Here is a 72,089-nt window from a genome sequence, read left to right as displayed (position 1 = left end):
CAGGACTTTGCTTGATATTCTGAACGCTTGGGTTGATTTTTCGCATGCATGTTTGTGAAAAGCGACATACAATGATCGTGACAAAGCTTCTATATCCTGGAGCATCGCATCTGATATTGAAGAATAGCAGTATATACTGGCAGTGACAGTAAAATACAGCTGAACCCAGCTCACCGAGCACTCCGATCAGCAGGCAGCTTGCTCAACAAACTTTCGTGACGATTTCAGGATGGGTGTTACGTCATCAATCCTTGTGGTGATGTTTGAAAACTTTGCGGAGAAAGCTGTCACATTTTTGCAAAACTGTTCCTCAGTTTTCATGGATAGTGTTCTTAACCGTTTCTCATTTTCATCCGGATCTTGAGTTGTTGATGTTCCAACCAATGGTTGAGACTCAGCTGTGAGCTCTTTGTCAGTAGGACTCCCAGAGTCCTGTCCTTCTCCCATGATCAGTGGTAATCAACTGTCTTTCACTGTACTGACATTGACAAGCCTGGCTTGAAGGTTACTCAGATTTATTGGTGAAATATAGTGAAAGCTGAAATTAAAACAAAGGTCACATAAGTACATGTTTGTTTGTTAATGTTTTTACCATATTTAAACTTCATAACAAGACATCTACACTACCAAAAACATGACTAGAATCGTTAATTGACTCATTTGGATACAGCATTAGACTTGTCTATACATTTGAAAACAAAAATATATTTTCTATAAAATTACGGTGTAAGCATCCTTAAAAAACCTAGTTTTTTATGTGTTACAATGTTGACAGAATTACAACCATTATAATTCAACTGTATGAGTAGAACAGGATAGATATCAACCCTACAATAATATATAGGTACTGACTAGATGTATTATACTGTATATGACATGACAACATGTTTATAAAACACAGTAATAGAAATATAAGGCATCATAACACGAGGCGAGAGCCCTCGCTACAGCTACATAGCATAATATTACAAAAATTCGTGTTAATTACACTTAATTTGAATTGAACATTGAAACATGGCTATACTAATACAAACATATCAATAAATTGTTCATATGCACTTACACAGTATGGGCCACAATAACGGGAAAAGGTTGACAACATTTTGTCGAACATGTGCTTGTTTTTTCTTGGGCGGAAACATGAGTTTTGCCAAGGGCGATAACTCTAACTGCAATTTGACCACCAAGAACGATAACTCGAACTGCCTATAGTTAACATGATATATATATAGGCCAGAACAACATGTGATCGTCTGTTATATATAGCAAAATACCCCTGTCGAGTGGAAAATACTGCGAAGGTCGAACAAATAGGCCATTTCAAATCAATCTTGTGACCGTTCTGTTGATGATATCGAAAAACTAAACAGACAGTTTTCTTCAGGAAACATTTATCTATATACATGTGCATTGCATTTGTTTCTGGATTTTTTTTTTCGAATTTTGAGGCCGTTTTAAACAGAACCTCTTAGTCAAAATGACGATTTTGGCAATGTTTGACCCAAAATATCTCATCAATACGAATTTCCACTTTACAATGGTTCAAAACCCCATCACAATTGTATGTGCCATTTTTTCCACCCTCAAATCGCTACATTAGCCGGCAAAAAACGCGAATTAGCTCATACTATCATTACGTTCCGTAACTTTTTCTAACCCTAGACTTTTTTGGGCCCGGAACATGGCACTAGGCGGACTTTTCTAAAGCCAGATTATTTTTTCCCTGCAACTGGCGTCAAACGGACATTCCCTTTAAAGGCCGTTTAAAAAATTCATTATTTATCTCTAATTTGATATGATGACCTTCATGTGTTACGTGCACTGAACCTCTGGCTATACTTTCCAATATTGCAGTTATCTGATTGTGCAAAATATTCATCATTTGATGAGAAAATAACAATATTTTTTTAATAGTATTTGTGATATTGTCCTTTGACCTCATGACCTTGCAGTTATATTCGTAAAGATCCTTGCTTTATTGTCTAAATATTCTATTATATATATTTTTAGTAAATATTGATATTTTTCTATTTATTTAGAGTGACAAAACTGGTATTGACAATAGAATGATCTCCCTTGATTACATCCTCTTTCCTTGTGACAGCCATAGGAAAAAGTGTAAGTGCGGTAACATACAAACTCCATTATGTTGAAATATGTGGGTATCGGACTTACTTAATATTCTAGTCATCTTAGGTTGACATTATCAGCACACGAGGCGTGAGAATAAGTCAACAAGCCAAGAGCAAGAGCAAATGTCATTTGATAACCTTGAAATGTTAATACCGCTTGGTACCAGGTGTATTAACGGTAACCATGCAATATCTCAAAAGGCATGAATATTTTGATATATATGTATACTGACAAAAAGGAAGGGGATACAAGCAGGGACATAATGAATAGCATTTAAAGATATTAAACATCAAGGTCACACACAAGATAAAAGACAACAATTTGAATTTATTTGAAAACTATGAATATGAGATTCGATTTTGGGCTTTTTGGCTATGGCAAGCCGTTTGGGTTTTTACCTATTGAAATGAAGATATCTCTATTTAATTAAAGATATCTCTATTTAAAATGAAGATATCTCTATTTTATTAGAGATATCTGTAATTTAAATAAATATATCTCTATTTAAATAAAGATATGTCTAATTTAGATACAGATATCTCTATTTCTACTGAAAATATCTCTATTTCAAATTCAGATATCTCTATTTGAATTACAGATATCTTTAATTGTAATTGAGATATCTTTATTTTAAATAGAGATATCTTTAATTTTTTGTCCAATTAAAGATATCTTTATTTAAAATAGAGATATCTCTATTTGAATTAAAGATATCCCTATTTTAAATAGAGATATCTTTAATTTTGTTGAAATAGAGATGTCTTCATTTTAAATACAGATATCTCTAATTCAAATACAGATATCTCTAATTCAATTAAAGATATCTCTATTTTAAATAGAGATATCTTTAATTGAATTAGAGATATCTGCAATTACTTTGCAATACAGATATCTCTATTTCAAATACAGATATCTCTATTTGAATTAAAGATATCTGTATTTACACGTGTTTGCTCAGTGCGAAGATTAATATTGAAACACAAAGAAAATATGATTACTCCCTAATCCTGATCAGTGTTAACGAAACGCTTGTAATTAAATTGGACTATCCGGATCCCATATGCATGCATGAGAGATGTAGGTCTAAACCGATAAACTTGCTACTATTTGATGGTTAAATACAGATATCTCTATTTCATATCAAATAAAGATATCTTTAATTCAAATAGAGATATCTGTATTTAAAATAAAGATATCTGTATTTCTACAACATTTAATTAGAGATATCTGTATTTGAAATAGAGATATCTTTAATTGAATTAGAGGATATATATTTGAATTAGAGATATCTGTATTTGAATTAAAGATATCTCTATTTTAAATACAGATATCTTTATTTACAATGAAATGCAGATATCTCTAATTGAAATAAAGATATCTTTAATTGAATTAGAGATATCTGTATTTGAATTAGAGATATCTCTATTTCGTGTTTAATTAGAGATATCTGTATTTTAAATAGAGATATCTCTAATTCAAATACAGATATCTCTAATTCAATTAAAGACATCTCTATTTAAATTAAAGATATCTATATTTGAATTAAAGATATCTTTATTTTTTATATTAATAATGATATCTTTATTTTGAATACAGATATCTGTATTTAATAGGTAAAAACCCAAACGGCTTGCCATATTTGGCTGACAAAACTTGATGCCGATTTGTATAATAGAGAAAACAAGGCATGTTGGGGGCTTATTGCTGATTATCTAACATTTTATAGCATTTCAGGCAATGGGAGATTTTCTTCTTAACATGAAAAAAAATCCACACAGGTGTAGGCCTATTTTTTCTAGTACCTCATCTTAGCCAGGAAATCAATGCCTATTCATGTTCAGCAGCTAGTACCAAAGAAAATAAGCTACAGTAAAACTCACTTGTGTCGAACACGGTTGAATCGAATACATCGGATGAGTCGAACGTTTCGTTCAGTCCCGATTTTTTCCCTTCTTGATCCTAGTAAATTAAGCACGGATGATTCGAACACTGTTGAATCGAATACTGCGGTTGTGTCGGATATATTGTGTGGCCCCTCCCTTCTAAACTATACCAAAATTTCCATTTTTGTGTCGAACATCGAGGCGTCATGCTGTCTCAGGTAAAATTTGCTGGCTTACTGATCAGCCGTAACGGTGTTACCAGAGCCTATTGTTAGGTTTCGGCTGTCGGTCGCACATCATCCCATTGTTTATACAGGTGCACAGGTGAAGTAAAACGTTCAGGTATACATAACAAAGAATAAAATGTGCACGTTTTAATGTTTTATGTACAAACCAATAGGCCTACAGTGGACCCGCGATAATCCGGACGCCGATAGTCTGGAAAACTCACAGTCCGGACGGAAAAGCAGGGGAACGGATTTCCGTAACGTTATTTGTACTCACCAGTCCGGAAATTCGGATCCCGATTCCGGAAGCCCATTTTGGGAACGGAACGTACTTTTTAATAGTAATTTTCCCTGCAATAATCCGGACGATTTTTTCACCACGAGGAGAGAAAAATGTCGGGGCAAGTCACCCGTGTCGACATCTGTACAGACTATCGCTTGACACGGTGCGTAGTCATAGCGACTGCTGCCAGGTCATAGCCCCGGGTGTTTACTTGTGTTACAATGTAGCTCTGTTTTTCATGCACTAACATACAGTACGTATCAATACGATAATTAATCAATCTCAAATTTATGATCGGTAATTAACATCATTAACACTTGTATTGGGTAAACACGGATATCGGCTTGTAGGCCTAACACCGTTACGGGAAACTGTACACATTTATGTATTAAGCAGTGATCACAAGAACTGGGTTGATTACACACAAATTAGTTAATAGTCTGATACCTCTGATCTACTTAATTAAGCGTCACATTGTTAAGTGAATACGGGTTTAATAATTATCGGACACCTTGGGTAGTTCTCGCTGGTGTCGGGTACTTTTAAATAGGTGTAAAAGATTTGGGTTTTGAACACTTACTTGTTGTATATAGTACCATATTTACATCCTGTAAATCAGAGTGCGTGTTGTTGTGATCATCGGTCCATATTGTTTATACGGGGTATTCCCGTTGGGGAATCCCTTCCGGTTGTATTGTCGACGTTTCTGATTGGCTAATGTTCAGGGTATGTGTTTATTTATAATCGCCTTACCTGTACATTACTCTACGCTCAGGTATCGGTCTATCTATAGTCTTGGGACAAACTGCACGTGTATTTCGAGGCATACAATTAAATTTAGCTATATAGCTGGGAATTTTAGTATTATACGACAGTCTGGCAGAGGCTTACATGTAGCTGGCCGGCTCGTCTTTCTCCTTCACAGAGTCAGGTATGCAGTAGATTTCGGACTTAAACCTCTAAATTATCCCGGGTTGGGTGGTATTTTTCTCTCAATAATAGGCATGATATAGTCAGTAATTCCGTTGTTATTTCGGGTGGTCTTTTCCCGTTGTAGGCATGTTATAGTCGTTGTATTTTTGGGTACGTTTATCCCCAGGGAGGGACAGGGGTGGATATTTTTCATACGAGATATGGACCGGACGCACAGTTAGGTTACGTGAGCATTGTGTATATATTCAGTTATCATGTTTCATCACTTCTAAACTTCATATAATAAAATGTTGAACGTTATAAACTGTGTTGTCATTCCATTGATCTGTAGCCAGCTGTAAATTTCGAGACAGAACCACAGAGTTGACGAGCTTGAAAATCACTATACGAGGATACACTGGTCTCAGGAGTCGGAACTAATACAGTAGTGCCGTAACTCCTCAGAACTTTTACATAGGTAACTAGGTGTTTCTGGTACAGCAAAGTGAGTTACAATTCACGACATTAATTAATTATTTACGATTTTAAACTTACGTAAAAATCATAAAAAACATGGACTGATGGTAACTTGTACTGACCGCGGGTCTTTCATTTCAGGTTTCTAATTTACGTAAAAAACGTACATTGTACATAGCGGGTCTTTCATTTTAGGGTTTTAACTTACGGTAAAAACAAAAAACAAAAAACAAAAAAACGCAAAAACATGGACTGTTGGTAAGTTTTAAAATCCGGGTCTTTTATTTAAGGTATTTAACGTTTGTAATTTCTACTTGTTTGTGAACATCCGGGACGTGACACATTTGTGTTGTTTGTAGGTCACATATGCACGCTATAAATAAGACAACTTTCACTTTACATGTTCTTTTAAAAACATAGTTTATTTTCTAGTTCTACAAAATAAAACAAAACAAGAATCATGTCAGAAACATAAGTATATTTAATGTTAAAAAGACTGACAATTAGACGTGTTTATGAAACGTCCCGGATTGTGTATCATCAAGGGAGATAACTCTTACACGACAATTTTTTTGACCTGGTAGACGAAATTCGGCAGTCCGGAAAACTCGTAATCCGGACGGTTTGGGCTGGGAACGAAGGTGTTCGGATTATCGAGGGTCCACTTTATATGTTTTGTTTACTGTTTTCATACACATGGCGGCCGAAAAAATAAGGAAAAAGAAAACGATAAATTACATATCTTCCGTCGAAAATTGCACAGAAAAAAAAACTTGTATGTCATTGATTCATTTATATATGCATAAATTCTGCATGCGACGATGCAATAGTAACAATGATATGCGGGATGTTTTTACTCTATTCGAAAGATCGTGGCAATGCATGATCATGCAGCCGATAAACACTGACCGCGGCCTTCACCTTTGATACATGCGTATGGTCGATCAAATTTTCCTGAACTGTTTATTGTTTAAATTCATATTGTTAAATTGTAGAACAATATAAATGGATTTTAAGATAAATAATATGTGTACACTGTATACATTTATATTCTTATAATGTATTATCGTTTTCGTAAAATATTATGCTGTCATTGTACGTCTCCCGTGTGTAAATCGCGTATCTATGCCAAAGATGATTTTAGGCATGAACTTTGTTTTGATCCGTAACTTTGCACAATATTGTTTATTAGATAAAGGAATAAGTGTTATCATGTACAATTAATTAATTTCTTTTTTATTATATATTGCTAATTTTCGACTATTTCATCAAGCACCAGTTCTGCATGCATACAAACGATTATAGTCGGGTGTTTTGTCTCCGTATACAGGACACGGATAAGTCGAACCATCGGATAATTCGAATATTTTGCTCGGTACCGTCGACTTCGACTTATCCGAGTTTTACTGTACATTATTCTGTATAAACAAACCTTGTTTCTATACCGGCCTCTACAACAAACCTTATCTCTATACCGACCTCTACAACAAACCGTATCTCTATACTGACCTCTACAACAAACCTTATCTCTATACAGGCCTCTACAACAAACCTTATCTCTATATCGGCCTCTAAAACAAGCCTTATCTCTATACCGGCCTCTACAACAAACCTTATATCTATATCGGCCTCTACAACAAACCTTATCTCTATACCGGCCTCTACAACAAACCTTGTCTCTATACCGGGCTCTACAACTAACCTTGTCTCTATACCGGCCTCTACAACAAACCTTATCTCTATACCGGCCTCTACAACAAACCTTGTCTCTATACTGGCCTCTACAACTAACCTTGTCTCTATACCGACCTCTACAACAAATCGTATCTCTATACCGGCCTCTACAACAAACCTTGTCTCTATGCCGGTCTCTACAACTAACCTTGTCTCTATACCGACCTCTACAACAAATCGTATCTCTATACCGGCCTCTACAACAAACCTTGTCTCTATACCGGCCTCTACAACAAACCTTATCTCTATACCGGCCTCTACAACAAACCTTATCTCTATACCGGCCTCTACAACAAACCTTATCTCTATACCGGCCTCTACAACAAACCTTATCTCTATACCGGTCTCTACAACAAACCTTATCTCTATACCGGCCTCTACAACAAACCGTATCTCTATAGTGACCTCTACAACAAACCTTATCTCTATACCGGCCTCTACAACAAACCTTATCTCTATACCGGTCTCTACAACAAATCTTATCTCTTTACCGGCCTCTTCAGCAAACCCCATCTCTATACCGGCCTCTAAAACAAGCCTTATCTCTATTCCGGCCTCTACAACAAACCGTATCTCTATACCGACATCTACAACAAACCGTATATCTATAGCGACCTCTACAGCAAACCGTATTTCTATACCGGCCTCTACAACAAACCTTATCTCTATACCGGCCTCGACATCAAACCGTATCTCTATACCGGCCTCTAAAACAAACCTTATCTCAAAACCGGCCTCGATATCAAACCGTATCTCTATATCGGCCTCTACAACAAACGTTGTCTCTATGCCGGTCTCTACAACTAACCTTGTCTCTATACCGACCTCTACAACAAATCGTATCTCTATAACGGCCTCTACAAAAAACCTTATCTCTATACCGGCCTCTACAACAAACCTTATCTCTATAGTGACCTCTACAACAAACCTTATCTCTATACCGGCCTCTACAGCAAACCCCATCTCTATACCGACCTATAAAACTAACCTTGTCTCTATACCGGCCTCTACAACAAACCTTATCTCTATACCGGTCTCTACAACAAACCTTATCTGTATACCGGCCTCTACAACAAACCTTATATCTATATCGGCCTCTACAACAAACCTTATCTCTAAACCGGCCTCTACAACAAACAGTATCTCTATACCGGCGTCTACAACAAACCGTGTCTCTATAGCGACACATACAACAAACCTTATCTCTATACCGGCCTCGACATCAAACCGTATCTCTATACCGGCCCCTAAAACAAACCTTATCTCTATACCGGCCTCGACATCAAACCGTATCTCTATAATGGCCTCTACAACAAACCTTATCTCTATATCGGCCTCTATAACAAACCTTATCACTAAACCGGCCTCTACAACAAACCGTATCTCTCTACCGGCGTCTACAACAAACCGTATCTCTATATCGGATTCTACAACAAACAGTATCGTTATAGCGACCTCTACAACAAACCGTGTCTCTATAGCGACCTCTACAACAAACCTTATCTCAATACCGGCCTCTACAACAAATCTGATCTCAATACCGGCCTCTGAAACAAACCTTATATCTATATCGGCCTCTACAACTAACCTTATCTCTATTCCGGCCTCTACAACAAACCTTATTTCTATACCGGCCTCTACAACAAACCGTATCTCTAAACCGGCCTCTACAACAAACCCTATCTCTATAACGGCCTTTACAACAAACGTTATTTCTATACCGGCCTCTACAACAAACCGTATCTTTATTCCGACCTCTACAACAAACCTTGTCTCTATACCGGTCTCTACAACAAACAACATCTCTACACCGGCCTCTACAACAAGCCTTATTTATATACCGACCTCTATAACAAACCTTATCTATATACCGGCCTCTACAACAAACCATATCTCTATACCGGCCTCTACAACAAACCTTATCTCTATTCCGGCCTCTACAACAAACCTTATCTCTATTCCGGCCTCTACAACAAACCGTATCTCTATACCGACATCTACAACAAACCGTATATCTATAGCGACCTCTACAGCAAACCGTATTTCTATACCGGTCTCTACAACAAACCTTATTTCTATACCGGCCTCTACAACAAACCTTATCTCTATTCCGGCCTCTACAACAAATCGTATATCTATACCGGCCCCTACAACAAACCGTATCTTTATACCGACCTCTACAACAAACCGTGTCTCTATACCGGTCTCTACAACAAACCCCATCTCTACACCGGCCTCTACAACAAGCCTTATTTCTATACCGACCTCTATAACAAACCTTATCTATAAACCGGCCTCTACAACAAACCATATCTCTATACCGGCCTCTAAAACAAGCCTTATCTCTATACCGACCTCTATAACAAACCTTATCTATAAACCGGCCTCTACAACAAACCATATCTCTATAATGGCCTCTAAAACAAGCCTTATCTCTATACCGACCTCTATAACAAACCTTATCTATAAACCGGCCTCTACAACAAATCGTATATCTATAGCGACCTCTACAACAAACCGTATCTCTATACCGACATCTACAACAAATCGTATATCTATAGCGACCTCTACAACAAACCGTATCTCTATACCGGCCTTTACAACAAAACCTACCCTATACCGGCCTCTACAACAAACCTTATCTCTATTCCGGCCTCTACAACAAACCTTATCTCTCAACCGGCCTCTACAACAAACCGTATCATTATACCGGCCTCTACAACAAACGTTATTTCTATACCGGCCTCTACAACAAACCGTATCTTTATACCGGTCTCTACAACAAACCTTATCTCTATAACGGCCTCTACACCAAACCTTATATCTATACCGGCCTCTAGAACAAACCTTGTCTCTATACGGGGCTCTACAACTAACCTTGTCTCTATACCGGCCTCTACAACAAACCTTATCTCTATACCGGCCTCGACATCAAACCGTATCTCTATATCGGCCTCTACAGCAAACCTTGTCTCTATGCCGGTCTCTACAACTAACCTTGTCTCTATACCGACCTCTACAACAAATCTTATCTCTATACCGGCCTCTACAACAAACCTTATCTCTCTACCGGCCTCGACATCAAACCGTATCTCTATACCGGCCTCTAAAACAAACATTATCTCAAAACCGGCCTCGATATCAAACCGTATCTCTATATCGGCCTATACAACAACCCTTGTCTCTATACCGGCCTCTACAACTAACCTTGTCTCTATACCGGCCTCTACAACAAACCTTATCTTCTTTATATCGGCCTCTACAACAAACCTTGTCTCTATATCGGATTCTACAACAAACAGTATCTTTATAGCGACCTCTACAACAAACCGTGTCTCTATAGCGACCTCTACAACAAACCTTATCTTCTTTATATCGGCCTCTACAACTAACCTTGTCTCTATATCGGCCTCTACAACTAACCTTGTCTCTATATCGGATTCTACAACAAACAGTATCTTTATAGCGACCTCTACAACAAACCGTGTCTCTATAGCGACCTCTACAACAAACCTTATCTCAATACCGGCCTCTACAACAAACCTTATCTCAATACCGGTCTCTACAACAAACCTTATCTGTATACCGGCCTCTACAACAAACCTTATATCTATATCAGCCTCTACAACAAACCTTATCTCTAAACCGGCCTCTACAACAAACCTTGTCTCTATACCGGCCTCTACAACAAACCTTATCTTCTTTATATCGGCCTCTACAACAAACCGTATCTCTATACCGGTCTCTACAACAAACCTTATCTCTATTACGGCTTCTACAACAAACCTTATCTCTAAACCGGCCTCTACAACAAACAGTATCTCTATACCGGCGTCTACAACAAAAAGTGTCTCTATAGCGACACCTACAACTAACCGTGTCTCTATACCGGCCTCGACATCAAACCGTATCTCTATACCGGCCCCTAAAACAAACCTTATCTCTATACCGGCCTCGACATCAAACCGTATCTCTATAATGGCCTCTACAACAAACCTTATCTCTATATCGGCCTCTACAACAAACCTTATCTCTATATCGGATTCTACAACAAACAGTATCTTTATAGCGACCTCTACAACAAACCGTGTCTCTATAGCGACCTCTACAACAAACCTTATCTCAATACCGGCCTCTACAACAAACCTTATCTCAATACCGGTCTCTACAACAAACCTTATCTGTATACCGGCCTCTACAACAAACCTTATATCTATATCAGCCTCTACAACAAACCTTATCTCTAAACCGGCCTCTACAACAAACCTTGTCTCTATACCGGCCTCTACAACAAACCTTATCTCTATAGTGACCTCTAAAACAAACCTTATCTCTATACCGGCCTCGACATCAAACCGTATCTCTATTCCGGCCACTACAGCAAACCTTATCTCTAAACCGGCGTCTACAACAAACCCCATCTCTATAACGGCCTATACAACAAACCTTGTCTCTATACCGGCCGCTACAACTAACCTTATCTGTATACCGGCCTCTACAACAAACCTTATCTTCTTTATATCGGCCTCTACAACAAACCGTATCTCTATACCGGTCTCTACAACAAACCTTATCTCTATACCGGCCTCTACAACAAACCTTATATCTATATCGACCTCTACAACAAACCTTATCTCTAATACGGCCTCTACAACAAACAGTATCTCTATACCGGCGTCTACAACAAACCGTGTCTCTATAGCGACACATACAACAAACCTTATCTCTATACCGGCCTCGACATCAAACCGTATCTCTATACCGGCCCCTAAAACAAACCTTATCTCTATACCGGCCTCGACATCAAACCGTATCTCTATAATGGCCTCTACAACAAACCTTATCTCTATATCGGCCTCTATAACAAACCTTATCACTAAACCGGCCTCTACAACAAACCGTATCTCTCTACCGGCGTCTACAACAAACCGTATCTCTATATCGGATTCTACAACAAACAGTATCGTTATAGCGACCTCTACAACAAACCGTGTCTCTATAGCGACCTCTACAACAAATCTGATCTCAATACCGGCCTCTGAAACAAACCTTATCTCTATATCGGCCTCTACAACAAACCTTATCTCTATTCCGGCCTCTACAACAAACCTTATTTCTATACCGGCCTCTACAACAAACCGTATCTCTAAACCGGCCTCTACAACAAACCCTATCTCTATAACGGCCTTTACAACAAACGTTATTTCTATACCGGCCTCTACAACAAACCGTATCTTTATTCCGACCTCTACAACAAACCTTGTCTCTATACCGGTCTCTACAACAAACAACATCTCTACACCGGCCTCTACAACAAGCCTTATTTATATACCGACCTCTATAACAAACCTTATCTATATACCGGCCTCTACAACAAACCATATCTCTATACCGGCCTCTAAAACAAGCCTTATCTCTATATCGGCCTCTACAACAAACCTTATCTCTATTCCGGCCTCTACAACAAACCGTATATCTATAGCGACCTCTACAGCAAACCGTATTTCTATACCGGTCTCTACAACAAACCTTATTTCTATACCGGCCTCTACAACAAACCTTATCTCTATTCCGGCCTCTACAACAAATCGTATATCTATACCGGCCCCTACAACAAACCGTATCTTTATACCGACCTCTACAACAAACCGTGTCTCTATACCGGTCTCTACAACAAACCCCATCTCTACACCGGCCTCTACAACAAGCCTTATTTCTATACCGACCTCTATAACAAACCTTATCTATAAACCGGCCTCTACAACAAACCATATCTCTATAATGGCCTCTACAACAAATCGTATCTCTATAGCGACCTCTACAACAAACCGTATCTCTATACCGGCCACTACAGCAAACCTTATCTCTATACCGGCCTCGACATCAAACCGTATCTCTATACCGGCCCCTAAAACAAACCTTATCTCTATACCGGCCTCGACATCAAACCGTATCTCTATAATGGCCTCTACAACAAACCTTATCTCTATATCGGCCTCTACAACAAACCTTATCACTATACCGGCCTCTACAAACCTTCTTTCTATATCGGCCTCTACAACAAACGTTATTTCTATACCGGCCTCTACAACAAACCGTATCTTTATACCAGTCTCTACAACAAACCTTATATCTATATCGGCCTCTACAACAAACCTTATCTCTATACCGGCCTCTACAACAAACCTTATCTCTATACCGGCCTCTACAACAAACCTTATCTCTATACCGGCCTCTACAACAAACCTTATCTCTATACCGGCCTCGACATCAAACCGTATCTCTATACCGGCCTCTAAAACAAACCTTATCTCTATACCGGCCTCGACATCAAACCGTATCTCTATACCGGCCTCTACAACAAACCTTATCTCTATACCGGCCTCTACAACAAACCTTGTCTCTATATCGGATTCTACAACAAACAGTATCTTTATAGCGACCTCTACAACAAACCGTGTCTCTATAGCGACCTCTACAACAAACCTTATCTCAATACCGGCCTCGACATCAAACCGTATCTCTATACCGGCCACTACAGCAAACCTTATCTCTATACCGGCCTCGACATCAAACCGTATCTCTATACCGGCCCCTAAAACAAACCTTATCTCTATACCGGCCTCGACATCAAACCGTATCTCTATAATGGCCTCTACAACAAACCTTATCTCTATATCGGATTCTACAACAAACAGTATCGTTATAGCGACCTCTACAACAAACCGTGTCTCTATAGCGACCTCTACAACAAACCTTATCTCAATACCGGCCTCTGAAACAAGCCTTATCTCTATACCGGCCTCTACAACAAACCTTATCTCTATTCCGGCCTCTACAACAAACCTTATTTCTATACCGGCCTCTACAACAAACCGTATCTCTAAACCGGCCTCTACAACAAACCCTATCTCTATAACGGCCTTTACAACAAACGTTATCTCTATACCGGCCTCTACAACAAACCGTATCTTTATTCCGACCTCTACAACAAACCTTGTCTCTATACCGGTCTCTACAACAAACACCATCTCTACACCGGCCTCTACAACAAGCCTTATTTCTATACCGACCTCTATAACAAACCTTATCTTTCTACCGGCCTCTACAACAAACCTTATCTCTATACCGGCCTCTACAACAAACCTTATCTCTATTCCAGCCTCTACAACAAACCGTATCTCTATACCGACATCTACAACAAACCGTATATCTATAGCGACCTCTACAGCAAACCGTATTTCTATACCGGTCTCTACAACAAACCTTATTTCTATACCGGCCTCTACAACAAACCTTGTCTCTATACCGACCTCTACAACAAATCGTATCTCTATACCGGCCTCTACAACAAACCTTGTCTCTATACCGGCCTCTACAACTAACCTTGTCTCTATACCGACCTCTACAACAAATCGTATCTCTATACCGGCCTCTACAACAAACCTTGTCTCTATACCGGCCTCTACAACAAACCTTATCTCTATACCGGCCTCTACAACAAACCGTATCTCTATAGTGACCTCTACAACAAACCTTATCTCTATACCGGCCTCTACAGCAAACCCCATCTCTATACCGGCCTATACAACAAACCTGGTCTCTATATCGGCCTCTACAACAAACCGTATCTCTATACCGGTCTCTACAACAAACCTTATCTCTATACCGGCCTCTACAACAAACCTTATATCTATATCGGCCTCTACAGCAAACCTTATCTCTAAACCGGCCTCTACAACAAACAGTATCTCTATACCGGCGTCTACAACAAACCTTATCTCTATAGCGACACCTACAACAAACCTTATCTCTATACCGGCCTCTAAAACAAGCCTTATCTCTATACCGGCCTCTACAACAAACCGTATCTCTATTCCGCCTCTACAACAAACCTTATCTCTATATCGGCCTCTACAACTAACCTTATCTCTAAACCGGCCTCTACAACAAACCCTATCTCTATAACGGCCTTTACAACAAACGTTATTTCTATACCGGCCTCTACAACAAACCGTATCTTTATACCGACCTCTTCAACAAACCTTATCGCTATACCAACCTCTACAACAAACCCTGTCTCTATACCGGCCTCTACAACAAGCCTTGTCTCTATACGGACCTCTACAATAAACCCCATCTCTATACCGGCCTTTACAACAAACCTTATCTATATACTGGCCTCTACAACAAACCTTATTTCTATACCGGCCTCTACAACAAACCCCATCTTTATGCCGGCCTCTACAACAAACCTTATCTCTATACCGACCACTACAGCAAACCTTATCTCTATACCGGCGTCTACAACAAACCCCATCTCTATAACGGCCTATACAACAAACCTTGTCTCTATACCGGCCGCTACAACTAACCTTATCTGTATACCGGCCTCTACAACAAACCTTATCTTCTTTATATCGGCCTCTACAACAAACCGTATCTCTATACCGGTCTCTACAACAAACCTTATCTCTATACCGGCCTCTACAACAAACCTTATATCTATATCGACCTCTACAACAAACCTTATCTCTAATACGGCCTCTACAACAAACAGTATCTCTATACCGGCGTCTACAACAAACCGTGTCTCTATAGCGACACATACAACAAACCTTATCTCTATACCGGCCTCGACATCAAACCGTATCTCTATACCGGCCCCTAAAACAAACCTTATCTCTATACCGGCCTCGACATCAAACCGTATCTCTATAATGGCCTCTACAACAAACCTTATCTCTATATCGGCCTCTATAACAAACCTTATCACTAAACCGGCCTCTACAACAAACCGTATCTCTCTACCGGCGTCTACAACAAACCGTATCTCTATATCGGATTCTACAACAAACAGTATCGTTATAGCGACCTCTACAACAAACCGTGTCTCTATAGCGACCTCTACAACAAATCTGATCTCAATACCGGCCTCTGAAACAAACCTTATCTCTATATCGGCCTCTACAACAAACCTTATCTCTATACCGGCCTCTACAACAAACCTTATTTCTATACCGGCCTCTACAACAAATCTTATCTCTAAACCGGCCTCTACAACAAACCCTATCTCTATAACGGCCTTTACAACAAACGTTATTTCTATACCGGCCTCTACAACAAACCGTATCTTTATACCGGCCTCTACAACAAACCTTGTCTCTATACCGGTCTCTACAACAAACAACATCTCTACACCGGCCTCTACAACAAGCCTTATTTATATACCGACCTCTATAACAAACCTTATCTATATACCGGCCTCTACAACAAACCATATCTCTATACCGGCCTCTAAAACAAGCCTTATCTCTATACCGGCCTCTACAACAAACCTTATCTCTATTCCGGCCTCTACAACAAACCGTATCTCTATACCGACTTCTACAACAAACCGTATATCTATAGCGACCTCTACAGCAAACCGTATTTCTATACCGGTCTCTACAACAAACCTTATTTCTATACCGGCCTCTACAACAAACCCCATCTCTATTCCGGCCTCTACAACAAATCGTATATCTATACCGGCCCCTACAACAAACCGTATCTTTATACCGACCTCTACAACAAACCGTGTCTCTATACCGGTCTCTACAACAAACCCCATCTCTACACCGGCCTCTACAACAAGCCTTATTTCTATACCGACCTCTATAACAAACCTTATCTATAAACCGGCCTCTACAACAAACCATATCTCTATACCGGCCTCTACAACAAATCGTATATCTATAGCGACCTCTACAACAAACCGTATCTCTATACCGGCCTTTACAACAAAACCTACCCTATACCGGCCTCTACAACAAACCTTATCTCTATTCCGGCCTCTACAACAAACCTTATCTCTCAACCGGCCTCTACAACAAACCGTATCATTATACCGGCCTCTACAACAAACGTTATTTCTATACCGGCCTCTACAACAAACCGTATCTTTATACCGGTCTCTACAACAAACCTTATCTCTATAACGGCCTCTACACCAAACCTTATATCTATACCGGCCTCTAGAACAAACCTTGTCTCTATACGGGGCTCTACAACTAACCTTGTCTCTATACCGGCCTCTACAACAAACCTTATCTCTATACCGGCCTCGACATCAAACCGTATCTCTATAATGGCCTCTACAACAAACCTTATCTCTATATCGGCCTCTACAACAAACCTTATCACTATATCGGCCTCTACAACAAATCGTATCTCTATATCGGCCTCTACAACAAATCGTATCTCTATACCGGCCTCTACAACAAACCGTATCTCTATACCGGCCACTACAGCAAACCTTATCTCTATACCGGCCTCGACATCAAACCGTATCTCTATACCGGCCCCTAAAACAAACCTTATCTCTATACCGGCCTCGACATCAAACCGTATCTCTATAATGGCCTCTACAACAAACCTTATCTCTATATCGGCCTCTACAACAAACCTTATCACTATACCGGCCTCTACAAACCTTCTTTCTATATCGGCCTCTACAACAAACGTTATTTCTATACCGGCCTCTACAACAAACCGTATCTTTATACCAGTCTCTACAACAAACCTTATATCTATATCGGCCTCTACAACAAACCTTATCTCTATACCGGCCTCTACAACAAACCTTATCTCTATACCGGCCTCTACAACAAACCTTATCTCTATACCGGCCTCTACAACAAACCTTATCTCTATACCGGCCTCGACATCAAACCGTATCTCTATACCGGCCTCTAAAACAAACCTTATCTCTATACCGGCCTCTACAACAAACCGTATCTCTATACCGGCCTCTACAACAAACCTTATCTCTATACCGGCCTCTACAACAAACCTTGTCTCTATATCGGATTCTACAACAAACAGTATCTTTATAGCGACCTCTACAACAAACCGTGTCTCTATAGCGACCTCTACAACAAACCTTATCTCAATACCGGCCTCGACATCAAACCGTATCTCTATACCGGCCACTACAGCAAACCTTATCTCTATACCGGCCTCGACATCAAACCGTATCTCTATACCGGCCCCTAAAACAAACCTTATCTCTATACCGGCCTCGACATCAAACCGTATCTCTATAATGGCCTCTACAACAAACCTTATCTCTATATCGGCCTCTATAACAAACCTTATCTCTAAACCGGCCTCTACAACAAACCGTATCTCTCTACCGGCGTCTACAACAAACCGTATCTCTATATCGGATTCTACAACAAACAGTATCGTTATAGCGACCTCTACAACAAACCGTGTCTCTATAGCGACCTCTACAACAAACCTTATCTCAATACCGGCCTCTGAAACAAGCCTTATCTCTATACCGACCTCTACAACAAACCTTATCTCTATTCCGGCCTCTACAACAAACCTTATTTCTATACCGGCCTCTACAACAAACCGTATCTCTAAACCGGCCTCTACAACAAACCCTATCTCTATAACGGCCTTTACAACAAACGTTATCTCTATACCGGCCTCTACAACAAACCGTATCTTTATTCCGACCTCTACAACAAACCTTGTCTCTATACCGGTCTCTACAACAAACACCATCTCTACACCGGCCTCTACAACAAGCCTTATTTCTATACCGACCTCTATAACAAACCTTATCTTTCTACCGGCCTCTACAACAAACCTTATCTCTATACCGGCCTCTACAACAAACCGTATATCTATAGCGACCTCTACAGCAAACCGTATTTCTATACCGGTCTCTACAACAAACCTTATTTCTATACCGGCCTCTACAACAAACCTTGTCTCTATACCGACCTCTACAACAAATCGTATCTCTATACCGGCCTCTACAACAAACCTTGTCTCTATACCGGCCTCTACAACTAACCTTGTCTCTATACCGACCTCTACAACAAATCGTATCTCTATACCGGCCTCTACAACAAACCTTGTCTCTATACCGGCCTCTACAACAAACCTTATCTCTATACCGGCCTCTACAACAAACCGTATCTCTATAGTGACCTCTACAACAAACCTTATCTCTATACCGGCCTCTACAGCAAACCCCATCTCTATACCGGCCTATACAACAAACCTTGTCTCTATATCGGCCTCTACAACAAACCGTATCTCTATACCGGTCTCTACAACAAACCTTATCTCTATACCGGCCTCTACAACAAACCTTATATCTATATCGGCCTCTACAGCAAACCTTATCTCTAAACCGGCCTCTACAACAAACAGTATCTCTATACCGGCGTCTACAACAAACCTTATCTCTATAGCGACACCTACAACAAACCTTATCTCTATACCGGCCTCTAAAACAAGCCTTATCTCTATACCGGCCTCTACAACAAACCGTATCTCTATACCGCCTCTACAACAAACCTTATCTCTATACCGGCCTCTTAAACAAATCTTATCTCTAAACCGGCCTCTACAACAAACCCTATCTCTATAACGGCCTTTACAACAAACGTTATTTCTATACCGGCCTCTACAACAAACCGTATCTTTATACCGACCTCTACAACAAACCTTATCTCTATACCGACCTCTACAACAAACCTTATCTCTATACCGGCCTCTACAACAAGCCTTGTCTCTATACGGACCTCTACAATAAACCCCATCTCTATACCGGCCTTTACAACAAACCTTATCTATATACTGGCCTCTACAACAAACCTTATTTCTATACCGGCCTCTACAACAAACCCCATCTCTATACCGGCCTCTACAACAAACCTTATCTCTATACCGGCCTCTACAGCAAACCTTATCTCTATACCGGCGTCTACAACAAACCCCATCTCTATAACGGCCTATACAACAAACCTTGTCTCTATACCGGCCGCTACAACTAACCTTATCTGTATACCGGCCTCTACAACAAACCTTATCTTCTTTATATCGGCCTCTACAACAAACCGTATCTCTATACCGGTCTCTACAACAAACCTTATCTCTATACCGGCCTCTACAACAAACCTTATATCTATATCGACCTCTACAACAAACCTTATCTCTAATACGGCCTCTACAACAAACAGTATCTCTATACCGGCGTCTACAACAAACCGTGTCTCTATAGCGACACATACAACAAACCTTATCTCTATACCGGCCTCGACATCAAACCGTATCTCTATACCGGCCCCTAAAACAAACCTTATCTCTATACCGGCCTCGACATCAAACCGTATCTCTATAATGGCCTCTACAACAAACCTTATCTCTATATCGGCCTCTATAACAAACCTTATCACTAAACCGGCCTCTACAACAAACCGTATCTCTCTACCGGCGTCTACAACAAACCGTATCTCTATATCGGATTCTACAACAAACAGTATCGTTATAGCGACCTCTACAACAAACCGTGACTCTATAGCGACCTCTACAACAAATCTGATCTCAATACCGGCCTCTGAAACAAACCTTATCTCTATATCGGCCTCTACAACAAACCTTATCTCTATTCCGGCCTCTACAACAAACCTTATTTCTATACCGGCCTCTACAACAAACCGTATCTCTAAACCGGCCTCTACAACAAACCCTATCTCTATAACGGCCTTTACAACAAACGTTATTTCTATACCGGCCTCTACAACAAACCGTATCTTTATTCCGACCTCTACAACAAACCTTGTCTCTATACCGGTCTCTACAACAAACAACATCTCTACACCGGCCTCTACAACAAGCCTTATTTATATACCGACCTCTATAACAAACCTTATCTATATACCGGCCTCTACAACAAACCATATCTCTATACCGGCCTCTAAAACAAGCCTTATCTCTATACCGGCCTCTACAACAAACCTTATCTCTATTCCGGCCTCTACAACAAACCGTATCTCTATACCGACATCTACAACAAACCGTATATCTATAGCGACCTCTACAGCAAACCGTATTTCTATACCGGTCTCTACAACAAACCTTATTTCTATACCGGCCTCTACAACAAACCTTATCTCTATTCCGGCCTCTACAACAAATCGTATATCTATACCGGCCCCTACAACAAACCGTATCTTTAAACCGACCTCTACAACAAACCGTGTCTCTATACCGGTCTCTACAACAAACCCCATCTCTACACCGGCCTCTACAACAAGCCTTATTTCTATACCGACCTCTATAACAAACCTTATCTATAATGGCCTCTACAACAAATCGTATATCTATAGCGACCTCTACAACAAACCGTATCTCTATACCGGCCTTTACAACAAAACCTACCCTATACCGGCCTCTACAACAAACCTTATCTCTATTCCGGCCTCTACAACAAACCTTATCTCTCAACCGGCCTCTACAACAAACCGTATCATTATACCGGCCTCTACAACAAACGTTATTTCTATACCGGCCTCTACAACAAACCGTATCTTTATACCGGTCTCTACAACAAACCTTATCTCTATAACGGCCTCTACACCAAACCTTATATCTATACCGGCCTCTAGAACAAACCTTGTCTCTATACGGGGCTCTACAACTAACCTTGTCTCTATACCGGCCTCTACAACAAACCTTATCTCTATACCGGCCTCGACATCAAACCGTATCTCTATACCGGCCTCTAAAACAAACATTATCTCAAAACCGGCCTCGATATCAAACCGTATCTCTATATCGGCCTATACAACAACCCTTGTCTCTATACCGGCCTCTACAACTAACCTTGTCTCTATACCGGCCTCTACAACAAACCTTATCTTCTTTATATCGGCCTCTACAACAAACCTTGTCTCTATATCGGATTCTACAACAAACAGTATCTTTATAGCGACCTCTACAACAAACCGTGTCTCTATAGCGACCTCTACAACAAACCTTATCTTCTTTATATCGGCCTCTACAACTAACCTTGTCTCTATATCGGATTCTACAACAAACAGTATCTTTATAGCGACCTCTACAACAAACCGTGTCTCTATAGCGACCTCTACAACAAACCTTATCTCAATACCGGCCTCTACAACAAACCTTATCTCAATACCGGTCTCTACAACAAACCTTATCTGTATACCGGCCTCTACAACAAACCTTATATCTATATCAGCCTCTACAACAAACCTTATCTCTAAACCGGCCTCTACAACAAACCTTGTCTCTATACCGGCCTCTACAACAAACCTTATCTTCTTTATATCGGCCTCTACAACAAACCGTATCTCTATACCGGTCTCTACAACAAACCTTATCTCTATTACGGCTTCTACAACAAACCTTATCTCTAAACCGGCCTCTACAACAAACAGTATCTCTATACCGGCGTCTACAACAAAAAGTGTCTCTATAGCGACACCTACAACTAACCGTGTCTCTATACCGGCCTCGACATCAAACCGTATCTCTATACCGGCCCCTAAAACAAACCTTATCTCTATACCGGCCTCGACATCAAACCGTATCTCTATAATGGCCTCTACAACAAACCTTATCTCTATATCGGCCTCTACAACAAACCTTATCTCTATATCGGATTCTACAACAAACAGTATCTTTATAGCGACCTCTACAACAAACCGTGTCTCTATAGCGACCTCTACAACAAACCTTATCTCAATACCGGCCTCTACAACAAACCTTATCTCAATACCGGTCTCTACAACAAACCTTATCTGTATACCGGCCTCTACAACAAACCTTATATCTATATCAGCCTCTACAACAAACCTTATCTCTAAACCGGCCTCTACAACAAACCTTGTCTCTATACCGGCCTCTACAACAAACCTTATCTCTATAGTGACCTCTAAAACAAACCTTATCTCTATACCGGCCTCTACAACAAACCTTGTCTCTAAACCGGCCTCGACATCAAACCGTATCTCTATTCCGGCCACTACAGCAAACCTTGTCTCTATACCGGCGTCTACAACAAACCCCATCTCTATAACGGCCTATACAACAAACCTTGTCTCTATACCGGCCGCTACAACTAACCTTATCTGTATACCGGCCTCTACAACAAACCTTATCTTCTTTATATCGGCCTCTACAACAAACCCCATCTCTACACCGGCCTCTACAACAAACCTTATTTCTATACCGACCTCTATAACAAACCTTATCTATAAACCGGCCTCTACAACAAACCATATCTCTATAGCGACCTCTACAACAAATCGTATATCTATAGCGACCTCTACAACAAACCGTATCTCTATACCGGCCTTTACAACAAAACCTACCCTATACCGGCCTCTACAACAAACCTTATCTCTATTCCGGCCTCTACAACAAACCTTATCTCTCAACCGGCCTCTACAACAAACCGTATCATTATACCGGCCTCTACAACAAACGTTATTTCTATACCGGCCTCTACAACAAACCGTATCTTTATACCGGTCTCTACAACAAACCTTATCTCTATAACGGCCTCTACACCAAACCTTATATCTATACCGGCCTCTAGAACAAACCTTGTCTCTATACGGGGCTCTACAACTAACCTTGTCTCTATACCGGCCTCTACAACAAACCTTATCTCTATACCGGCCTCGACATCAAACCGTATCTCTATATCGGCCTCTACAGCAAACCTTGTCTCTATGCCGGTCTCTACAACAAATCTTATCTCTATACCGGCCTCTACAACAAACCTTATCTCTCTACCGGCCTCGACATCAAACCGTATCTCTATACCGGCCTCTAAAACAAACATTATCTCAAAACCGGCCTCGATATCAAACCGTATCTCTATATCGGCCTATACAACAACCCTTGTCTCTATACCGGCCTCTACAACTAACCTTGTCTCTATACCGGCCTCTACAACAAACCTTATCTTCTTTATATCGGCCTCTACAACAAACCTTGTCTCTATATCGGATTCTACAACAAACAGTATCTTTATAGCGACCTCTACAACAAACCGTGTCTCTATAGCGACCTCTACAACAAACCTTATCTCAATACCGGCCTCTACAACAAACCTTATCTCAATACCGGTCTCTACAACAAACCTTATCTGTATACCGGCCTCTACAACAAACCTTATATCTATATCAGCCTCTACAACAAACCTTATCTCTAAACCGGCCTCTACAACAAACCTTGTCTCTATACCGGCCTCTACAACAAACCTTATCTTCTTTATATCGGCCTCTACAACAAACCGTATCTCTATACCGGTCTCTACAACAAACCTTATCTCTATTACGGCTTCTACAACAAACCTTATCTCTAAACCGGCCTCTACAACAAACAGTATCTCTATACCGGCGTCTACAACAAAAAGTGTCTCTATAGCGACACCTACAACTAACCGTGTCTCTATACCGGCCTCGACATCAAACCGTATCTCTATACCGGCCCCTAAAACAAACCTTATCTCTATACCGGCCTCGACATCAAACCGTATCTCTATAATGGCCTCTACAACAAACCTTATCTCTATATCGGCCTCTACAACAAACCTTATCTCTATATCGGATTCTACAACAAACAGTATCTTTATAGCGACCTCTACAACAAACCGTGTCTCTATAGCGACCTCTACAACAAACCTTATCTCAATACCGGCCTCTACAACAAACCTTATCTCAATACCGGTCTCTACAACAAACCTTATCTGTATACCGGCCTCTACAACAAACCTTATATCTATATCAGCCTCTACAACAAACCTTATCTCTAAACCGGCCTCTACAACAAACCTTGTCTCTATACCGGCCTCTACAACAAACCTTATCTCTATAGTGACCTCTAAAACAAACCTTATCTCTATACCGGCCTCTACAACAAACCTTGTCTCTAAACCGGCCTCGACATCAAACCGTATCTCTATTCCGGCCACTACAGCAAACCTTGTCTCTATACCGGCGTCTACAACAAACCCCATCTCTATAACGGCCTATACAACAAACCTTGTCTCTATACCGGCCGCTACAACTAACCTTATCTGTATACCGGCCTCTACAACAAACCTTATCTTCTTTATATCGGCCTCTACAACAAACCGTATCTCTATACCGGTCTCTACAACAAACCTTATCTCTATACCGGCCTCTACAACAAACCTTATATCTATATCGACCTCTACAACAAACCTTATCTCTAATACGGCCTCTACAACAAACAGTATCTCTATACCGGCGTCTACAACAAACAGTGTCTCTATAGCGACACCTACAACAAACCTTATCTCTATACCGGCCTCGACATCAAACCGTATCTCTATACCGGCCCCTAAAACAAACCTTATCTCTATACCGGCCTCGACATCAAACCGTATCTCTATAATGGCCTCTACAACAAACCTTATCTCTATATCGGCCTCTACAACAAACCTTATCACTATACCGGCCTCTACAACAAACCGTATCTCTATACCGGCCACTACAGCAAATCGTATCTCTATACCGGCCTCTACAACAAACCTTATCTCTATATCGGCCTCTACAACAAACCGTATCTCTATACCGGCCTCTACAACAAACCTTATCTCTATACCGGCCTCTACAACAAACCCCATCTCTATACCGGCCTCTACAGCAAACCTTATCTCTATACCGGCCTCTACAACAAACCTTATCTCTATATCGGCCTCTACAACAAATCGTATCTCTATACCGGCCTCTACAACAAACCCTATCTCTATACCGGCCTCGACATCAAACCGTATCTCTATACCGGCCCCTAAAACAAACCTTATCTCTATACCGGCCTCGACATCAAACCGTATCTCTATAATGGCCTCTACAACAAACCTTATCTCTATATCGGCCTCTACAACAAACCTTATCACTATACCGGCCTCTACAAACCTTCTTTCTATATCGGCCTCTACAACAAACGTTATTTCTATACCGGCCTCTACAACAAACCGTATCTTTATACCAGTCTCTACAACAAACCTTATATCTATATCGGCCTCTACAACAAACCTTATCTCTATACCGGCCTCTACAACAAACCTTGTCTCTATACCGGCCTCTACAACTAACCTTGTCTCTATACCGGCCTCTACAACAAACCTTATCTCTATACCGGCCTCGACATCAAACCGTATCTCTATACCGGCCTCTAAAACAAACCTTATCTCTATACCGGCCTCGACATCAAACCGTATCTCTATACCGGCCTCTACAACAAACCTTGTCTCTATACCGGCCTCTACAACAAACCTTGTCTCTATATCGGATTCTACAACAAACAGTATCTTTATAGCGACCTCTACAACAAACCGTGTCTCTATAGCGACCTCTACAACAAACCTTATCTCAATACCGGCCTCTACAACAAACCGTATCTCTATACCGGCCACTACAGCAAACCTTATCTCTATACCGGCCTCGACATCAAACCGTATCTCTATACCGGCCCCTAAAACAAACCTTATCTCTATACCGGCCTCGACATCAAACCGTATCTCTATAATGGCCTCTACAACAAACCTTATCTCTATATCGGCCTCTATAACAAACCTTATCTCTAAACCGGCCTCTACAACAAACCGTATCTCTCTACCGGCGTCTACAACAAACCGTATCTCTATATCGGATTCTACAACAAACAGTATCGTTATAGCGACCTCTACAACAAACCGTGTCTCTATAGCGACCTCTACAACAAACCTTATCTCAATACCGGCCTCTGAAACAAGCCTTATCTCTATACCGACCTCTACAACAAACCTTATCTCTATTCCGGCCTCTACAACAAACCTTATCTCTATTCCGGCCTCTACAACAAACCTTATCTCTATTCCGGCCTCTACAACAAACCTTGTCTCTATACCGGCCTCTACAACAAACCGTATCTCTAAACCGGCCTCTACAACAAACCCTATCTCTATAACGGCCTTTACAACAAACGTTATCTCTATACCGGCCTCTACAACAAACCGTATCTTTATTCCGACCTCTACAACAAACCTTGTCTCTATACCGGTCTCTACAACAAACACCATCTCTACACCGGCCTCTACAACAAGCCTTATTTCTATACCGACCTCTATAACAAACCTTATCTTTCTACCGGCCTCTACAACAAACCTTATCTCTATACCGGCCTCTACAACAAACCTTATCTCTATTCCAGCCTCTACAACAAACCGTATCTCTATACCGACATCTACAACAAACCGTATATCTATAGCGACCTCTACAGCAAACCGTATTTCTATACCGGTCTCTACAACAAACCTGATTTCTATACCGGCCTCTACAACAAACCTTGTCTCTATACCGACCTCTACAACAAATCGTATCTCTATACCGGCCTCTACAACAAACCTTGTCTCTATACCGGCCTCTACAACTAACCTTGTCTCTATACCGACCTCTACAACAAATCGTATCTCTATACCGGCCTCTACAACAAACCTTGTCTCTATACCGGCCTCTACAACAAACCTTATCTCTATAGTGACCTCTACAACAAACCGTATCTCTATAGTGACCTCTACAACAAACCTTATCTCTATACCGGCCTCTACAGCAAACCCCATCTCTATACCGGCCTATACAACAAACCTTGTCTCTATATCGGCCTCTACAACAAACCGTATCTCTATACCGGTCTCTACAACAAACCTTATCTCTATACCGGCCTCTACAACAAACCTTATCTCTATACCGGCCTCTACAGCAAACCCCATCTCTATATCGGCCTCTACAGCAAACCTTATCTCTAAACCGGCCTCTACAACAAACAGTATCTCTATACCGGCGTCTACAACAAACCTTATCTCTATAGCGACACCTACAACAAACCTTATCTCTATACCGGCCTCTAAAACAAGCCTTATCTCTATACCGGCCTCTACAACAAACCGTATCTCTATTCCGCCTCTACAACAAACCTTATCTCTATATCGGCCTCTACAACTAACCTTATCTCTAAACCGGCCTCTACAACAAACCCTATCTCTATAACGGCCTTTACAACAAATGTTATTTCTATACCGGCCCCTACAACAAACCGTATCTTTATACCGACCTCTTCAACAAACCTTATCGCTATACCAACCTCTACAACAAACCCTGTCTCTATACCGGCCTCTACAACAAGCCTTGTCTCTATACGGACCTCTACAATAAACCCCATCTCTATACCGGCCTTTACAACAAACCTTATCTATATACTGGCCTCTACAACAAACCTTATTTCTATACCGGCCTCTACAACAAACCCCATCTTTAAACCGGCCTCTACAACAAACCTTATCTCTATACCGACCTCTTCAAACAACCTTATCTCTATACCGGCCTCTACAAGAAACTCTGTCTCTATACCGACCTCTACAACAAACCCCATCTTTATGCCGGCCTCTACAACAAACCTTATCTCTATACCGACCTCTTCAAACAACCTTATCTCTATACCGGCCTCTACAAGAAACTCTGTCTCTATATCGACCTCTACAACAAACCCCATCTTTATGCCGGCCTCTACATCAAACCTTATCTCTATACCGGCCTCTACAACAAACCCCATCTCTATACCGGCCTCTACATAAAACATTATCTCTATACCGGCCTCTACAACAAACCTTATCTCTATACCGGACTTTACAACAAACCTTATCTCTATAACGACCTCTACAGGAAACCGTATCTCTATACCGGACTCTACAACTAACCTTGTCTCTATACCGGCCTCTACAACAAACCCAATCTCTATACCGGCCTATACAACAAACCTTATCTATATACCGGCCTCTACAACAAACCTTATTTCTATACCGGCCTCTAAAACAAACCTTATTTCTATACTGGTCTTTATAACAAACCCCATCTCTATACCGGCCCCTACAGCAAACCTTATCTCTATATCGGCCTCGACAACAAACCTTATCTCTATACCGGGCCTCTACAACAAACCTTATCTCAATACTGTTCACTACAACAAACCTTGTCTCTATACCGGCCTCTACAACAACCCTATTCTCTATACCGGTCTCTGCAACAAACCTTATCTCTATACCGGCCTCTGCAACAAACGTATCTCTATACCGGCCTTACAACAAGCCTTATCTCTATACCGGGCCTCTACTACAAACCTTATCTCTATACTGGTCTCTACAACAAACCTTTTCTCTATACCGGCCTCTACAACAAACCTTATCTCAATACCGGCCTCTACAACAAACCTTATCTCTATACCAGTCTCTACGACAAACCTTATATCTATACTGGCCTCTACAACAAACCTTATATCTATACCGGACTTTACAACAAACCTTATCTCTATAAAGACCTCTACAAGAAACCGTATCTCTATACCGGACTCTACAACAAACCCCATCTCTAAACCGGTCTATACAACAAACGGACCTCTACAACAAACCCAATCTCTATAACGGCCTTTACAAGAAACCTTATCTATATACCGGCCTCTACAACAAACCTATTTCTATACCGGCCTCTAAAACAAACCTTATTTCTATACTGGTCTTTACAACAAACCCCATCTCTATACCGGTCCCTACAGCAAACCTTATCTCTATATCGGCCTCGACAACAAACCTTATCTCTATACCGGCCTCTACAACAAACCTTATCTCAATACTGTTCACTACAACAAACCTTGTCTCTATACCGGCCTCTACAACAACCCTATTCTCTATACCGGTCTCTACAACAAACCTTATCTATGTACCGGCCTCTGCAACAAACGTATCTCTATACCGGCCTCTACAACAAACCTTATCTCAATACCGGCCTCTACAACAAACCTTATCTCTATACCGGTCTCTACAACAAACCTTATATCTATACCGGCCTCTACAACAAACTTGTCTCTATACCGGCCTCTACAACAAACCTTATCTCTATACTGGTCTCTACAACAAACCTAAATAATGATGGTTATTTGTTTTATAACTTCTAGCATAATATTACTTTTCGTGTTTTCTTCCTTTACAGATGGATAAAGTCATTCATATGAGACGGCCAAATCCTGACCAACTGTCGAAGTACTGGGCCTGCATAAAAAGAGACCCCGCAGGATACCGCATTCAATACATAAATGACCTGAAAGGTATAATTCATTTCAAATGCTTTTTCAAGTCATATTTTTTTTCAAAATAATTATAATTTAAATTCTAGCGCATTGTATTCGTAGACAAAAGAGATATGCTTCAAATGTAACGCGATTGATACGCAAAATATACTGGCCTATTTTATCGCAGTTTATACTATTGAAATACACGAATTAGACCGCCATAGTATTGGTAACATGTACAATAAATAAACCGCCAGTGATATTCTTCCAATTGATTGTGTTGCGTAATTGTAGGAAAAGGAGTAATAACCGAGAGGAGCCGGGGACGGGGAGATTTCTTGTTTGTTTACAAGGGCAAAAAGACATATGTAGACCCGGGATACGGGGCATACGTTATGGAGGTAACGTCCAAGGAGAAGACATTTTGGTAAGTCTTTTTACACATTACAACACGTACAAATCAGTATCGTTAGCTGACTCTTACATTCAAAGTTGTTAGACCTTTGAGCATGCTACGTAATCAAGTCTCTGAGCCTCAGAAAGAAAAAAAAGTTCATTCAAGATTTTAGCCTATTTGACCCTTGTGACCCTGAATGCAGGTCAAGATCATTCATCTTTACATACGTGGTACCCCTCCACACCAGCATGTCATAGGCCCAATATGAAGTTCCAGAGCCTCTTGGGTATTAAGAAGATGTAGTTTAAATGGTTTAGCCTATTGAATCGTGTGACCTTGAATGTAGATCAAGGTCATTCATTTTTGCAAACCTGATAGCCCTTCTCAGCATGCTACATACCAAATATTAAGTCCCTTTGCCTCTAGGCTATTGAGAAAGCGTTTGCTTTCTTGCCTATTTGACCCATGTGAACTTGAATATAGGTCCATGTCGTTCATTTGAACAAGCTTGGTAGCTACTTATCCAAACATGATACAGGCTCAATATCAAGTCCGTGGGCCTCTTGGTTACTTAGAAGTTGCCGTTTAAAGTTTTAGGAATGATTGCATAATCATGGAAATATTTAGAAAAGCTTACTACCTGAACCGAAAGTACTATCGCAAAACCGAAGGCATCAAAATCATCGGAATGACATACTACATCGATCTACAAGGAAAATATTTCAAAAATAGAAAGTTGACAATTTGGTGACTTTTGACCCCAAAGCGATCATTTTTTTATTTGACAACTGACCTTTAAACTTTTCAAGAGAAAAGAAGTTAGTCCCAGACAGTTAACAGCGAATGTTATCGAAAAGCGTAAGACATCAAAATCACCGGAATGACATACTTCATCAATCTATGATTTTTTATGCTTGGTAGTCAAGCATGTCTATTTGAACTCTGACCTGGAAACTGTTTTAGGGAAAAGTTAGGTGAGAACCAACGAAAACAATAAGTATTTTTCACCAGTTGGAGAAAAGCCCTAATAATGATTAGATGAATAAACATAGCAAAAACAATAGGTCTTTTTGGTGAAAAGCCTTAACTACGGACGACATGTCATAATAAAGGATAAAGTCCACTAACTGGTGATTTTGGCCCAGAATAAGAGGAAAATAAAAATGTTAAATTGTGGTTTTTTTTTCTTTATTATTGAGCTAAAAACGATGTTATTAAAAAAAAAAGAAAATCTGAAAAGACTCTATTTCCCCGTCGATCATTGCCAGATTCTTCAAATGAGCTGAATCCGGCAAAAATGATGAATACTTTGCAGAAATAAAGTATGAGCCTAATCGTGTAACAATAAGAAATTTCAATATGTTAATAATTGTAATTTATACTTGCTGACAAAATTTGGTATTGTTACTCGATTAGGCTGCCCTTCAAATCTGAAATAATAAAATAATCGTCTTGGGGTATGCATCGCCATGATTTTCTAACAACCGGGTCAAGTCCTATTCCGAAAAATATATATAACCGCGAAATACCCACATATAGTACGCATTAGAAAAAGATGGGATATAAGGCCCCGATTTCAACATAAACATTTATTTTCTGATACTGTATTCAATAAATATTTCTTCTTGATTTAAAAAAAATTAAATTGTCGACATTTCTTTTCCCATTTATTATCCGGATTTTTGTCGTGTCGGCGTTTACTCTGCGGCTGACAAATTGGCAGACGACTGACATCTGTTTGTTTACAACAGGGATTTCTGCAATTTAGAACTTGCATCTGGATTTTATTGGATACATAAGCAAAACAATGTATCTGTAGCGTATTCCAGGCAAGTATTTTGGTTTAATAATCTTAAGATATGCCACATGAGCAAGTGCTATTCTTGACACGGCATGACCAGCGAGTCGGCTGTTATGATGCTATTTTTAGATATCAGTCGCACGGTCAAACTCCAAAGTTTAGAACATATTAGTCTATATACATTTCAAGACAACCCATTATTTACTTATGTAGCTTAATATCCATAGAATATCAATAAAGTCTTCGATTAATAACTTTATATCCAGTCTAGTAGAAGCGAGCTGAACTTTGACCCGCCTGCATCCATCATGACTTGTTTACGTTTTTTTTCACTGCATTTTGTTTTCGGTGATATTTTTTGTTTTGCTTAACACACGTATACCAAACTCCATATCAGCATTATATAGCTAATAATCGATGATACTGTACCAATAATTCGAAGTAGTTCATTCTGCATCGATCACAGTGTATTCTGTTTGGAAAGTGCGGCACTCGGGAATGGATACAGAATTTTTTTTCGCTAATGGCATTGAAGGGGGCCTTGAAAGTTAGACTATAATTATAATCAACGAAGTCGGGTGTTGTGTAGGCTAGTCGGAGGACAATGATTCATTAAGGCTGACCTTACACTGGTTAGAACATTAGATTACCCCCCCCCCCCCCTTGGAGGTCTTAATTGGCTTGGGTTTAGTAGGGTTAATGGGCATACAGGTGAGCTGATAATTGTTGATTATATAGTCATAGCAGTGAAATCAAATGTACCAAGGTAAAGAGTTTTATTTAATCTTCATTTTCATTGGTATTTAAAAAAATGTGGTTAAAGTGACAAAGTTTTATCACTTATCACTGTATGAATGGGCTTATTGATACATACACATATATATGTACACATACAATATATATAAATCAATAGCCACTTTGCAAGGATAGTTTCATTATCTACAAGAAAGAGAGATGTCCTCAAATCAAGGATTTATTAATGTCTGTTTTACTGAAATGTCCCAAAAGCTCTGAAAGTTCTGTAAACTATAATGCTAATAGTTTTGTATACAATGCGGTACAAAATGTATCTTCCTTCAATTTCATACACATATATATTACAAAATTAAACACTTTGAAACCTGTTCTCTCCCGAGTCTACCTTCCCCCTAGATCTACTCGCATTCATCTTTTTTATATCACCATGAAAGAAATGATGTTTTAATGCAACATATCTCAATAATTACTTGATCAATGTTTTATAGACATATTATTCATATGATAAATAATCTTGAATGTCAAGTCATAACTATCACAAAAAAAACCCCTGACATAATACATATCTATTATGAAGCAGAGAACATTGTCACCTTGGCTTTTACATTTATATGTTTGCTTGCTAATCAGTTTGTTTTAATTGATTTTAATATTTTTTTCAGTATGCCAGGACAAAAGAATTACAGATGTGCATGCTGCAACAAGCAGACAAAACCAGAGGGAAGGCGTTACATTAATGGGGAGACCTACAAATCGTACAGAAAGTACTTGAATATCACCAACAATGATGAAACTCTAACAACATGTGGGAAATGCTACATAAAATTCCGTAGAACATCAGATGAGCATTTAGCAGTAGTTGGGGAGCCTGTTCAAATGCCAAGCAACATATGTGATGATGACTATATTCCAAAAACTAAAAGACAAAAAACAGAAGGTAAAACATTTTGTTTTCTGCAATTACAACTGATAGCGAATCTTCCTCTAGCTGTGGCCTCTGGCCATTGCTGTGATACACTTTTTATGCATTATTTGTATTGATAATTTGATACACATTTTAGTGATATTTACTTTTCCATTTAGTTAGGTTAATATATACAATAAGGGGCATTTAATTTTTCATCTGAAAATATAACCATGACTATAATATTATCATATATAGCACAGGTCATTTTCCATGTAATAAAGGAGTGTGATAAAACTGATAAAGCACACCTACATTATACACTTGCAAATGGGTCGTAATACTGATGTGCCAACATTATACCACTAGCCCTCCACCTCTGGGTTGCGAGTTTGAAACCCACTTGGGGCAGTTACCAGGTACTGACCACACATCCTTAATTGACACTGGCTGTTCATAGGTCGTTAAGCAAAATAAACCAAAACAAAATTTAACCAAAGTTACTGAGGGTAGATAAATGACGTCATGTTATTTTACATTATGTCACTATTGTCTAGTGAACAAATAGCCTTTTATAGAGAAATATTGAAATAGCTTATGTTTCTCGAGTGGTATAATACCCTGGTAAATAGAATTTTACACACAGTTCATAAACTCATTCAATATTATAAGACACTTATGCTATATTGTCTATCTTATATTTTTACATGGATCTCACAAAAGGCTTGTTTCATAAAATAATAAATAAACTTGTTTTACATATCTCTTGTGTTAGATTTTTGCAGTATCGTTAATAAATATTTATGTCTGTTTTTGTTTTAGGTATTGTGAGTCCTAAAAACATTGCATTGCCAATAGGAAGTACTGGTAAGAGCCACTCAACATGCTGTGTATGCAAGCGCCGGGGACATAAACTTATTGTGGTACCATCTGATTGCCGCTACAGGTTGTTTGTAGAGAATGGAAAATTACTATTGGCGGGTGCAAGATGCTGTATAGGTCACCTTGATGATGGGTTCTTTACTGATCATGCATTAACAAACTACCTTGGAGATTGTTTCAAAGGACAGGACCACTCAAACCTTAACAGGAGTGACATTATGGAACTGATTAATAATGTAAGGTCAATTGCCATAAATAATCAAAAGTACAGAAAAGATTTCAATCAAGGTAGTTCATTACAAGATTCGGATTACCTAAGCCTGACAGGAATCACAAAAGAGAACTTTGATGATGTTTGCTCACATATTAAAGACAGTAATATCAGATCAACAAAGAACAGAACAATGCGGACATGTGTTGCCCTACTGTTAGTTAAACTACGTGCAGGTATTTCAAACAAACTGCTGTCAACACTCTTTAACATTGGGAAATCTAGTGTACGACGAGCCATTGTTTCGGCTAGGAAAGCATTGTCTGAGCATTTTACTAGGAACTATGTAGGATTCCAACATATTACTAGAAATGAAGTGATTAAGGAGCATACCAGACCCTTGGCTCAGGAGCTTTTTGGCAGTATTATTAACAAGCCTTCAATTCTTGTCTTGGATGGAACATGCATCTATATCCAAAAGTCTCACAACTTCAAATTCCAGAGACGATCATACAGCATGCATAAGACTAGACCCCTGGTGAAGCCCATGATGTATGTAACTACCACTGGATATATTGTTTCTGTTCTTGGACCCTACCTAGCAGATTACAAGAACAACGATGCCAATATCCTGAAACACAATGTCAAAGGAAACATGGAGAATTTGACGGAGTGGATAAAGGAAGAGGATGTCATGGTTGTTGACAGAGAAATGGGTATCCACACCGAAATGCCACGTTTCCTTTCAAGAGGTCAGAAACAGTTCACCACAGAGGAGGCTAATTCATCCCGTTTAGTCACTAAGATTCGATGGATTGTGGAATCTGTGAATGGACGCATCAAGCAGTGGAAATTTCTCCAAAACATTGTTCCCAACAATCAGATACCATACATTGGAGACTATGTGCAGTTGATTTGTGCATTATGCAACAGGTACCTTACACCACTAAATAGAGGAGACTCGGAGGAGGATCAACTGCTTGGTGCAAAGATGAAGGTATGCATTATATGTATATACTTTTGTATCAAGTAATACATTTTTATACACCTGTGAAAATAATGTTGCACATTATGCTAAGTGAAGTGTCCATACACACTTTGGTTTTTGCAACATAACTAAATAACATATTTCAAAGACAGTTTTTAGTCTGAAGTTGGGCAAAATTTTTACATAATTTATTAGCTTACGTCTTTGTGATTTGTTTCCACACAATCATTTGATAAAATATGACATGAAAGATTATATAGAGATAGACAAGACTGAAATTAAACTAAGATCTAAGTTTTGATTATGATTGCCACATATAATTTAATACTTCACATACTTTTACACGTAATACATCAAATGATTTTATAATTTCAGGTGCTGGTCATCAAGCAGAACGGTTTACAAGAGCGTGTCATCCGTGAAAGGCTGGACAGACGAACAGGTGTGTGGGTCAAGCTTGATGCCTCTGACGTGGTACCACAGTTCCCGAAGTTGTCTGAGGAAGATGTGCGAAACATAACATTTGGTGTGTACCAACTGAAACTGACTCAAAGTTACACCCAGGAGCATTTGACTGATGATGGAGATTACATCATCATGGCCAATGGTGATATATCCAACATTGTTCGAGTGCAGATTCAGAGTAGACATATCTCCTCGGAGAAGTACATGCTCTGGATCCAGTATGATGAGGCCTTTGTTACCAGCTGGTATTGTCAGTGTCGGGCTGGAGCCAGAGTCCTTGGTACATGTGCGCACGTCTCTTCTGTTACCTGGTACTTGGGTTTTGCCAGACACCAACCTTCAATAAGCGGAGTCAGGAATTGGGCAGATGCATTGGAAGATGCTGCACACATGCCAGTAGTAATGGAGGAGTCTGATGGCGTTGATGAAAGCAGTGATTCGAGTGAGACAATAGAAGAATTATTACAGGATCTCACAGTATAAAACAGACAACATTATTCTAAAATTGTCACTACAGAGACAATCGGTTGATGTGATTATTTATGACATACCTGTGTTGTATGATATTTATGGCATTGCTAATATGTCAGTTATGTGTTATGTGTGTGTTTAACTTTTTTTTCAAAAAGTAAGTTACTGGTTCATAATTCTAACTTACTTCAACCAATCAATAAAAATATATATATAAAAAAAAAAAAACATAAGCCAACCAGACTATGTTGATGAAGGTATAAATGTTTTAATAACATGTTCCCCAGTAAAAAATTTAATCATTTGCTTAAATATTTTCATTTTGCCGGTCCACAGTCCGGGAATTCAGCCTGTGACATTGTCAAGATGAAAAAAGGAGATAAAGAGTACCGTGAAAAATCTCAAGTCACAGGCTGATAATGGTGATGGTGTTTTTTTTTTATTTTGTGTTTTATATTTTGAAGATGATATTGTTATTCTGCAGTGACAGGGAAAAGAAACCACCACCACACAAATGTAGATTAATGACCCTGTTACCGAATTCAAATTATTTGTTAAAGAAAGCGATAATACTGGTATTCTAATGCTATTTGTTGTTTGAATGAACATGCGTCTTAGACATTACATTGTAAAACATCCATTCTGTTGAGAAATGAAATAGAACATACATTATACATAAATTAAATGATTATCAAAATGTTATTGATGGCTTATTATTGATGATTCAAATCATATCCTATTAAAGAGACAATTTAATCAGAAGTGTTTGTTTTGTTGTTGGTTAAAAGATAACGAAGACAGATTGATGAACTTTGATCAACAAATAAAGCATACAAGAAGGCAAAGCTCATTGAAATAAGGGCAGCAGTGGTCGATCATGAATGGTTAAGGTGTTCCAACATCCTACCACTAGCCCGTCACTTCTGAGTCGCAAGTTTGTTAACAAGATGTAAAACGTTGTTACAATATTTAGACCAATACATGAAACCGATACTTGCTGAAACACCACATCGAGGCTGAAGTGATATTCATGATTTCCAAATGAAGCAAAAAATAATGAATGATAATTATACTAAAATGAAGTTAGAGTTGCAGAACTCGACTTTGCTTTGACAAGGCATATTGTATCAGCTGCTATAGAAAAGTTATAATAAATGGAGTTCCTGTTATCTCTTTATTTAGAAATTCGGCAAGTTTTTATTGAAAATGTGCCAATTTCGATACACAAATAAGTTTTCCTTTGTCTGTGACCTGATTTAATAGCGGTTGCTAAGGGAACTATAAATGGTTAATTGGTTGCTATGGAAGCACGCTAACCATGGATAAAGTGTATACTATATGTGACATAATTATAAAAAGTCACCAAGGTACTTATAAATTTAAGAAAATACAACGTAAACATATGCATATTTTATGCATAAAAATGATGTTAAGCTGATTCACCTAGGGTTGTTAAGGGGAAAACATTGTTGCTAATGACACATAAGTGCATTGTTCTATGGTACTATTTAAACTGGTATGAGAAATTAGTTGTGGTTTATTTAATTCTAAGCTGGACTGATTTGTTATCCTGATACATGATGCACAGAGCAGGTATTAATTTGATGTATATTACATAACCTTGTATTTGTGGTTGCTAAGGAGTACAATTTCAACGAGCTGTAACTATGGCAATTGGCGACACATTGTAAAAATTAAACCAATTTATGAATTTACATCAACTTGTTAATAATTGGTGTAAAAATGAAGTAAATCGGAGATGGGGCCAAAAATGGTCCTTATTGCACCTTCTACTTTCATTTAATCTGTTAATGCAACTCTGCAAATATCCTGGCATTGTTTGAAGTAAGTCAATAGTAAAGCCAATGTAGTTTTTTATTTAAAGCGATTGTTTAATTCTGAAAGGAAAGGCTATTTTAGAAAATTGTCATTCCACAGGATCGACGCCAGTTTCGACGACGGCAGCTTGGGGCGTATGGCTAATGATGGCCATAGATATTCCAACGCGGTAATGAGAGTCGTCGACGGAAACGTTGGCTTTTTTGCAATAAGAGATATAGAGGAGGAGGAAGAAATCACTTATTCTTATAACAAGGGAGCTAAACAATGCTACCCTTGGAGGGTGAAGTAAGTGTGACGTGGTGTGATTTTTAAATTATTGTTCAAAATTTATATTTCTCTAAATTGATTAAATATGAAGATTTGCAACTGGATATGTAATTATGATTAATTATAAAGTTAATGAGACAATGTTTAGTAGACATGCGTGGTTCAAAACTGAGATATCATATTATCATATGATTTGTTGTAGAAAAAACAACTACAGCACTGCAAACTAAGAGTGACAGAACGAAATATTACATTTACATGCATTGACCAGTCTTTACACTGAACTGATGAGCGACAGAGCGGGGTTATATAATGTTGACAAATATTGACCAAACTTTGAACAAAAAATGACAGCTCGCTTAATTCGAACACTCGGAAAACTCGAAGTTTTCCCGTAGTTCGTCGAGTTCGAGTTAACGAAGCTCCACTGTATTGTCCTTAAATAATTATTCGCAATGCTTTTCACTTGAAACTATCCAATAGCATTACAATTAAAATGAATCCAAACTTCATTAGCGAAAATATATATATATATGATTTCAGGGATAAAAAAACCACCACGAAGAATAGTTGTGACGATGATGTCGTTGATGCTGCTGATGATGGGAATAAACTGAAAAATGGTAAAATTCGTTTGCAAAGTTCTTTTTAATACATAACATACAAGTAACAAAGAAATTAAGCTATTGTACTTAGTTTTTATATGTACATGTTCTCAGCCTATATTAGTCCTTTCCTATAAACGTTTATGAAATGCAATAAAAAGAAAATTGAATGATTTCCCGTTAAATATAACACATATTTCACTCGTATGACAGAATATTTCGATATTTTTCACTCGTGCTTCGCACTCGTGAAAATATCGATATTATGTCATACTCGTGAAATATCCTCTATATATTGATACTAGTTTGTTATATTTTGGAGCGTGGCCCACAGTTTGTGCAATTTAGAAATTGATCGCCACGTCATAATATGGACGATGACGTTACGTCATGGATTAAAAAAAAATGGCGGAACAAATGACTGTTAATTATGTGTATATGTTGATTATTAAGCATTTTATGGAGACAAATTTTGCTAAGAATATGAAAAATAATCAAAAATATCGAAACCTCTTTTTTTCAATCCCTCTTATAGCTGAAAGATCGAATAAACAGAACGATCCTTATGTAAGTATGTGTTTTTCATTAAAAACGAAGCATGATTGACTGCTTGATAAAGCATATTGAATTCTCCTTTACAACAATTTTGTGATAGAGATCCGGACACATATTATTATTGGAAAAAATATGAAGATGTTATAATCTGATTATAACAAATCCCTACACAATTTACAGACTTTTGAGGGATCATCTGAAGACGAGGACACCCACAAAGACCAATCTTCAGAGGAGGATGTCTTTTCATGTAAGTTGACAACAATATCATAAGTGAATACATGTTTAATATCAAAAATGTCAAGCAAATATTTCTCTCGTTTTTGGAGTATTGTTCTAAATGTTTGAAGATCTGACTGAAACAGTAATTGCCTACCGAATAAATCTTGCCATCTTGCAATACAACAAAAACAATTTTCAGCTAGAGAAAGCAAACGCATGGAAGTTTGCAGCTGAGTAAACCTGTTTAAACAGGAAGATATATGTAATATATAGGAACATGTTTGTTACAGAACATTAGGAAACTGTGCTGGGCTAATGAGTAATTCATTTACATTTCTTTCATCAGGCCAGCATCCAGACGAAGATTCAGATACGACTCCTATAGGGAAAAGCCAAAAAAAACGTAAGTTGTTCCAAACATAGACCTCGTAAACGACTTTGCGGTACCTTTCTGTATTCAAGTTATTCAGCTCTCCCCACCTATATATGAATTAGCCAATTGAGACACTAGCTCACTGACAACATAGAAAATATTATATGTTATATGTTTTGAACCTTTGTCTATAGTCTACGATCATTTTATGGTGACAAATTTTGCTATGAATATGAAAAATAATCAAAAATATCGAAACCTCTTTTTTTCAATCCCTCTTATAGCTGAAAGATCGAATAAACAGAATGCTCCTTATGTAAGTATGTGTTTTTCATTAAAAACGAAGCATGATTGACTGCTTGATATAGCATATTGAATTCTCCTTTACAACACTTTTGTGATAGAGATCCGGACACATATTATTATTGGAAAAAATATGAAGATGTTATAATCTGATTATAACAAATCCCTACACAATTTACAGACTTTTGAGGAATCATCTGAAGACGAGGACACCCACAAAGACCAATCTTCAGAGGAGGATGTCTCTTCATGTAAGTTGACAACAATATCATAAGTGAATACATGTTTAATATCAAAAATGTCAAGCAAATATTTCTCTCGTTTTTGGAGTATTGTTCTAAATGTTTGAAGATCTGACTGAAACAGTAATTGCCTACCGAATAAATCTTGCCATCTTGCAATACAACAAAAACAATTTTCAGCTAGAGAAAGCAAACGCATGGAAGTTTGCAGCTGAGTAAACCTGTTTAAACAGGAAGATATATGTAATATATAGGAACATGTTTGTTACAAAACATTAGGAAACTGTGCTGGGCTAATGAGTAATTCATTTACATTTCTTTCATCAGGCCAGCAGCCAGATAATGAGTGTGATGAAAGTCCTGTGTTGAAAGGCAAAAAGAAACGTAAGTTGTTCCAAAACATAGACCTCGTAAACGACTTTGCGGTACCTTTCTTTATTCAAGTTATTCAGATCTCCCCACCTATATATGAGTTAGGCAATTAAGACACTAGCTCTCTGACAACATAGAAAATATTATGTGTTATATGTTTTGAACCATTGTCTATAGTCTACGATCAAGCAGTCATTAGAAAAATTAATAGAAAATTCATATAATATACATATATAAGGATTTTCAGTTATTTATACTCGATATCTTTATGAGTTAATGTTCAATGGCTAATAACCAAGCAAGCAATACATAATGCAGATGAATGTGTTGATTTATGTCAAAACCTATTTCGTCGAGACTTTTATGTTTAACAGCAATATGCCCAGAATGCCTTTTGCCAAAGGCAAAGGTGGCCAGGCATTTACGCCTGGTCCACAGATGGGACCATACAAAGGCAAAAACGTGGTACCTGTAAGTATTAATAGAACATATGATTGAAACAATAAGTTCGTAGTGGAACTTTACTTTAAATACAATGTTTCCATCTGGTAATAACAAGAGACATGACTCGAATGTATATCCTGGATTGCAAATTTTATATCTCATAACACTGTAGCTGTAACGTTTTCCACATACAGTTGAATAGTCTGCTAGATATACTGAGTAGTTAAGGGAAAAATATATAAAGAGGGATATTGATCTGTTCAATGTCTAAAGATGTATGATAGGTAAACTAGGCAAAGAAGTCATTGCAGTTGCAATGGAAACGCAATGCTAGCGCCATCATTTCGTCAGAATTCATAACATCCGACGAACAACTTAATAAAAGTTGTCTGTTATTGTTTGTACTACTTTTTAGACACGTCAAGTCAGCCAGACGAACGTCAGATGGCAAAAGTATGAGACGTAGACAAATCTGCGGCATTTGCGGTATCCCAGTAACGCGATTGACGCAGCATAAGCGCATCAAACATGGGGTAACGACTGCATGTAAGTAATTGGAATAGTGATTGTTACACATTTTTACAGAGGAAATCCGGTTGTATTCGCAGTTGTCATCGAGAGTATCACACCAATTAAGGACTAATTGTCAATTTTGTTGCTTGCATGGACTGATGAAGGGAAGTGAACCTCGTGCAAATGAAGTGAACTGCGAACCAAATTTAAAACTTCGCCACCAGATTTCAAAATTCGGTCGCAACAGTGTGACGTAAGTGCGTCACTTTGTAACATTGTTATACTTATCGTACAATTTGGTCACTCGTGACACAGGGACTCGGTTAAAAAAAATGATGTGATGCAGTCTAATAGCCGGGATATTCAGAGCTCGAGAAAAAAGTGTAAAATATGGATTTTAGTCGCAGGTTAGCTGGTGATTTACATAGTGTTCTTGGCATATTGGATTTCATTGTCGCACTGGCGTTTTGGGATGTAAATTCTGATAATAGTAAGTAAAGAAACATTGATTTGAAAATTGGTGGTATTCGACGGCCGGAAACGTGTCCTCCATATGTTTAGATTGAATCAAATTACGACAATAATGTGTCCCTGTTCTCGATATAGCATACTTCTGCTACCAGTCTGTTTTGTGTTGTTAAATAGTGTTTAAATTGAGGTTTATTTTCTGTGACCACTGAAATGGTATTAAGCATGGCATTCGAGATACAGCTAAAGTTAGACTTACTGCGCTACGTATGTCATGAGCTCGGTGCTATCGAGAATGCCAGTGTTCTGTCAGATCCTGTTTTCTAAACTGTCTGCATTATACTGGCATTTTTATTAGCACATAAAGTGGCTATTCCACTTGTGTTCATATACGTTTATAACAATGTTACGCAATTCACAAAGTGAAAGTGCATTCAAGTCTAAGGCGGTACAGAACTCGATCGCCATTGTAAACTCAGTGAATGTATTCACACGCCGGCAAGAAAGTGATTCGTCTCTCAAAACAGAAGCACGCGACCCAAAATGTTGAAAGTTTTTGGTAGATAAGTTATCAAATAAAATTAAAAAAAAATGTCGTCGGATGTTATTTTATATCTACCTGCTCTGGCACTGGCTCTACATTAACTTACTAAACAAAACAAAGATAACCATGTCATAACTGTGACATAATTTGCATTGGTGTAGTGATATGATTCTTATACTACATACGGGTTCTCGTGTGACGTAACGGTCGGCAAAGTATGGTGACCAGTTTGTTGAGGCTAGGGGACAAACGGCCAAGTCCTTTATGCAGAAACACACTGGGGCAGGGAAGCAGGGACAACCCACCAGCAACAGAACGGAATTGGCAGTCTGAATCTCGGAAATGTTTTAACTGCAATGAGAGGGGACACCTAGCAGCTAAATGTTCAAAACCTAAGAAACAACCAAAGGTTGCCAGTGTGGATCACAGGAACTCGACGGATGTGACGGAAGTTGCAGTTACCATGCAGACCATTAAGGGCCACATAGGCGGTCAGGTGGTCACTATACTCAGGGACACTGGGTGCAGTGGAGTAGTGGTACGACAAAGTTTGTTAGATAAGGAAAAGCCATTGGAAAGCAAGCAGTGCTGTAGATTGGCAGATGGATCCCAGATCACAGTACCTCAGGCAGAGGTGTATATAGAATCGCCGTATTTCACGGGAATTTGTATAGCATGGCTAATGGAGACTCCTATTTATGACATTATCACAGGCAACATACAGGGGGCCAGAGAACCTGGAAATCCATTGGTATCAGAGGGATAGAGAGGGATGTTGTAATAACATCAGTACAGACGCGAGCTCAGACGTTACGAGAGAAGGAGCACACAAAGTCATTGAAGGTACCTACACCCCTTAAGGATCTCGTGGAGAAAACTAAGATGATAGAGGAGCAAAAACAGGATGAAACACTTAAGGCATTGTGGGACATGGTGAAGGAAGTAACCACTAAAGTGTATAGAAATGGAGAGAAAGCAAGTTTCCTAGTACGGAATGGAATGTTGTATCGGAAGTGTGTGGATTAGGAAATATACGTCATCAATTTGTTGTACCCAGAGCATATAGGGAGACAGTACTACGGATAGTGCATGAATCTATCATGGCTGGACACATGGGGATTACGCGGACTAAAGAGAGAGTGTGGAGAGAATTCTTCTGGCCTGGAGGAAAAGCAAACATAGCCAGATACTGCAAATCCTGTGACATTTATCAGCGGACAGTGCACAAAGGCAGAATGGTCAAGGCGCCATCGGGGAACATGCCAATCACCAGACAACCATTTGAAAGAGTCGCTGTTGACCTGTTGGGACCTTTAATCCCAGAATCAGAGAGAGGTCACCGTTTCATTCTAACACTGGTTGATTTCTCTACCAGGTATCCTGAAGCAGTTGCATGGAAGAAAATTGACACACCGACAGTGGCAGATGCACTGGTGGATATCTTCTGTCGTGTGGGGGTGCCCAAAAAATATTGAGTGACCGAGGCTTGCAATTTACATCCGAGATGATGGCCGAAGTCAGTACACTGTTGTCGCTCAAACAGCTGGTGAATACACATTATCACTCTGCATGTAATGGTCTTGTAGAGCGTTATAATGGAACATAAAAGACTATGTTGAGAATGATGTGTACTGAAGTACCCAAGGATTGGGATCGCTACATTAGCCCATTACTTTTTGCTTACCGGGAAACACCACAAGAGAGTTTGGGCTTCGCTCCTTTTGAACTGTTGTTTGGACGCACTAACCGGGGACCTACAAAAATTTTGAGGGAACTGTGGACCAAGAAGATTGAGGATGTGGACACCAAAACCACCTATCAGTATGTATTAGATCTTCGCGAACGGTTGAAGGACACGTGCAAACTAGCAAAGGAGAATCTTCGAAAAGCTAAAATAGCTCAGAAGGGTTATTATGATAAGAAGGCTAAGACAAAGGACTTGCAGGAATGAGATCAAGTGCTTGTTCTGTTGCCCACAAAACACAACAAGTTGGAGCTACAGTGGAAAGGACCATATCCAGTTCTTAAGGCTATGGAATTGGATTACCAGATCGAAATGGCAGGGAAAGTAAAGACATTTCACGCGAACATGGTGAGGAAATACATGGAACGAGAAAAAAAGATGGAAGCTCAGAGTGTCGAGGAGAGTCAAAACCCACAAGGGGTGTTGTCATGTGTGTCAATGTCCGTGATCGAGGAAACATATGAGGACAGTCAGGACGGTCTCATGGACATCGCTGACTCTAGCCCATTGGTATTACCACACTTGGAGGCGACTGAGACTATCCGAGATTGTCAAGTGTCGGAAACACTAGAACTAGGGTAAGGAGCCGATGTGAGACAATTACTTAATGATTTTCAGAACGCAATGACAGACTTGCCTGGATGCACACCGTTGATAGAACACGACATTAAAACTACTACAGAACAACCCATCAGTGTCAAACCATACCCTATTCCATATCATGTAGCAGAGAAGGTCAAAACGGAAGTCAAGAAAATGATTGACATGGACGTCATTGAGAAGTCTGACTCTGATTATAGCTCCCCAGTAGTACTCGTAAGAAAGAAGACGGTACTTGCAGATTCTGTATCGACTACCGTCACTTGAACAAAGTGACAGTATTTAATGCCGAGCCTATGCCGACAGTAGAAGATCTTTTTTGTGAAGTTGGCAGGCTGTAAATTTTTCACCAAACTTGACTTAAGTAAGGGGTACTGGCAGGTACCAATGACCGAGGAGGCAAAACGTAAAAGCGCATTCTCAACACCGATGGGACTATACCAGTTCAAGGTTATGAGTTTTGGCCTTGTGAATGCACCTATGACCTTCAGTCGTCTCATGCGCAGAGCTGAAAAATCTGGACAATTTATTGGACGACATCCTGGTGTTCAACGTCACCTGGGAAGAACATTTGAACACACTTAGGAGTCTACTTCAACGGCTGCGAGACAGCAAACTTACCTCAAGACCATCCAAATGTTATTTTGGATTTGAGAAACTAGAATGTCTGGGACATATGGTGGGGCATGGAACACTGGAGCCAGTATCTGACAAATTAGAGGCAATCCAGAATGCAGTAACGCCAGTCACCAAATGCCAAGTTAGATCTTTTATGGGTTTGGCGGGGTATTACCGCAAATTTATACCAGATTTCGCAACAATAGCAGTACCCCTCACAGATCTGACCAAAAAAGGAATGTTTGGAAGCAGCACCAGATAGACTTGGCATCAGGAGAAAGCACTTACCCAAGGGAGACAAAGATAGAAGTTACTGACCCAAGGGAGGCAAGAATAGGAGAAATTACTGACCCAAGGGAGGCAAGCATAGGAGAAATTACTGACCAAAGGGAGACAAGAATAGGAGAAGTTACTGACCCAAGGGAGGCAAGCATAGGAGAAGTTACTGACCACAGGGAGACAAGAATAGGAGAAATTACTGACCCAAGGGAGGCAAGCATAGGAGAAATTACTGACCAAAGGGAGACAAGAATAGGAGAAATTACTGACCCAAGGGAGGCAAGCATAGGAGAAATTACTGACCCAAGGGAGGCAAGCATAGAAGTTACTGACCAAAGAGAGACAAGCATAGGAGAAGTTACTCACCCAAGGGAGCAAAGCATAGGAGAAGCTACTGACCAAAGGGAGACAAGAATAGGAGAAGTTACTGACCCAAGGGAGGCAAGCATAGGAGAAATTACTGACCAAAGGGAGACAAGAATAGGAGAAATTACTGACCCAAGGGAGGCAAGCATAGGAGAAATTACTGACCCAAGGGAGGCAAGCATAGAAGTTACTGACCAAAGAGAGACAAGCATAGGAGAAGTTACTCACCCAAGGGAGCCAAGCATAGGAGAAGCTACTGACCAAAGGGAGACAAGAATAGGAGAAGTTACTGACCCAAGGGAGGCAAGCATAGGAGAAGTTACTGACCCAAGGGAGGCAAGCATAGGAGAAGTTACTGACCAAAGGGAGACAAGAATAGGAGAAATTACTGACCCAAGGGAGGCAAGCATAGGAGAAATTACTGACCCAAGGGAGGCAAGCATAGAAGTTACTGACCAAAGAGAGACAAGCATAGGAGAAGTTACTCACCCAAGGGAGCCAAGCATAGGAGAAGCTACTGACCAAAGGGAGACAAGAATAGGAGAAGTTACTGACCCAAGGGAGGCAAGCATAGGAGAAGTTACTGACCCAAGGGAGGCAAGCATAGGAGAAGTTACTGACCAAAGGGAGACAAGAATAGGAGAAATTACTGACCCAAGGGAGACAAGAATAGGAGAAGTTACTGACCCAAGGGAGGCAAGCATAGGAGAAGTTACTGACCCAAGGGAGGCAAGCATAGGAGAAGTTACTGACCAAAGGGAGACAAAAATAGGAGAAATTACTGACCCAAGGGAGGCAAGCATAGGAGAAATTACTGACCCAAGGGAGGCAAGCATAGAAGTTACTGACCAAAGAGAGACAAGCATAGGAGAAGTTACTCACCCAAGGGAGCCAAGCATAGGAGAAGCTACTGACCAAAGGGAGACAAGAATAGGAGAAGTTACTGACCCAAGGGAGGCAAGCATAGGAGAAGTTACTGACCCAAGGGAGGCAAGCATAGGAGAAGTTACTGACCAAAGGGAGACAAGAATAGGAGAAATTACTGACCCAAGGGAGGCAAGCATAGAAGCTACTGACCAAAAGGAAATAAACATAGAAGTTACTGACCAAAGAGAGACAAGCATAGGAGAAGTTACTCACCCAAGGGAGCCAAGCATAGGAGAAGCTACTGACCAAAGGGAGACAAGAATAGGAGAAGTTACTGACCCAAGGGAGGCAAGCATAGGAGAAGCTACTGACCAAAGGGAGACAAGAATAGGAGAAGTTACTGACCCAAGGGAGGCAAGCATAGGAGAAGCTACTGACCAAAGGGAGACAAGAATAGGAGAAGCTACTGACCAAAGGGAGACAAGAATAGGAGAAGTTACTGACCCAAGGGAGGCAAGCATAGGAGAAGTTACTGACCAAAGGGAGACAAGAATAGGAGAAGTTACTGACCCAAGGGAGGCAAGCATAGGAGAAGTTACTGACCCAAGGGAGGCAAGCATAGGAGAAGTTACTGACCAAAGGGAGACAAGAATAGGAGAAATTACTGACCCAAGGGAGGCAAGCATAGAAGCTACTGACCAAAAGGAAATAAACATAGAAGTTACTGACCAAAGAGAGACAAGCATAGGAGAAGTTACTCACCCAAGGGAGCCAAGCATAGGAGAAGCTACTGACCAAAGGGAGACAAGAATAGGAGAAGTTACTGACCCAAGGGAGGCAAGCATAGGAGAAGCTACTGACCAAAGGGAGACAAGAATAGGAGAAGTTACTGACCCCAGGGAGGCAAGCATAGGAGAAGCAACTGACCAAAGGGAGACAAGAATAGGAGAAGCTACTGACCAAAGGGAGACAAGAATAGGAGAAGTTACTCACCCAAGGGAGCCAAGCATAGGAGAAGCTACTGACCAAAGGGAGACAAGAATAGGAGAAGTTACTGACCCAAGGGAGGCAAGCATAGGAGAAGCTACTGATGCAACGGAGTCAAACATAGGAGAATGCTCAGAAAATCAAGATGCCTCACATTTGGCTACAGTGGATACCAGATTTAAATCAGCTGCCAAAATATCATACGAGCAATTAGAAGAAAAGAGTATCTTTGAGGACAAAACATCAAAATGTGATGTTGGCGAAAAAGAAAGGTACAATGCAGAAAAGCAGAAACGTAGTAGCCGCAATAAAAGAGATGGAGAAAAATATTACCAGTGTGATGTTTGTGGTAAAGGTTTCAACATTAAGTCATTGTTATTGAGGCATTACCTGCTGCATAAAAAGGCAAAGTTATGTAATTGTGATGTGTGTGGAAAAGGTTTCAACATTAAGTCATTGTTCGTTAGGCATTCCCTGCTGCATAAAAAAGCAAAACCATTCAAATGTGATGTTTGTGGTAAAGGGTTCTGTTATATGTCATCTGTGAAGAGACACCTTCGTGTCCACACCGGAGAAAGACCGTACAAATGCGATGTTTGTGGTAAAGGGTTCTGTTATATGTCATCTGTGAGGAGACACCTTCGTGTCCACACCGGAGAAAGACCGTACAAATGCGATGTTTGTGGTAAAGGGTTCTGTTATATGTCATCTGTGAAGAGACACCTTCGTGTCCATACCGGAGAAAGACCGTACAAATGCGATGTTTGTGGTAAGGGGTTCAACGACCAGCATAATTTGAAGACACACGTTCGTATTCATACAGGAGAAAAACCATACAAATGTGATGTTTGTGGTAAGGGGTTCAGTTTCAAATCTCATGTAAGGCGACACCTTCTTGGCCATAAAGAAAAAAAATCGTACAAATGTGATGTCTTTTACAAGGGGTTCAATAAGCAGTCTGTTTTTAAGGCACACATTCGTGTTCATACCGGAGAAAGACCGTACAAATGTGATGTTTGTGGTAAGGGGTTCAGTGTAAAGTCTTCAGTAAAGAGACACCTATCTGTTCATACAGGAGAAAAAGCTTACAAATGTGATGTTTGTGGTAAGGGGTTCAACTTCAAGTGTAATTTGAAGACACACGTTCGTATCCATACAGGAGAAAAACCGTACAGATGTGATGTTTGTGGAAAGTTGTTCAGTAGAAAGTCTAATGTGAGGACACACCACTTTCGTGTCCATACAGGAAAAAAAACGTACAAATGTGATGTTTGTCATAAGCGGTTCAGTAAGCAGACTCATTTGAATGCACATATTCGTGCTCATACAGGAGAAAAAGCGTACAAATGTGATGTTTGTGGTAAGGGGTTCAGTAGCATGTATCATAAGAGGAGACACATTCGTGTCCATACAGGAGAAAAACCGTAAAAATGTGATGTTTATGGTAAGGGGTTCATTGAGAAGTCTCAAGCAAAGAGACACCTTCGTGTCCATACAGGAGAAAAACCGTACAAATGTGATGTTTGTTATGAATGGCTCAGTGCGAAGAGACTTAGAAGAGAAAATCCTTACAAATGTAATTATTGTGATAAGGTGTTCAGTAAGTAGTCTAATATCAAGGCACACTGTCGTGTGAAGGCAAACATTCATCCACAACACATGGATGACTCACTACCCTAGATATTGTCCCTATTACATAGATCGATAATGATTGATTGTTTCCCCTTATCTAGGTCAAAAATGTCTCGTTACCCTAGATGCCCCCCTAATAGATGTCCACAACACATGATTGGCTCGCTACCCTAGATGTCATTCCCCTTATAGATGTCCACAACACATGATTGGCTCGCTACCCTTGATGTCATTCCCGTTATAGATGTCCACAACACATGATTGGCTCGCTACCCTAGATGTCATTCCCCGTATAGATGTCCACAACACATGATTGTCTCGCCACCTTATTGATGTCCATTACACATAATTGGTTCGCTACCCTAGATGTCATCCCCATTATAGATGTCCAATACACATGATTGGCTTGCTACCCTAGATGTCACCCCCCTTATAGATGTCCACAACACATGACGGCTTGCTACCCTAGATGTCATCCCCATTATAGATGTCCACAACACATGACGGCTCGCTACCCTAGATGTCGTCCCCTTATAGATGTCCACTACACATGATTGGCTCGCTACCCTAGATGTCACCCCCATTATAGATGTCCACTATACATGATTGGGTCGCTACCCTAGATGTCACCCCCCTTATAGATGTCCACAACACATGACGACTTGCTACCCTAGATGTCATCCCCATTATATATGTCCACAACACATGACGGCTCGCTACCCTAGATGTCATCCCCTTATAGATGTCCACAATACATGATGGCTCGCCACCATAGATGTCAACCCCATTATAGATGTCCATTACACATAATTGGTTCGCTACCCTAGATGTCATCCCCATTATAGATGTCCACAATACATGATTGGCTCGCTACCCTAGATGTCATCCCCATTATAGATGTCCACAACACATGATTGGCTCGCTACCCTAGATGTCATCCCCCTTATAGATGTCCACAATACATGATGGCTCCCCACCATAGATGTCAACCCCATTATAGATGTCCACAACACATAATTGGCTCGCTACCCTAGATGTCAACCCCATTATAGATGTCCACAACACATAATTGGCTCGCTACCCTAGATGTCATCCCCCTTATAGATGTCCACAATACATGATGGCTCCCCACCATAGATGTCATCCCCTTATAGATGTCCACAATACATGATTGGCTCGCTACCTTAGATGTCATCCCATTATAGATGTCCACTACACATAATTGGTTTGCTACCCTAGATGTTATCTCCATTATAGATGTCCACAATACATGATTGGCTAGCTACCCTAGAGGTCATCCCCCTTATGGAAAAAAAATTACCTACAATATGTCTGGAAAGCGGGGAGTAGTAATTCCATTAATTTGCTTGTTTTTATTCTGATGTTAATAAAATATTATAAGAACATCATTAATTGTAATTACTGGTTTCAATGGCATTATTTGTTTATTGGGCATTACAGCATCTAGCCGATTTTTAACACAATAAAAGATTAATGGCCAGTAATAATTTGGCCTGATCACTTCCATGGTCATTATTTTATCTACATTATATTATATGTATTTGAATAGAGATTACACAATGAGTAATCGTTGTATGGGTATTTTTTGTTTCACTCGAGTTAGTAATTTTCTAAAAGATACAAAAATCACGAGCTACAGCTTGTGTGTTTTGTAAGTTTGTAAACGTGTCGACGTGTTTTCCTTTTACAATGTCATTTGGATGTAATGATATGACCTAAAGTGAACTACCACTGATTGATATGAAAAACTGACAATTTCGTAATTTCCTTGACATTGTGAAGCGGCCTACAAGCGTTAGCCAATCAAAACCATTAATTTTCGTGATTTAAAGAAAACATTCCGGTCAAAGGTCACCGTGTTAACCAATCAAATGCATTTAAAGTTTGTTCCTCGTGTGGTATTAACTGAATGTTATTTAACAGTTGTATTTGGAGTTGATATCTCCCACGTCCGTTGTGTTCGAATGAGAATTATAGTTATATTCTAATTCGTTTCTCTCAAACGAACATAAATTATTTATCATATAAACTCAAACTCATTACTGGGAGTTAGTCCGCCTAGCTATATGAGGACGTACTTTATTCACTTTAGATATAACAATAAATCACAAGCACAGAGTCCATCACTTTCCCATTGTGTCTTCGCTTCAATCCGACTTCGGAATGTTGCAAACATCCATGTTGTGTCCGTCCAATAAAGGTTCTACAATCACAGAACGAAAACAAAAGTAGACACACAGACGATTCAAAAAGGGGCGGGTGGGTGGGAAGTCAGTATAGTACAATGGCTAGGCAAACACAGACACCTGTACGTGTCATCACTGTCCTAAGACTACCTATCGCACGTGCCAATAATGCGGCACGTGCTGAACTCTGACCCGGACTTACCCATACACTCATTTACATAACTATGATAAATCTATCATTAAACTGATGCCTTCGAATTCGTTCGGACATCAGAAATATGATGAAAACTTTATCCGAACGATGATTATATATATGAGTGTTTGTGTGTACATGTTATAGAAATCCCTACTCGGCATGAACAACTGAATGTATTTTTATGAAATTTGATATGGGGCATCATTGGAAAAACAACTGATCCAATGTTGTATAAAAGGAGGATATGGCTCTCTTTGGGCTCGAGGGACGGGGCTCAAAAGGGGGAATAGAGGTAAATTCTTTAAATCCAGTACTCGTTCTGAACTCGTGTATGGATTTAACGAAAATTGGTCTGGAGCATCATTGGGCAAAGCAGATCTAATATATCAATTGAATGTGGCTCCGATGGGGTGGGAGGGAAGGGGCCCTTATCGTTAATATTTAAATCTCTTCTTGTCCTGAATGTCTGAATGGATTCTGATGAAATTTGGGGTGAAGCATTATTGGGTAAAGGTAATCTTAATGTTGTTTAAATGCAGAATATCATTTCCTTTGGGGCAATAGAATTAACGCCGAAATGTACAGGGGAAAAGGCGTATCCTATACAAATGCCTATGTCTTTGCCGTAGTTAGCGATACTTCGGGTCGAATTAAGAATTCTCAGGAATCAGTATTCGAAGAATTTTGGTTTATCTTGAGAGTAAAACTGTTGTATTAGTGTAAAGATTGTAACTTTTTCTACTTAGGAAAAATACACATTTAACATGAATTTCAATGATGACGACCTAAACTTTATTCAAACGAAGGATTGTCCCGTTAATGACCAGTACTTTTTGGTTTAGACCATATCACATCCATTGTCATAATGTTGTGTCTATTTAGTTGGCATTTCAGAATCAGATTGATATTTATGAAATAGAAGTAGAAATTGCCATGAATTATTGGGCCAAATTATTGCCATAGTCATTATTGGTTTAGTTTAATAATAATACAATACATGTATGTGACTTCAAAGGAATCGCAACAAATTCTTGTAGATCCCATTACAAAAATGTCATTCCCATTAATATTAAATCTATTGTTCATAAAAGTAAGGCTATTTTTGCTAAAATTGTATTGCAATATATTGCGATAGTTTACAAAATATACATAGTGAAATATATTTTAGGAACTATAAGCAAAAGAACAATGATATCTGCCTTTTTGGTAGTTGATTTGTTTATCATTTTAATTGTTCTTCTAAATAAAGTTGGAGTAGACATGAAAAAAAAAAAAAAAAAAAAAAAAAAAAAAGGAATGCCCAATCATGTCAACTGGGACACACCTCAGGAAAGGGCATTTACTACCTTAAAGCAGCTGTTGACGAAGTGTCCAATCTAACGGCTACCAGACCTCTCTAAAGAATTCACGTTGAGGACGGACGCGTCTGATACAGGAATTGGGGCGGTACTGATGCAGGAATTTGACGGAAAACTTCATCCAGTGGCATTTGCTAGCCGCAAGCTACTACCAAGGGAGCGAAGATATGCAGTGATGGAAAAAGAATGTTTGGAGCTGGTGTAGGGAGTAACAAAATTCACCCAATACCTCATGGGGAAAGATTTCTACGTGGAAACCGATCACCACCCTCTAACATGTCTCGGTAAGAGCAAGATCGCAAATGCCACGATTATGCGATGGGCTCTCCTACTGCAACCGTACAGGATGACCATCCGAGTTATTCCAGGACGGGACAATGTTGGCGCCGATTATTTGAGTCGGGCTGTTGATTGCTAGAATAAGTTTTGAGTGAGAAGGAAACAACTTTTTTTTCCTTTTTTTGGAAAAAATATTTTGTATCCAAAAGCTAATCCAGTATAGTAGTGATAGCTACATATTTATATGATAACAAACTCTTGTTAAAAATATTACGTATCAACTTGAGAGGGGGTAACTTGTCAAGGTATGACAGTATTGATAGTTATATGATAGTTATAGATATTGGGTTAGGTTGATAAGATGTTCTGGTTTTATGGATTTGATAAAAATAAAGGTGTTTGAAATTACCGCGCTAGGATTTCCCGCGGTTTCTTATACTACATACGGGTTCTCGTGTGACGTAACCGTCAGCTGCGTGTCACAGGGGAGTTTTTAGTAAAATTTGAAATAATGTGCACCATAACGGTCAGTGTTGATATTGTTAAAACACTGTACTAATTTGCAATAGGTGTATTTAGCTGTCATGTATTGTTATTGCCAATTTTATGTAGAATAACAAAGATATTTCATGCGAGCTGCGGCAGGGATTTGTTACATGTGCTCTGCAGAGAAAAGCTAGCAAAGATACTCTACTGAATTGTTAGGGGACAAGATAGGTTGTTATAAGTATACAACTATGTAATTATATGAATGCTATGTAAAAATGTACAGGTTAGTGGTTAAATTGTCAACATAAGTGAAATAATGCTTTAGGGCTATAATTGTAAACCGGAAGCTGACTTGCGTCACTATACCGGAAGTAAGTAGTCAGTTGTTTACATTGGAAACTGTGAGACAATTATAGTTATAGAGTGGTTGTTTGGTTTGATAGGCACTCTCTGTCAAAGGCTAGGCCTCCGGTGGGACGCCTGACCAGGATAAAGATGTACAGCTGAGCAAGGGACACTAGTAGGGATGGGGTGGATTTTCTAAGCATCGCATGAGGGACGACCTTGACCTTCGTCAGGCTGATCAGCAGTTCACCAGTACTCGTCGCAGTTAGACACACGGAACTTCACACAACCACCCGTTTGCAGCATAGGCGGTCTGTAGCTTTTAGTACATTGATAAAAGGAAAAGCTTTGGAGGTGTTCTCCCGCCTCAAAGCCGACGACGCCTTGGACTATGGGAGGCTTAAGAAAGCATTACTCCAACGATTTGGCCATACAGAAGATGGTTTCCGGAACAGATTCCGAAATGGGAGAGTGGAAGGACAGGAGACATTCTAACAGTATACGATGAGACTTGAGAACTATTTCCAACGCTGGACGGATATGGCTAAGTGGCTAAATGTTCAAAACCTAAGAAACAACCAAAGGTTGCCAGTGTGGATCACAGGAACTCGACGGATGTGACGGAAGTTGCAGTTACCATGCCAACCATTAAGGGCCACATAGGCGGTCAGGTGGTCACTATACTCGCAGTGGAGTAGTGGTACGACAAAGTTTGTTAGATAAGGAAAAGCCAATGGAAAGCAAGCAGTGCTGTAGATTGGCAGATGGATCCCAGATCACAGTACCTCAGGCAGAGGTGTATATAGAATCGCCGTATTTCACGGGAATTTGTATAGCATGGCTAATGGAGACTCCTATTTATGACATTATCATAGGCAACATACAGGGGGCCAGAGAACCTGGAAATCCATTGGTATCAGAGGGATAGAGAGGGATGTTGTAATAACATCAGTACAGACGCGAGCTCAGACGTTACGAGAGAAGGAGCACACAAAGTCATTGAAGGTACCTACACCCCCATTAAGGATCTCGTGGAGAAAACTAAGATGATAGAGGAGCAAAAACAGGATGAAACACTTAAGGCATTGTGGGACATGGTGAAGGAAGGAACCACTAAAGTGTCTAGAAATGGAGAGGAAACAAGTTTCTTAGTACGGAATGGAATGTTGTATCGGAAGTGTGTGGATTAGGAAATATACGTCATCAATTTGTTGTACCCAGAGCATATAGGGAGACAGTACTACGGATAGTGCATGAATCTATCATGGCTGGACACATGGGGATTACGCGGACTAAAGAGAGAGTGTGGAGAGAATTCTTCTGGCCTGGAGGAAAAGCAAACATAGCCAGATACTGCAAATCCTGTGACATTTATCAGCGGACAGTGCACAAAGGCAGAGTGGTCAAGGCGCCATCGGGGAACATGCCAATCATCAGACAACCATTTGAAAGAGTCGCTGTGGACCTGGTGGGACCTTTAATCCCAGAATCAGAGAGAGGTCACCGTTTCATTCTAACACTGGTTGATTTCTCTACCAGGTATCCTGAAGCAGTTGCACTGAAGAAAATTGACACACCGACAGTGGCAGATGCACTGGTGGATATCTTCTGTCGTGTGGGGGTGCCCAAAAAATATTGAGTGACCGAGGCTTGCAATTTACATCCGAGATGATGGCCGAAGTCAGTACACTGTTGTCGCTCAAACAGCTGGTGACTACACCTTATCACCCTGCATGTAATGGTCTTGTAGAGCGTTATAATGGAACATAAAAGACTATGTTGAGAATGATGTGTACTGAAGTACCAAAGGATTGGGATCGCTACATTAGCCCATTACTTTTTGCTTACCGGGAAACACCACAAGAGAGTTTGGGCTTCGCTCCTTTTGAACTGTTGTTTGGACGCACTAACCGGGGACCTACAAAAATTTTGAGGGAACTGTGGACCAAGAAGATTGAGGATGTGGACACCAAAACCACCTATCAGTATGTATTAGATCTTCGCGAACGGTTGAAGGACACGTGCAAACTAGCAAAGGAGAATCTTCGAAAAGCTAAAATAGCTCAGAAGGGTTATTATGATAAGAAGGCTAAGACAAAGGACTTGCAGGAATGAGATCAAGTGCTTGTTCTGTTGCCCACATAACACAACAAGTTGGAGCTACAGCGGAAAGGACCATATCCAGTTCTTAAGGCTATGGAATTGGATTACCAGATCGATATGGCAGGGAAAGTAAAGACATTTCACGCGAACATGGTGAGGAAATACATGGAACGAGAAAAAAAGATGGAAGCTCAGAGTGTCGAGGAGAGTCAAAACCCACAAGGGGTGTTGTCATGTGTGTCAATGTCCGTGATCGAGGAAACATATGAGGACAGTCAGGACGGTCTCATGGACATCGCTGACTCTAGCCCATTGGTATTACCACACTTGGAGGCGACTGAGACTATCCGAGATTGTCAAGTGTCGGACACACTAGAACTAGGGTAAGGAGCCGATGTGAGACAATTACTTAATGATTTTCAGAACGCAATGACAGACTTGCCTGGATGCACACCGTTGATAGAACACGACATTAAAACTACTACAGAACAACCCATCAGTGTCAAACCATACCCTATTCCATATCATGTAGCAGAGAAGGTCAAAACGGAAGTCAAGAAAATGATTGACATGGACGTCATTGAGAAGTCTGACTCTGATTATAGCTCCCCAGTAGTACTCGTAAGAAAGAAGACGGTACTTGCAGATTCTGTATCGACTACCGTCACTTGAACAAAGTGACAGTATTTAATGCCGAGCCTATGCCGACAGTAGAAGATCTTTTTTGTGAAGTTGGCAGGCTGTAAATTTTTCACCAAACTTGACTTAAGTAAGGGGTACTGGCAGGTACCAATGACCGAGGAGGCAAAACGTAAAAGCGCATTCTCAACACCGATGGGACTATACCAGTTCAAGGTTATGAGTTTTGGCCTTGTGAATGCACCTATGACCTTCAGTCGTCTCATGCGCAGAGCTGAAAAATCTGGACAATTTATTGGACGACATCCTGGTGTTCAACGTCACCTGGGAAGAACATTTGAACACACTTAGGAGTCTACTTCAACGGCTGCGAGACAGCAAACTTACCTCAAGACCATCCAAATGTTATTTTGGATTTGAGAAACTAGAATGTCTGGGACATATGGTGGGGCATGGAACACTGGAGCCAGTATCTGGCAAATTAGAGGCAATCCAGAATGCAGTAACGCCAGTCACCAAATGCCAAGTTAGATCTTTTATGGGTTTGGCGGGGTATTACCGCAAATTTATACCAGATTTCGCAACAATAGCAGTACCCCTCACAGATCTGACCAAAAAAGGAATGCCCAATCATATCAACTGGGACACACCTCAGGAAAGGGCATTTACTACCTTAAAGCAGCTGTTGACGAAGTGTCCAATCTTACGGCTACCAGACCTCCCTAAAGAATTCACGTTGAGGACGGACGCGTCTGATACAGGAATTGGGGCGGTACTGATGCAGGAATTTGACGGAAAACTTCATCCAGTGGCATTTGCTAGGCGCTGGTGTGGGGAGTAACAAAATTCACCAATACCTCATGGGGAAAGATTTCTACGTGGAAACCGATCACCAGCCTCTAACGTGTCTCGGTAAGAGCAAGATCGTAAATGCCAGGATTATGCGATGGGCTCTCTTACTGCAACCGTACAGGATGACCATCCGAGCTATTCCAGGACGGGACAATGTTGGCGCCGATTATTTGAGTCGGGCTGTTGATTGCTAGAATACGTTTTGAGTGAGAAGGAAACAACTTTTTTTTTCTTTTTTTTTGGAAAAAATATTTTTGTATCCAAAAACTAATCCAGTATAGTAGTGATAGCTACATATTTATATGATAACAAACCCTTGTTAAAAATATTACGTATCAACTTGAGAGGGGGGAAGTTGTCAAGGTATGACAGTATTGATAGTTATAGATATTGGGTTAGGTTGATAAGATGTTCTGGTTTTATGGATTTGATAAAAAATATAGGTGTTTGAAATTACCGCGCTAGGATTTCCCGCGGTTTCTTATACTACATACGGGTTCTCGTGTGACGTAACGGTCAGCTGCGTGTCACAGGGGAGTTTTTTGGTAAAATTTGGAATAATGTGCACCATAACGGTCAGTGTTGATATTGTTAAAACACTGTACTAATTTGCAATAAGTATATTTAGCTGTCATGTATTGTTATTGCCAATTTTATGTAGAATAACAAAGATATTTCATGTGTGAGCTGCGGCAGGGATTTGTTACATGTGCTCTGCAGAGAAAAGCTAGCAAAGATACTCTACTGAATTGTTAGGGGACAAGATAGGTTGTTATAAGTATACAACTATGTAATCATGTGAATGCTATGTAAAAATGTACAGGTCAGTGGTTAAATGGTCAACATAAGTGAAATAATGCTTTAGGGCTATAATTGTAAACCGGAAGCTGACTTGCGTCACTATACCGGAAGTAAGTAGTCAGTTGTTTACATTGGAAACTGTGAGACAATTATAGTTATAGAGTGGTTGTTTGGTTTGATAGGCACTCTCTGTCATAGGCTAGGCCTCCGGTGGGACGCCTGACCAGGATAAAGATGTACAGCTGAGCAAGGGACACTAGTAGGGATTGGGTGGATTTTCTAAGCATCGCATGAGGGACGACCTTGACCTTCGTCAGGCTGATCAGCAGTTCACCAGTACTCGTCGCAGTTAGACACACGGAACTTCACACAACCACCCGTTTGCAGCATATGTTGTCGTCGTACCTCCTGTGCAACACTATTACTATATGTCAGTGCCTTAAAGTAACTGTGTTAACCCAGTAAAGTCAGGGACTTGGAAATCTGGACTGTGATGTTTATCAACTATCTTGGAACTTGTGAGTGTTTAGTCATTTCAAGTGCTCACTGTATTATAAATGTAGCTGTGTGGACTAAGTTCTTCACTAGGACATACGTGTATGGCCTTGAACTTTATATTCTTACCTTATCATCTCGAGGAAGCTGAAGAGAGAACTTTATTCATATACAGTGGTTGTTAAATAGGTATTGCAGTGAAGGCAATTTATTAATTAACCACAACCTTATTCTTGAGATGGAACTTTAAATTATAATACTCTAGTCACAGTAGTCTGTATGGTGGTAACCGAACCATTTATATTATAGGAAATGTATGTTTGAAGACTGATGAAGGTGATGGATACAGGCCCTATCTGCTGTAACGTACAGTATTTATGTAAACAGGCTGTATTATTTTTGGTTTATTGTCTTAATACGGGCAACCTATTGTTATAACGGTTGAATTTTTCCCCAGTTCACCTAGGCCGTACTTGTGAAAATATTTAAACTTTATTTGTTGATTTATTAAATGTTAATTTTAATCTTATTTGTTGAGTATTCTGTTTCCCGGTATTTCTGTACACAAGACCGTGATGGCATCGCGACAATGATGAACAATATTTAGTTATGACGTCGTTGAGCTGATGCCACTATATTAAATGGGTTTTCTTTTTCCGTCAAGACAATTTGAGCTACCGGATTAAAAACCTCGATTAATTAATGAAACACGTGACGATTACAAATTATGTGATCTAAAGGGTGATTATCCTCACGGTGGAATACACTGATTAAAATTTTGAGATTTGAATTGGTATTTTTGTGTTAATTTTCACGAACCATTGTTCAAAACCGCAAACGGTCGCCTGGAGTTGAAATACACGAACACGTCTCATTTGTAGTAAGTGAAAAAAAATGTGATGAAGCTCAACTAGACAAGGAAAATCACGTACAATGTTTAAAATTTGTCGAAATATAATACACAAATTAACATATTTGGTAAACTTACACCACACACATTTCACTCAATATCACTCAGGATGTTTCGGTAGCATCATTATTTTCAAAAATTAGTAAATGTCCATGTAATGTTCATTTCAAATTAAGCACGGCCGTGTCTCCTTAAAGTCATCCACGGGACAAGAAATTTGATATTCCTAGAATGCCTGAAGCCGAAAGTCAACAAGATTGCATAATGTTGTATATTGGGCATAGGAAACCCGCCATCGAGATGCACGGAGAAACTCTGGCCCTCACAACATTTTTACCTCAATAAGTTTGTGTATCTGTGTGTCAAAGGTTGGCTTCGCCAGTCACGCTGGTAACCCCGAGGAGAAAAATGTCGGAAACTTGATAAAAATCAGAAGAAAGTGATTATGAGTTATGATAAATGTTTGTAAAAACTGTCTGACCGCCGTTCGATTTCTGATTTGTCTGTATATTTTACATATACATCAACACGGAAAAAACGTACTTATGGGGTGTACACACAAGCATGATACGCATGGCTGACGCGCAGATGTATCTAGCTTAACTATCATGTACAACTGAATATAGAAATTTAGAAAGAAATAACAATCTGTTAAAATTGAATATTCATCCATTTACAGTCAAAACTGCCTGAGCGACCCCCTGAATTAAACGACTTCATTTCATATGCGACCGTACTTTTTCCTCCCAACGTTATTTACTATACTAGTGACCTGAATTAAGCGACTACCTGTCAGACGCGACTAACAGTCATCATTTCCGTGTCCCAAATTCTGAAAAGCGACTTTTTTCAGCGACTTTCCGAGTTTTAAAACGGAAGCGAGAAGTCATAATCAAGAAGAAACCGGACGAACTTTGCTTTTAAAGATTAAAAAAAACCCAGCTTTTAAAGACTAAAAAAAAATTCAGAAATGCATGAGATGTCTTATTCTGTCTCACAAAAATGTACTGAATTTATTATCTTCGCCCTGATAACACCCAAAAACGAACGAAACTGTACTTTACTTATAAAGAATGAAAGGAGATCGGATATGGCGAAAAAATGTCTTCGCCATTCAGACGATTTTCACGAAATTTTGATAGATAAAAATACAAATATTTGCTTGGGAAGTATGAAAAAGATTGAATGAAAAGTCAACTTCCTGTTTTTCTTTATGAAGGCAATGAAGTTACGTGACTAATAATTCGGACGGAAGTCTGGACCAGGAATTCAGGAAGGAAAAAAAAACTTGTAAATGTATCCGGCACTGGAAATAATCAAATTAGCCATTCGAACTCTTTGATTATTTTTTTTGTATTTTAAAATAAAAATAAATTATTGTAGCATGCTAAAAGAATTTAAATATATATATTAATGAAAATAAAAGAAACTGAATTACATTTATAAAAATAAATATTGTACTACATATGTAGAAATGGGGATATTTTTTTATATATATTGTCCATTATTATAAACATTTATTTCATTAAGTGAATTGAGATTTTTCTTCTTTTTGTTTCTTTGGAAAATGTTTGAGCAGAAGGACCCCACTTTTAATTTTTGAATAAGTGTTATATGAGACCCTAAACATTAACGCTAAAGTCTGGAAAAACAATTGGTTGGTGGCTCCTTATAGGGACATCGGAAATGACGTTTTGTGCAATTCAGCGTCCTTGGACCCCAGATGATGGGACCCACCTGGGATTTTCATCATGCGGGTATTTAGAGAATTTAGAAAGAAAATTAGAAGCAGGGACATTTTTGATGAAAATGTTGACCTATTTAGAGTGTGGAGAAGGGTCGTACACCAGAGAGGATACGGACATATATTTTTAATTGCATTGGTAGTGGTATAAAGTATGGTTCGCTATCATGTGGTATGTCTTGTTGTTCTGTTGTCAGTACCCCGGTTCAATGTGTGGTTGTGTGTCATTCTGTTCCTCTGTCACTAGCCGGGTTTAGTGTCCTGTGTCTGTGTGTTGACTCTTTTATCTAAATTATTGTTTACCAATCATCCTAATACTCTCAGTCAGCAACTTCATATTTTGATATCATACCCTACGGTCTTATCATGTCCCAAAAAGGTAGATTGAAAAAAAAGTGTACGATTCTATATTCGACACGTGTCACCAGTGATACATGAATTGTTATTTCTTTTTAGCAAAACCTCGACCTGCCTCCACCCAGTTTGATAATTTTGAAACGTATTTAAACAATAGCGCCGGGGGAGGGCGGTCTGTAAAACAGGCCAAGCAATATCGAGTATGCATCGAAAAGGTGATTAAGACAATGTCAACCCAAATGGACCTTAAGGAAGTTTTCAGAAACGGTACGTAATGGGCATGTATGCTATATTATCCTATACAAACGAACAGTTCTTAAATCAACGTTACTTTTTCCTTTATAAAAGAAATATCCAAAGGCAGCTCAATTATTATAACATGAAATGTTTTATACTGTTGTGTAATGACAGTTTTGACGGTGTTTTCTGTTATCATTCCTATCAAGCGACACTTGTAGGGATTTGATCAGCAGTCAACACTGAACGATAACTGTATATAAATCAGACCGACATAGTTCGGTCCACTGAGCGTTTTAGTTGTGAATACGTCTTAAACGACAAGCATTTAAAAAGCATGTGTTTATACACATTTCGTAACTATTTACTAGGAAAATGACGACAACAATTTGGAGGTTGCTTGTTTCTTAATATTTTTTAAGTATTTATGTTTTACCCTCTTCTAGGTGAGACGGATGAGGACGCGCCAGCGGCTCGGCTGGAGCGTCAGTTTTTTGCTCCAAAAGAAAAGGAGATAGGGAATGACACGACCAAAGCCAGCACCATACAAAATTATATGTATGCCGTTCGGCTATACTGTACATTTTTAACAACAGAGCGACCAAGATTTTTACAGAAGTTTAATATTGATGTCCAAGCAGTGTTGGCCGTGAAGGTAATTAATATAGAAGCACGAAAATCTAAGCAGATTTTAACTTTTAACCGATTCGTTTGGGTCACAGGATTGTTCTGTCATCACAGACAATTTCAACTTTGATAAGGAATTCCCAAAAATGTAAACCAACAGTTGTTGATTTTGTTCCTATTCTAAGGAAAACGGCAGGTTAAGTTCTATTCAAAAAGGCAACAAATACAATTGGCTGTGTGAATATATACTTAAATTATAAAGAAATAAAACCTAAGGTTCTTAAATTATCAGTCACAGAATGTTTTTTTGAAAAGTTCAATATCAACATACCGTGACTGTAAAAATACATGCGTTCCTTTTTATTATTCACACAAGTGTTAATTTTTGACTATCACCATGACGCATGCTAGCCAAAACCTTTAAAATCGTTTTGGCAAATATTCCAATCACATCCCTAGTTGGAAAAACAGGCTCCCACAATACTCATGGGTTAGGTTAACCCTAACAACAGGCCGCTTCTCACTTCGCAGTTTACAAATCGACTTTAAATCAGTTAGTTATACGTCTCAACACAACGGGAAGAGTTGATGACAGACCGACATCCGCACGTCAAACGTCAAGACGTCATGATCGCACCGCCGATTTGTCCCCAATGAGACACTTCAGTGACAGATAAAACAAAAGAGATCGGAATCGGCTAAACATTCTTAACCTCCCTATACTTACCAACGTATTTACCAAGGAATGGAATAACATAGTATATGGGAAGCTGATGGCCTGATGAGCGCCATGACCCACAGAATAAGAGACGCATTATCTGTTTGAGGAGGACACGTGCGATTTTAGGGATCGGTCTGACAAGATTCGTTATTTAAAAATGGTGTATATAAGAGTACCGTAATGAATGCCGCCCTAATGAGGTCCTCGTTTGTTAGAAATCTCAGAACATTGAAGATAGATGGTCCAATATTCGAAGTTAAATGTTGTATTTCAATTTACGTATTTTGCTCAAAGCCTTGATATTGAAGTGGGGTTTCTTTATCCTTTATAGTTTGATCAAATTTTTAATCCAAAATTTCAGTATTCTCCGAAAATTTTGTTCAAAGCCTGTGCAAACTCAAAGTTTTTTCTTTCTTTTTTGGTAAGGAAAAGGCTGCCATTCTGGCCAAAAGTTTGGCCAAGCAACGGCGTGTGCAGCGCTTCAACACGTCCGTAAGGAGTGAAAGTAAGTGGAAGATATATTGAAATCATACATTCTACTTAAAGCATGTTGTAAACTGATAGTGCAAACTAAATTGATTTCAACCAGAGGTGAATGACAACATAAAAGTTGATGATGCAAACGACGTAATCAGATGTCGTATCTTTATTGTACATGTCCCCCTTCGGTTATACCCTGCCTGGCAGGAAGAGGTTCATATTGCAGTTGTTTAAAAGAATCATTTAGATTTGGTTTAAATGTCATCACGCAGTTAAATGTATATTATGGTTTTATGTTAATTGAGCAAACGCATACTTATCATAATGTAAAGCATGGATAGTTTGTATATAGATTCAAATGTCTTTCTAGTGATTTTATCAAATGATACGGTTCAGTGTTATCTCGATACTCGTTTCATGGTATCATTCAGGGGTTGGGAAGGAGGGGCCATGAGCCATAGGGCCATACAAATTCTTTTGACCAATATGCATTTGAAAGTCTAACACAGACAAAGAGAAAATGGCCCATACCTAGACTTGGTCTTCCCAATTCCTTATCATTTGATTAAACCACATTTTTGCTTTTTCTCGGAATCAATGCAAACCTATTGATTTTCAATTTAGAGACCATGGTCAGCGACGCTGTTGTTTTAAAACACACCACATCACCGGAGTTCCAAAATGTTCTCAAAACAATATCCGACATAGAAAGAGGTAAATATTCTGAAAACTGGTAAACGTATCACGAACACTTTATGGAATTCATAACATACAATTAAGTCTGACTTCATTGCTTGTGATAATGTACATTACAAGAGCAGAAAACTTGATTTGATTCATTTACTTGACATGAGGTAAGGCAATACGAAGACGCATTTAAAAGTTAAATCCAGTGGTAAAGTACCAGCTTTTTATTGGGACTAAATGTAAGTACCGGCAGGGGTGACAGAACCCTCCTCCGATAATAAAGCCGAAGGAGTCGGAAAGCCAAAAATTTGCTTCTCCAGCTACGCGACTGTTCATTAAACATTACACGCGAAGGTTATCATTATAGCTACTGAAAATATATTTTGAATCGTAACCCTATAGTTTCAAACAGACGTTCCCTAACTCTGGATTTTAGAATTAAAGAAAAAAATATTTCCATAACTTAAAAAGCTCTAAAATGTTTTTGTCAATACCTCTGGGGTTCAACATTTCTTTTAGAATGTTTTGATAAAACAAATAAACGCTCGAGGTTTTAGAGACGTGATATGTTCTTAATCTCCTTAGTTTGGATGCTATTTGTTTTTGCTTATTTGTTCATTACAAATGGCCCGGCCAGAATAGGAATAGAAAAGCCAGTACAATGTTTTATTAAGCCAAAAGGCTGGTCGAGCCGAACGAAGCCATTTTACTTTCTGGCCGAAAGGAGGCGGAACGGAGGAGAACGGAGACCAGAAAATGGACACTTAACCACTGTTCTAACTGTTTTCACAAGTATAAATCGAAAAGTATAAAGTGTCCTACAGAATTGCTTGTGATTTTATTATAACGCATGTAATATCAAAGGATATGTCTGAACCAACATGGATGTCATCCGAAATTGTTATTATCGAACAAATAATTGCTTCATTAACACGAAACGAAATCCCACGTGCAATATGTTATTTACATTATCTGATTTTGTTGAATTATAACTTTAAGACCAAACACCGACGACCCAGGAAAAACAGGATATGGCCAAGCACATCTTGTTTTGCCTTATATCACAGAATGGACAGAGATGTGGCGCCATCATTAACATGGATGTGGGAGATGTGAGAACTGCGATTGAGAAAGATGACAACATGGTAATAAGAGTAAGTATGATTAACGCGGTCGTATAATACAGATATTCGCTAGAACTGTCCATGGACATGTTTGCTAAGCCTTCGGCGAGTTGGTTATCGACCAAAGGAATCATTAACATAAATATACCGATATTGTTGGTTGTAACTATTCCATGATCCATGTCTGTTATCTTTTGTAATTTATTTGATAAAATGATAGATTGCTTCGAAAATTCGACATTATACTTATCTATACTGTACTATAATAGTTGTAAATATTTTCGTGTTGAATATATTTTTCAATATATATATATAGGTACTGGATCCGAACAAACAGATGTTCACGGGATAGTAATAAAAGATAATTTGTCAGGTAGTAATAACGACAGTATAGACAAGTAAATTGTCGAATTAGAACATTGAACAGTCGCAAACATATCGTTATATATACCAAAGCGATTATTCCAAGAAACATAATTCCTTGAACGAAAAGTATTGCATTTCTGTTCCATATTATTATGACATTGCTTTCGTTACTTTCATATATGTTTCTAAATCTTGATTTACTAAAGGTTAACAACCACAAAACCTTTTCAACTTCGGGGCCAGCTCATTTGGCGATGTCATCCAAACTAATGCCAGGTCTGCTCTACCTATGTCAGAACCGCCAGGACGCCTGCCCCGTCTTTCAGAGTGGCAGAGGGCAGCGGGTTGACGCCCGCTATATAAACGCAGTTTTAACAGAGGTGGCGTCAGCCCTAGGTCACAGTGGGCGGGTAACGTCCACTGTGCTCCGCAAAAATGCGGCCACTGCTGTAAGTTACAAAATTTAGTGATATATCTTCACATGCGTGTAATAATTTGCCAGAAGAAACACAAAATATCTTTCATCTAATTATTCTTTAAGACAGTAAAAAAGATGAATAATCTTTTCATGTTTTTTGTAAGAAAATGCACAATTCATCGCAATAAACTTTAATTAGAATGCATCAATAGTTTCAATATAGATGATTAAAATTATTAAGAAATGCAACTTTTTCAATTGTAAAATATTTGCTTTGAATATACATAGCCGCAAAAAAGTAAAGGGGAATTGTGTAACCTTACCTGATATCCCCCGTTACATATTCGAAATCAATCATCTGTTAAAAAAATGATCCACTTCCACTGTGCCATGATTATCAACATTCTTTAACTGTATAAATGCATACGTTGTTTTCCAATTAAACTAATGTCAATTTCTTACGATTACCAGTCTTGATCGCCAATGGGTTTCAAACTTAAAATTGATTTTTACAAATATGCTATGGCCATCCCAATAGAAGACAGACTCTCGCATTTTTCATGGGCGGCTAACTCAACAACAGATCGCTACTCACTTAGGAGTTTATACATCGACTAAAATCAGTTGGTTATACATCTCAACAGATCGGGAAGAGATTCGGACGTACACGTGTAACGTTGCGACGTCAAGATGTATGTATTACGCTTGTCCTTGTGTGTGACAGGAGATTAACCCAACGGTCAACGAAACGAAACGAAATACCATTGGTAATGCAAACCGTCGGATTCACCCTAAAACTTTTAAAATAGACTACGAGAGTCAAATTTACGCTAACGTCAGCAGGACGTTAGTTTGCCACTAAGACATCAACGCCGCGCGCGTCGTGTTTGCGATGGTTGAAAGCACATGTACCCGGACGTTTTCCAGTGAGACGCCGGAGGCCAATGTTCGTCACGTTTGACGTTATTTCGACCAGATGGCCATCAACCTGTGTACTGACATCGAAAGAACGCTTTTCATGGGTTAAATACACCTTTAGTTATTATCAACGCGAATCAAACGGCTGTACGATATCGAGATGAGAACCCTAGGCATTATATTGTGCCATTCATTAGGAGGGGCAAATCGACCTTTCAGTATGCTAGACAATACATTGATAGAGTTTGTAGGGACTTTCCTGCAACCAAGAACATAATCGCTTTTTGAATGGCATGTAGGATGAATTAGATAGAAGAGTTTGGAATCGGTCAAACATATGAAACAAAATCCCCAAATTGGCAACCGCATTTACCGAATCAATGGCCTGATTGACCCATGCCCAGCAGAATTACTGACGCTATAACTGTTCATTATATTCATCGATGGAGGCCTAATGAAGTCCTCATTTGTTATAAATCGCGGAAAATCCTCAGACAAAAAGTAAAATATTTAAAATTACATATTGATTTCACATTTTGATTATTTGCTACAAATATTACTTTGCTAAACCCTAAAATTGAAGTTCCGTTTCTCAATCCTTTAGGGAAAAAAGTAACGTTTTGCCTTTTCATTACCATCCTCTCACGTTTATCATAAGGAACACGCATATAGGAAAATATGCATAATTCAAGTGAAGTTTTTAGATGTGATATAGAATAAGCAAAGTTCTATTCTTCTCTGTATTCTTAATAATGAATTCACTCATCATGCCTCGCGACTCTTGGGGTGAAGCATTAAGTCATTATACATGTATGTAGATGACGGAAGAAAACCTCTGTGTAGATCGGACCGGGTATCAAAAGTGCCATCCAACCAATGCAACTCGCTTCCATATATTCACATGTAGTGCTTACACATATATCAACCTGGTAAATAATATTGTAAACCAGATCAGGCCAATATGTAACATATGTGTCTCAATTTTCTCCCTTGTCACATCTTTCCTTTTTATATCAGCTCAAAGATGCCCCCGACGCCGTGAGACGTGAGGTAGCTGCCCACATGTCGCACTCGGTGACGACGGCGAACAAATATTACGTAACGGAGAGTGCAGCAAATAGGGCATCCCGTGCCGTCAGGATAATACACACGGGTAGGCAACGTACATTTCGGAAAACATATTGTCGAAAATAAAAACCTACACAAATGTTATCACTCAATTTTGTTTTTCCATCAATCAATCAGCTGTAATCGAAAAGGAGTCATCTGGAGATTTCTTTTACATCTTTGACTTCTCATTTTAATCATAAAAAGAAATCTAAGGTTTCGGCATATAACAAGATAGGGATAAAGGTGAATATATTTTTTTTATGTTTTGGAGATAAGATAAATCGGAGTGTGCTCCGAAGAAAAAAAATACACGAAGATAATGATTCCTGTACATTTTGTTCATAGAAATATATACACCGTTGAAATAACAAACCAAACGTTTACAAAGGGTCATGACCATATTTACTATATTGACATTTTTCATTTCAGTAATAATTACCATAACTTTAGTATGCATATTCATCACTTACACCCATCTTTGTATCCCAAAAAACAAGATTCAAAAATCCCGCCCTCCCTACCGTCACGTGACCTGTATCTTAATGATTACGCAACAGAGTGATCTCCCATCCTCTTTCCTTTATGGCGCTTGCTGATAGCTGACGGCTCATAGTTTGTGGATATCCCGACATTGTTATTTAGCTGTTTGTTTTGACTATTTGGTCAAATTTTGGCAACGCTTGTTTGCTTTTTGCCCATCTCCCCTTTTGTGTTGAGTTACATACATTTTGTATATACATATTTTTGTTTTGTGCCGTTTTCGGCCGGTGTTTACATTCCACGTGTGCGGGCGGTGTACCACGTGGTCCGCCATTGTTTTGCAGTCGCTGTCGTTTGTAAATCGCCGGTCTTTGTTCGGCCGTTTGTAGCAGTTTTTCGTTGTTTTTTTTGACATCGTTCCTGTTTTACACTGCATGTAAAGTTCATTCTTGTTTACGTACGTTGTATGTTTTAGTTTGTTTTTTACGTGTTTGTTGTTTTTTGAATACAAACGTCGTGTGCTAGTAGGTAGTATGTCTCGCTCGGGACTACGACGGGGTTCGTCTCATGAGCGTCCCACGGATGCTTCCATGACGGGTTGGGGGGCGTACCTCGACGGGCATTGCCGGTCGGGGGAGTGGTCTGGGGAACAGCTCTCCGAGCACATCAACGTGCTCGAGATGAGGTCTGTTCTATTGGCATTGCAGTCTCTTCGGGGGATCTTGCAATCCAAGGTGATTTGTGTGGCTACGGACAACTCAACAGTTGTCGCGTATCTGGAGAGGCAGGGGGTACCAGGTCCCACATCCTGTGTGCCCTCGCTATC

At 39.4% G+C, this 72,089-nt stretch overlaps 2 protein-coding genes and 1 long non-coding RNA gene across 3 annotated transcripts; all 3 read left to right on the top strand.

Moving 5' to 3' along the window:
• The first annotated feature begins 35,620 nt into the window (after positions 1–35,620).
• LOC117318996 lies at positions 35,621–37,691 on the top strand. Its single transcript, XM_033873909.1, has 2 exons — positions 35,621–36,550; positions 36,917–37,691. The coding sequence occupies exons 1-2, from the start codon at positions 35,747–35,749 to the stop codon at positions 37,487–37,489; spliced, it is 1,377 nt and encodes a 458-aa protein (XP_033729800.1). The 5' UTR covers positions 35,621–35,746; the 3' UTR covers positions 37,490–37,691.
• A 1,792-nt stretch (positions 37,692–39,483) lies between these two features.
• Positions 39,484–40,737, top strand: LOC117318995. The gene is made up of 3 exons (XR_004530537.1): positions 39,484–39,604; positions 40,130–40,209; positions 40,727–40,737. It is a non-coding gene; the product is annotated as an uncharacterized LOC117318995 (long non-coding RNA).
• Positions 40,738–46,283: 5,546 nt separating this feature from the next.
• Positions 46,284–52,729, top strand: LOC117318990. The gene is made up of 2 exons (XM_033873902.1): positions 46,284–46,549; positions 47,381–52,729. The coding sequence occupies exons 1-2, from the start codon at positions 46,284–46,286 to the stop codon at positions 51,114–51,116; spliced, it is 4,002 nt and encodes a 1,333-aa protein (XP_033729793.1). The 3' UTR covers positions 51,117–52,729.
• Positions 52,730–72,089: the final 19,360 nt, after the last annotated feature.

Source organism: Pecten maximus, unplaced genomic scaffold (genome assembly GCF_902652985.1).
Source record: "Pecten maximus unplaced genomic scaffold, xPecMax1.1, whole genome shotgun sequence".
Taxonomy (NCBI): domain Eukaryota; kingdom Metazoa; phylum Mollusca; class Bivalvia; order Pectinida; family Pectinidae; genus Pecten; species Pecten maximus.
Note: the sequence above shows the minus strand (reverse complement) of the source record. Positions and strands in the feature narration are given on the sequence as shown.

Coding starts and splice junctions, on each gene's coding strand:
- LOC117318996 (XM_033873909.1), top strand. CDS start 35,747: ATGCGGACATGTGTTGCCCTACTGTTAGTTAAACTACGTGCAGGTATT. Junction 36,551..36,916: donor TGCTTGGTGCAAAGATGAAG/GTATGCATTATA, acceptor TTATAATTTCAG/GTGCTGGTCATCAAGCAGAA.
- LOC117318990 (XM_033873902.1), top strand. CDS start 46,284: ATGGCAGGGAAAGTAAAGACATTTCACGCGAACATGGTGAGGAAATAC. Junction 46,550..47,380: donor TCGGAAACACTAGAACTAGG/GTAAGGAGCCGA, acceptor AATTTATACCAG/ATTTCGCAACAATAGCAGTA.